The sequence below is a fragment of the Lolium perenne genome, chromosome 5, assembly GCF_019359855.2.
Source record: "Lolium perenne isolate Kyuss_39 chromosome 5, Kyuss_2.0, whole genome shotgun sequence".
NCBI classification, from domain to species: domain Eukaryota; kingdom Viridiplantae; phylum Streptophyta; class Magnoliopsida; order Poales; family Poaceae; genus Lolium; species Lolium perenne.
This window is the reverse complement of record NC_067248.2, coordinates 12,795,896-12,856,843: the sequence shown is the minus strand read 5'-3', so window position 1 is coordinate 12,856,843 and position 60,948 is coordinate 12,795,896. Positions and strand designations below refer to the sequence as shown.

Sequence of the window (60,948 nt, the reverse complement as noted above, 5' to 3'; positions counted from 1 at the left end):
GGGGGGGGGGGTAATTTGTTAAGATTCGGTCATGAGAGAGTAAAATCCGCTTCGACATTCATTGACCTTTCTTATCCAATGTTATTATTGATAGCTTGGATTTGAAAGAGGTTGCAATGACCGGGAGACAGTTTATATGGGCGAACTCTCTCCCGGAACCTACATACGAGAAGTTGGATCGGGACCTTATGGATTCTAATTGGTAAGTTAACTAAAATACCCAATGGTCTCTGTACGGGCCCTCCTGCATTTTTTAAGGGTTGTCGGATCATGCTCCTATATTACTAATCACTGGCTGCACCGTTAAGGTTTTCCAAATTTGGTCAGGAAGGTATGGGAGACGCCTGTGGCTGGTCGAGATCCCATTCAAAAGTGGAATAAAACTACGCGCAACACGTAGATTCCAGGGTGGATGGGCGACACATATGTCTGGGCAGCTTAAAAATGAGAAGCTTAGCCTTTCATCGATGATATTGAGGCAGTCGATGAAGTGAAGCCTTAACGATGCAAAAAATTGGACTAAAATGCTAATCAAATGCGAACTTGACTGAACTTCTTGGTGAGGAGAAACTCAAATGGTATCAATGATCGAAGGCCCAGTTCTTGATAGAGAATGAAGCGCCCCGCAGAAACCAGAAGATGGGCAACTTTGTAAATGCTATACCACTCTTTATGGAACAAGGAATCTTCTACTATTGGAAAAATATATTACTGTGACCTAAAAGTCTATAGCTGCGTGCATGCATGTATTGGATGCATGAGGCACTACAGGAATGGCGCGATACGCCGAGGGCCTTTTATACGCCGATGGCCAAAAGTCGGGGCCATCGGCGTATGGCCCGGCCAGGACAGCCTGCCAGTCTGCCCCTCGGCGTAGCATTGCCGTCGGCGTAGCGAGGTCTATGCCGAGGGCAGCCCTCGGCATATCTTTGGCCCTAGGCGTAGACAGGGCTACGCCGACGGCCACCCTCGGCGTAAGCCATTTTTTAAATTGTCTAATTTTGTAAAAATCATAACTAATTCATATGATGTTAGAAAAATGCGTATAAGGTATCAAAATGTTTAGAAAAACATCCTCTATCTGTTTATGTCAAAATCATGCATATTTGAATCATGTACAGTACCATGTTAACATAGTAATAATTCAAACACTTTCTTATATGTCCTCGGGTTCCCGTTTTGGCCAGATGGCAATTTAAACGAAGTCAGAAAATTCCGCAGAGCCGCATGACATCATTTTATGTGTTCTAGTAACCACTCCAAAAGTCGGAATTAGGATACGGCAATTATTTTGGAAAACCCTTCACAAATAGGGCTATCAAGTCCGGAGTTCTATGACTCTTAGGGGAAATGAGTAGGAAACAGTCCGTGACACCGCATAGTTTGTCGGAACGAGGCCATATTTGGCACGTGTGGGGTCCCTGGGATGGGAAGCAAGGCCCCGGGAGCGGATTTCCAATCCGACCCATGGGCGATGGTCTTTTCATTTTCGGGGTGCCAAAACGGGTTTTTTGTGTGAAGCAGCTACATGGGACGCATTTTAGTATTGCGCGAGACATCCGCGTAGTGGTAGGACACCGCCTTCGCACCACATATCACATTTCATATGTGCGCGTTAGCAATCTGGGAATCCATGCGGCTTCCTGTGGTGTCCCGCCGAATCCGTTGGAAACTGACCGAATTTAAACTAGGGGTACACTTTCCGTCGCTCAATAAATTCCGGGAAAATGTTTTTAGGTCTACGACACATCACTTTATCTGCTAATTTTTTTCCGTTTAGCGCGATGGTGAACGGGTGCACCAGCGCGCCCGGTACGGCCATACTGCATCTCCGGGGGGCCCGTTTTGACCAAATGGCAATTTAAACTAAGTCAGAAAATCCCGCGGAGCCGCATGGCATCATTTTATGTGTCCTAGTAACCACTCCAAGAGCCGAAATTAGGATACGGCAATTATTTTGAAAAACCCTTCACAAACAGGGATATCACGTCCGTAGTTCTATGGCTTTTAGGGCAAATGAGTAGTAAACGGCCTGTGACACCGCATAGTTTGTCGGAACGAGGCCATATTTGGCACGTGTGTGGTCCCTGGGATGGGAAGCAAGGCCCTAGGAGCGGATTTCCAATCCGACCCATGGGCAATGGTTTTCTCATTTTTGGTGTGTCAAAACGGGTTTTTTTTTGTGAAGCAGCTACATGGGGCGCATTTTAGTATTGCACGACACCTCCGCGTAGTGGTAGGACACCGCCTCCGCACCACATATCACATGGCATATGTGTGCGCTAGCTATCTGGGAATCCCTGCGGCTTCTTGCGGTGCCCCGCCGAATCCGCTGGAAACTGACCGGATTTAAACTAGGGGTTCACTTTCCGTCGCTCAATAAATTCCGGGAAAAATGTTTTTAGGTCTGCGACACATCACTTTATGTGCTAATTTTTTTCCGTTTAGCGCGATGGTGAATGGGTGCACCAGCGCGCCCGGTACGGCCATACCGCATCTCAGTGGGGGCCCGTTTTGGCCAAATAGCAATTTAAACGAAGTCAGAAAATCCCGCGGAGTCGCATGGCGTTATTTTATGTATCCTAGTAACCACTCCAAAAGTCGGAATTAGGATACGGCAATTATTTTGGAAAACACTTCACAAACAGGGCTATCACGTCTGGAGTTTTATGGCTTTTAGGGCAAATGAGTAGGAAATGGCCTGTGACATCACATAGTTTGTCGGAACGAGGCCATATTTGGCACGTGTGTTCCCTGGGATGGGAAGCAAGGCCCTGGGAGCGGATTTTCCAATCCGACCCATGGGCGATAGGTTTTTCATTTTCGGGGTGTCAAAACGGGTTTTTTTTTTGGTGAAGCAGCTATATGAGGCGCATTTTAGTATTGCGCGAGACCTCCGCGTAGTGGTAGGACACCGCCTCCGCACCACACATCACATGCCATATGTGCGCGCTAGGTATCTGGGAATCCCTGTGGCTTTACGGTGTCCCGCCGAATCCGCTGGAAACTGGCCGAATTTGAACTAGGGGTACACTTTCCGTCGCTTAATAAATTTCGCGAAAAATGTTTTTAGGTCTATAACACATCACTTTATATGCTAATTTTTATCCGTTTAGCGTGTTGGCGAATGGTGCACCAGCGCGTCCAGTACGGCCATTTCGCATCTCCCGAGGGGGCTGTTTTGGCCAGATGGCAAACTGGACGTCATATTTAGATTCCTCTAATTTTTAAGTTCAAATGATGATATGGATGTTATATTTAGATTCCTCTCATTTTTCTGATCGATTTAGACATGTTATTTGTGGAATTTCGATTTTCTGATTTAAAGATATTATTTATTCCATATTAAATAGAAAAAGACCAAAAAATTAAATCGTTTTATTGTTATTTGAATTCAATATTATTATTACTTATATATTCATTGTTGTTAACTTAAGTAATTGTTTGGAATTCAAAAATAAAGAGGTGTGACATCATGGTCCAAGGGTTAATAGGGTTGATATTAGCAATGTGTCAATTCTTTAATGGAAACTCATCCGAATGGAATCAAGAAGTTAAGCGTGCTGAGGCTGGAGTAGTGTGAGGATGGGTGACCGATTGGGAAGTTTAACCATGATTATAATTTGACCTAAGATTAAGTACGTGTACTTAGAGTTAAAAGTGTCTTGGGTGAAAGATAAACAAGTAAAAAAAGAAAAAATGGTGTAAAATAAATTAAAATTTGAAAAAACTTAAAACTATATGCCGAGGGTTTTGCCGTTGGCATAGCCAAAAATAATTTTTTTTGGAATTTTTTTTTAAATTTTTTTTTTTGAAAATAGAAATTTGAATTTTTAAATTTGTATGCCGACGGTTTTGCCGTCGGTGTAGCGTCCTACGCCGACGGCAATAGTAACTCTGCCGAGGGAGGTAGTCGCCGAGGAGATATGTCGAGGGCGGCCCTCGGCGTAGCCTATGCCAACAGCCAAAACAGGCTAAGCCGAGGGTTCCCGACCCTCGTCATATCGGCCATTCCTGTAGTGAAGTGGCATAGGTGATGCTGCTGATCGAACACAACCGTGGAATTAAAACGTATAGAGTTTGCTTGGACACGCAACTAAACCGTACAACAGCATATATCAGGCGCGCCCGCGGCTATAAATTCCTCCAATCACCATCTGCAGACCACAACTCCTCCGAGAACATCAAGAGCAATGGAATCATCCATGGCGCCCTCTCGTGTCCTCCATGTGCTGGCGCTCCTCATCCTCACAGTCGCCATCGCCAGTGATGCTGCCACCATCACCGTCGTGAACAAATGCTCCTACACGGTGTGGCCAGGCGCGCTTCCGGGCGGCGGCGTGCGCCTCGACCCGGGCAGGTCATGGACGCTCAACATGCCGGCCGGCACCGCGGCCGCCAGGGTGTGGCCGCGCACCGGGTGCAGCTTTGACGGCAGCGGCCGCGGCCACTGCATCACGGGCGACTGCGCCGGTGCGCTGGTGTGCCGTGTCTCCGGCGAGCAGCCCGCCACGCTGGCCGAGTACACCCTGGGGCAGGGCGGAGGGCGGGACTTCTTCGACCTCTCCGTCGTCGACGGGTTCAACGTGCCCATGAACTTCCAGCCGGTCGGTGGAGCGTCGTGTCGGGGCGCGAGCTGCGCCGCGGACATCACGAAGCAGTGCCCGCCGGAGCTGCAGGTGGCGGAAGGGTGCGCGAGCGCGTGCGGCAAGTTCGGCGGCGACACCTACTGCTGCAGGGGCCAGTTCACCGACCACTGCCCGGCGACCAACTACTCGAGGTTCTTCAAGGGGAAATGCCCCGACGCTTACAGCTACGCCAAGGATGACCAGACCAGCACCTTCACCTGCCCCGCCGGAACAAACTACCAGATCGTCCTCTGCCCGTAGATGGATCATGATGAGACCCCAGCCGTACGGGTACGGCCGTTATATCGATCAATATACGTATGAGTAAGTACTACTCGATGTAGTCTTGTACAACTACTCGTGAGCATGCATCGATCCTTTGTATGTGGTATGCCACACATGTATGCAAGGCTGGTGCGTGTATATATATCCACCCAATGAAATAAATGTATAATTACGTAATAAAATTAAATGTCACGCATTGTTTTCTCAAACGACCCAAGAAAGAATTTTCAAGCATAACTAGCAAAGTGGTGCGATGGTGGCCAAAGTGATTGCAAAATTACATTTTATCAAATACGTGGCAAGAATTAATTTGTCAGACAAGCGCCACTGCAGAGATGATTGTAAATGATATATCTCACAGTAAAGTATTTCAAAAATTGTTGGAAGAGATTATCCCGAGTTTCCTCCGAAGCAGACTACTACATTAATGACTGTCCTGCGAAGTACTGCTGGTCCCGCTACTGCGAGGACGACGACTATGGCGACAAGGAATTGCATGCTGCCTACGGTGTCCATACCAATTGGTACCAGGATTCTGGTGCTACTCATCACATCACGAGTGAACTCGACGATCTGACGTTCAGGGACACATATAAGGGCTACGACAAGGTCAACACTGCTAATAGGCAAGTTATGAGTATATCCTGTATTGGTCACTCAATACTTCGCAATCCTACTAAAAATTTTCATCTTCGCAATGTCTTCCATGTCCCTAACGCATCCAAAAACCTACTCTCCGTCCATCGCTTCGCATATGATAATGGTGTCTTCATAGAGTTTCACCCATTCTTCTTTTTGATTAAGGATCAGATACAACGGAAAATCATACATAGAGGATGGTGTGTTGGCGGCCTTTATCCCCTTATTTCATCCATTGCCTCTTCAAGACGTATGAAGCATGCCTTTGTTGCCACCATGTTGTCCCAGTCTCAGTGGAATAGTCGTCTAGTCCGCTAAGAGTCATCGGCTACCCTATCTGATTTCCACCACTGTATTTACATTTTCTTTACAATTAGTCTTTTATGATGTATGGAATCATTAACCTACTTATGTTGTTCGTCATTATTACTATGTAAGTTTTATTGATGACTGCAGCAAGTCCACTTGGATTTATTTGGTCAAGCACAAGTCGTATGTCTTAGCTGGCTTTATCAATTTCCAAAAACTTGTTGAAAGAAAAATTTCATAGAAAATTCTTACCGTTCAATCTGATTAGAGATGTGTATGTCAAACTCAAGTCTTTTTTTCAAACAATGGGAATTTATCACCATGTCTCATGTCCACATGCTTATAAGCAGAATGGCTCTGCTAAATGAAAGCATCATCACATTGTTGAGGTTGCCCTTGCTCTCGTTGCTCATGCTGGTATGCCCCTAAAATTTTGGGATGAAGCCTTCCTCAATATGTGTCTTTGAAACATATCCTAATAACTCCTCTCTTTGTGTTTTTGGATGTGCATGTTGGCCCAACCTTCGCCCATATAACAAGCGCAAACTTGTGTTTCGCTCCACACAATGTGTCTTACTAAGCTATAGTCTGCGTCATAAAGGAGCTAAATGCCATGAAGTCTCTACCGCTTAAGTTTACACATCTCCCTCGATTTTTTTGATGATTCTATATTTCCTTTCAAATCCCTACATCCTAATGCTGGTGGGCTCCTTCGAAAACAAATCCTTCTACTTGATCCTTCACTTCACAATTTTTAGCAAGGGGACAGATGCTATTTGTGATTCATCTATGGAAAATACACATGCTACTAATCCTTTTGTCATCCATGTTCCTTATGTTCTGCAGGACGGGGCTCGTCGAAATGCAGCAGGAAAAAATTGAGCCAAATTGGAGCTTCAAATCGATCACACAACTCTTTTCCATTCTCAGGTGAAAAAAATCGGTGGCACATGATCTAACACCGATTCTCTTACCGAATTTGCTCTAGGGTCTCCGATGATTGTGTCGGATCGTGCGTTGTCATACCGGCATTGTTGGAGTTAATCCAAACATCCTTCGAGTCTTAAGTCAGTACGTGTTGTGTTAGTAAGTAGTACTACACGATCTAGCATGTTTAGCTGAACTTTGTTCGATCGTGAGTGCAAGTTAGAGTTGGAGTAGGTCAAAGAACGTGAGTCCTAGTAGGTTTAGGTTTGCAAGTATAGTTAGTTTCCTAAGATAGCTAGTCGGTTAGCTCTCCTTGGTAAGGTCTGGTTGTTTGGTATGGCCTGGTCGTGTACGTCTAGGTCTAGGTGAGTTAAAAGTCAGTTCGTGTCCGTTAGGACTAGTCTAGTTTGGAGTCTGGCCGTGTATATATACACACGTTGAGCCTGTACTTTGTAATCGCAAGTTGTACCGTGGGAAAATCAGAAAATAAAAAAAAAGGGGAATTTGAGGGTGCGACACACACTCTTGGCGATAAGATTTTTCTTGTGTGTGTGTTCGTATAGTTTGATGTGATTGATCCGTGGGCAAATCCCAACAATTGGTATCAGAGCGAGGTCGAAGATTTGAAGCCACGCTTGCCCCGGGGAGGCGACCCGACTAGCGCCTCGGGGCGGGCGATCGTCGTTCGGCGGAACGACAAGGAGGAGACGGTGGAGAGTTGTCGTCGCAAGGTGGTGGAGCTGCGGATGATCGTTGACGGGAGAGGTGGTGCCGAGGTGCGGTGCCGGGAGTCTCGTCAAGATCGTCTTCGGATGAGTCGGATGAGTCAAAGAGTCAAGTGTGTGCACGTCTACACGTGCGGTCGTCGTCGTGTCAGTGAGTCGTCGTTGTGTCCAAGTGCTCGTCTCCGTGAAGATTTGTTGCAGTTGAAGCGCGTCAAGTGTGTGAGATGTGCACGGTGTTCCGTGAGTTATGTCCATGTCCTCGTGGAGCGTCCTGGTTGCGGCCAGCAGGGTTCGGTGCGATGCCGAAGGCGGACGGTGGTAGGGAAAGCTACCGTAAAGCGAGGAGGTGTGTGCGCAGTAGGAGGAGAGACTACTGCAAGCAAGTACAAGAGGAGTATGGTGCGAACCGAGTGCGAGGATGCCAGCAATAGCGGTGGCACATAGGTGCGAACCGGGTGCGGCAGGGGCCGAGCAATGGCGGTGGCAAAGCATAGCAGAGCAGTGGTGCGATGCATGTTTCCTGCGTGGTCATACTGACTGTACGGACACGACAACAAAGAGGTGACGTGAAGCTGCGGTAATCTAGATCGGGAGGAGCATGAGGAAACGTTATGTTTGGATTAGGAGGAGATTGTTGGAGTTAATCCAAACATCCTTCGAGTCTTAAGTCAGTACGTGTTGTGTTAGTAAGTAGTACTACACGATCTAGCATGTTTAGCTGAACTTTGTTCGATCGTGAGTGCAAGTTAGAGTTGGAGTAGGTCAAAGAACGTGAGTCCTAGTAGGTTTAGGTTTGCAAGTATAGTTAGTTTCCTAAGATAGCTAGTCGGTTAGCTCTCCTTGGTAAGGTCTGGTTGTTTGGTATGGCCTGGTCGTGTACGTCTAGGTCTAGGTGAGTTAAAAGTCAGTTCGTGCCCGTTAGGACTAGTCTAGTTTGGAGTCTGGCCGTGTATATATACACACGTTGAGCCTGTACTTTGTAATCGCAAGTTGTAACGTGGGAAAATCAGAAAATAAAAAAAAGGGAATTTGAGGGTGCGACACGCACTCTTGGCGATAAGATTTTTCTTGTGTGTGTTCGTATAGTTTGATGTGATTGATCCGTGGGCAAATTCCAACAGGCATGACACTCGCAGACTCGCTCCTTCTCCCGCGCAATGGCCCCAGCCAGATCATGTGTGGATCGATCAACTCTCGTGATGTCCACCTCCACGCAATCAGCCATACGTGACGCTACACGAGTACGTCCGGATCCCGCTGTCTCCACAAGCACATCGTCAGACGCTGACGCCTCTGACACTCACAGTGGATCCCCTATCGGATCCTCTATGTATGCAACTCCACTGATCTAGCATGTGGCTGCCTCACCACTCTATCTTGCTACGCGTGCCTCCAAAGGGATTGTGTGAAGCCATGTGAATACAAGCAAGGTATCGTACGCTGTCTGTTGTCATGTAAAATCGATGAACCATCTAATCTTCACTCCGCTCTCGTAGATCCAAACTGGAGGGGAGTAATGTATGAGTAGTTTCATGCCCTTATGAAAGTGGAATTGGTACCACCACGAGAAGGTAAAAATACCATGGGTTGTCGATGAGTGTACAAGATCAAGCGTAAGTCCGACTCTATTGATCGATAAAACGCTAGAATGGTTGCTAAAGGTTTCAAATAGCGATATAGGATTGACTATGAGAATACTTTTAGTTATGTTGCTAAAATTGCAACTGTATTGGCATTGTCTGTTTCCAGTGGATGGCTTGTGCAATTCGATGTCAAGAACGTGTTTGTTCATGATGTTCTAGAAGAGGAGGTCTATATAAGACAACCGCCTTGGTATGAGAACAAAAATGCACCATATTTTCTTTGGAAACTGGACAAGGCACTCTATGGACTGAACAGGCACCTGGAGCATGGTATTCTGGGTTGAGCTCTAAGTTAATTGCTCTTTGTTTCTTTGCTTCCAAGTATGATACATCCCTATTTATTTATCATAATTTCAACGTCACTACCTTTATGCTTATCTATTTGGATGATATTATTGTCGCTAGTTTTTCAAAATCTACAGCTGATGCTCTATTGAACGATTTGAGTCAAGAGGTTGCATTGAAATATCTTGGTGATCTGAATTTCTTCCTAAGAATTGAAGTTCAGAAAGTTGATAATGGCATAGTTCTTAGTCAAGCAAAGTATGCCCATGATATCTTGGAATATGTAGGCACATTGAAATTCACCGGTGTGCCTACATCTTTATCTTCCTCATAAAAGATTATTGCATGAGAGGGGTTTTTTGGGACCAGAGAATAGCACTGAATACATAAGTATAAAGTATGGTAGGTATGTTGCACTATCTCACGCTTACACATCCAGATATTTCTTATGTAGTTAATAAAATCTCTTAGTATTTACATGTTCCTACTATTGTTCATTAAACTACTGCAAAGTGTATTATGTGGTATGTTAAGCATACCATGACAGTTGGACTAACATTCCTGACATCCACATCTACACTAGTAAGTGCTTTTTTGAAATGCATACTGGGCAAGTTGTGTAGATAATCGTCAGTACACTTGGGTGTTTGCTGTGTGTTTTTTGGACGGAATTTGATTTCCTAGAGTGCTAAAAAAAGCAAGCTAAAGTCTCTAGGTACTGAAGCAGAATACAAATCAGTAGCAAATGCAACAACTAAAGTGATTTGGGTACAATCAGGCATCTTGATGCACTAGTATAAAATGGTACTGGGACTACGTAATCGGGACTAAAGCCCCCTCCTTCTCTTTAGTCTCGGTCGCGTCTTTTTATTTTCTAATTTTTTCCACTCTCTCTTTTTTCTATTTTTTCAGAATTTCTAGTATTTCAGTTGTTTGAGCAGTTTAGTCTGTAACTACACTCAATCTCTAGTTAAATTAATTATTCGTGGTCAAACTATTCGATCGGTCACCCATCCTCAAACTGCTCCAGCATTAGCACACTTAACTTCGGAGTTTCTTACATCCCGCTTCCAAGTGCTTTGCACGCACGATATTGATATTAGTATATGATCAATTCTATTATCCTGTTAGTCACAATGTCACACTTCTTTATTGTTTGATATTAGTATATGATCAATTCTATTATCCTGTTAGTCACAATGTCACACTTCTTTATTGTTTGATTCCAAATAATTTTTTTAATAAACAAAAGTAATGATGTAATAATAATCTTGAATAAATAAATAACAAAAATTAACTTTTTTAATTTTTTTTTTGCAAAACTTAAAACCTAAATTTTTTCATATTTCCGTTTGGCAACTTGAGAATCTAAAAATTAACCAGGTAAATACAGTTCGAATGCAAGTTTCATATATTCAAAAAATATTGAGTTCTTACAAAAAGAAATTGCCATTTTACTAAAAAAATACATTTTTTGCAAAATAAGTTAACATTCATGTTATTATTTTTCATAATAAGTAGATCACCTAACCTACCTACATCTAAAAGTATTTTTTTGATTTTTTTTTGTATTTTACAAAGTTAAAAAAGGCGATCCAAGGGGGTGTGTAGCCCCCAAAAAAAAAACCCAGAAAACTTTTATTCAGGGTTGGTGTCTACAACCGGAGCTAAAGGTCCGTTTGAACTTGGACTAAAATCGTGCGGTGTCCTAGCCGTTTGGAACTAAATAAAAGCCCAATTTTCTACTAGTGATGGGTGCTGTCTACTACAAAATAAGAGCACGCATCTTGATACAAACATGACTGAATGGATGACACGTGATAAGACGGTGACTGATGCGTGTAGTTGACACGTCCGTTGGGAACCCCAAGAGGAAGGTGTGATGCGCACAGCGGCAAGTTTCCCTCAGTAAGAAACCAAGGTTTAATCGAACCAGTAGGAGTCAAGAAGCACGTTGAAGGTTGATGGCGGCGGGATGTAGTGCGGCGCAACACCAGAGATTCCGGCGCCAACGTGGAACCTGGACAACACAACCAAAGTACTTTGCCCCAACGAAACAGTGAGGTTGTCAATCTCACCGGCTTGCTGTAACGAAGGATTAGATGTATAGTGTGGATGATGATTGTTTGCAGAAAACAGTAGAACAGTATTGCAGTAGATTGTATTTCAGTAAAGAAAATTGGACCGGGGTCCACAGTTCACTAGAGATGTCTCTCCCATAAGATAAACAACATGTTGGGTGAACAAATTACAGTTGGGCAATTGACAAATAGAGAGGGCATGACCATGCACATACATATTATGATGAGTATTGTGAGATTTAATTGGGCATTACGACAAAGTACATAGACCGCCATCCAGCATGCATCTATGCCTAAAAAGTCCACCTTCAGGTTATCATCCGAACCCCCTCCAGTATTAAGTTGCTAACAACAGACAATTGCATTAAGTATTGCGCGTAATGTAATCAGTAACTACATCCTTGAACATTGCACCAATGTTTTATCCTTAGTGGCAACAGCACATCCACAACCTTAGAACTTTCTGTCACTGTCCCAGATATCAATGGAGGCATGAACCCACTATCGAGCATAAATACTCCCTCTTGGAGTTACAAGCATCTACTTGGCCAGAGCATCTACTAGTAACGGAGAGCATGCAAGATCATAAACAACACATAGACATAACTTTGATAATCAACATAACAAGTATTCTCTATTCATCGGATCCCAACAAACGCAACATATAGAATTACAGATAGATGATCTTGATCATGTTAGGCAGCTCACAAGATCCGACAATGAAGCACAATGGGGAGAAGACAGCCATTTAGCTACTGCTATGGACCCATAGTCCAGGGGTAGACTACTCACACATCACTCCGGAGGCGACCATGGCGGCGTAGAGTCCTCCGGGAGATGAATCCCCTCTCCGGCAGGGTGCCGGAGGAGATCTCCAGAATCCCCCGAGATGGGATTGGCGGCGGCGGCGTCTCAGTAAGGTTTTCCGTATCGTGGCTCTCGGTACTGGGGGTTTCGCGACGGAGGCTTTAAGTAGGCGGAAGGGCAGGTCAGGATGGGGCACGAGGGGCCCACACCATAGGTCGGCGCGGCCAGGGCTTGGGCCGCGCCGCCCTATGGTGTCGCCACCTCGTGGCCCCACTTCGTCTCCTCTTCGGTCTTCTGGAAGCTTCGTGGCAAAATAGGACCCTGGGCGTTGATTTCGTCCAATTCCGAGAATATTTCGTTACTAGGATTTCTGAAACCAAAAACAGTAGAAAACAGCAACTGGCACTTCGGCATCTTGTTAAAAGGTTAGTTCCAGAAAATGCACGAATATGACATAAAGTGTGCATAAAACATGTAGTTAACATCAATAATGTGGCATGGAACATAAGAAATTATCGATACGTTGGAGACGTATCAGCATCCCCAAGCTTAGTTCTCGTCATTCCAGCAGGTAAAACGATAACAAAGATAATTTCTGGAGTGACATGCCATCATAACCTTGATCATACTATTTGTAAAGCATATGTAGTGAATGCAGCGATCAAAACAATGTATATGACATGAGTAAACAAGTGAATCATAAAGCAAAGACTTTTCATGAATAGCACTTCAAGACAAGCATCAATAAGTCTTGCATAAGAGTTAACTCATAAAGCAATAATTCATAGTAAAGGCATTGAAGCAACACAAAGGAAGATTAAGTTTCAGCGGTTGCTTTCAACTTGTAGCATGTATATCTCATGGATATTGTCAACATAGAGTAATATAATAAGTGCAATATGCAAGTATGTAGGAATCAATGCACAGTTCACACAAGTGTTTGCTTCTTGAGGTGGAGAGAAATAGGTGAACTGACTCAACAATGAAAGTAAAAGAATGGTCCTCCATAGAGGAAAAGCATCGATTGCTATATTTGTGCTAGAGCTTTGATTTTGAAAACATGAAACAATTTTGTCAACGGTAGTAATAAAGCATATGTATCATGTAAATTATATCTTATAAGTTGCAAGCCTCATGCATAGTATACTAATAGTGCCCGCACCTTGTCCTAATTAGCTTGGACTACCGGATCATCACAATGCACATGTTTTAACCAAGTGTCACAAAGGGGTACCTCTATGCCGCCTGTACAAAGGTCTAAGGAGAAAGCTCGCATTGGATTTCTTGCTATTGATTATTCTCAACTTAGACATCCATACCGGGACAACATAGACAAGAGATAATGGACTCCTCTTTTATGCATAAGCATGTAACAACAATTAATAATTTTCTCATATGAGATTGAGGATATATGTCCAAAACTGAAACTTCCACCATGGATCATGGCTTTAGTTAGCGGCCCAATGTTCTTCTCTAACAATATGCATGCTTAACCATAAGGTGGTAGATCGCTCTTACTTCAGACAAGACGAACATGCATAGCAACTCACATGAAATTCAACAAAGAGTAGTTGATGGCGTCCCCAGAAACATGGTTATCGCACAACAAGCAACTTAATAAGAGATAAAGTGCATAAGTACATATTCAATACCACAATAGTTTTTAAGCTATTGCAAAGGTGAATGATGGAATTTTAAAGGTAGCACACAAGCAATTTACTTTGGAATGGCGGAGAAATACCATGTAGTAGGTAGGTATGGTGGACACAAATGGCATAGTGGTTGGCTCAAGGATTTTGGATGCATGAGAAGTATTCCCTCTCGATACAAGGTTTAGGCTAGCAAGGTTATTTGAAACAAACACAAGGATGAACCGGTGCAGCAAAACTCACATAAAAGACATATTGAAAACATTATAAGACTCTACACCATCTTCCTTGTTGTTCAAAACTCAATACTAGATATTATCTAGACTTTAGAGAGACCAAATATGCAAACCAAATTTTTAACATGCTCTATGTATTTCTTCATTAATGGGTGCAAAGTATATGATGCAAGAGCTTAAACATGAGCACAACAATTGCCAAGTATCACATTACCCAAGACATTTATAGCAATTACTACATGTATCATTTTCCAATTCCAACCATATAACAATTTAATGAAGAAGAAACTTCGCCATGAATACTATGAGTAGAAACTAAGGACATACTTGTCCATATGCTACAGCGGAGCGTGTCTCTCTCCCATAAAGTGAATGCTAGGATCCATTTTATTCAAACAAAACAAAAAACAAAAACAAACCGACGCTCCAAGAAAAGCACATAAGATGTGATGGAATAAAAATATAGTTTCAGGGGAGGAACCTGATAATATTGTCGATGAAGAAGGGGATGCCTTGGGCATCCCCAAGCTTAGACGCTTGAGTCTTCTTAGAATATGCAGGGGTGAACCACCGGGGCATCCCCAAGCTTAGAGCTTTCACTCTCCTTGATCATGTTGCATCATACTCCTCTCTTGATCCTTGAAAACTTCCTCCACACCAAACTTAGAACAACTCATTAGAGGGTTAGTGCACAACAAAAATTAACATGTTCAGAGGTGACACAATCATTCTTAACACTTCTGGACATTGCATAAAGCTACTCGACATTAATGGATCAAAGAAATTCATCCAACATAGCAAAAGAGGCAATGCGAAATAAAAGGCAGAATCTGTCAAAACAGAATAGTTCGTATTGACGAATTTTATCGAGGCACCAGACTTGCTCAAATGAAAATTCTCAAATTGAATGAAAGTTGCGTACATATCTGAGGATCACTGACGTAAATTGGCATAATTTTCTGAGTTACCTACAGAGAATTTAGCCCAGATTCGTGACAGCAAAGAAATCTGAAACTGCGCAGTAATCCAAATCTAGTATGAACTTTACTATCAAAGACTTTACTTGGCACAACAAAACACAAAACTAAGATAAGGAGAGGTTTCTACAGTAGTAAAAAACTTCCAAGATACAAAATAAAAACAAAGTACTGTAGGTAAAAACCATGGGTTGTCTCCCATAAGCGCTTTTCTTTAACGCCTTTCAGCTAGGCGCAGAAAGTGTGTATCAAGTATTATCAAGAGGTGAAGTGTCAACATCATAATTTGTTCTAATAATAGAATCAAAAGGTAACTTCATTCTCTTTCTAGGGAAGTGTTCCATACCTTTCTTGAGAGGAAATTGATATTTTATATTACCTTCCTTCATATCAATGATAGCACCAACAGTTCGAAGAAAAGGTCTTCCCAATATAATGGGACAAGATGCATTGCATTCAATATCCAAGACAACAAAATCAACGGGGACAAGGTTATTGTTAACGGTAATGCGAACATTATCAACTTTCCCCAAAGGTTTCTTTGTAGAATGATCAGCAAGATTAACATCCAAATAACAATTTTTCAGCGGTGGCAAGTCAAGCATATTATAAATTTTCTTAGGCATAACGGAAATACTTGCACCAAGATCACATAAGGCATTACAATCAAAATCTTTAACCTTCATCTTAATGATGGGCTCCCAACCATCCTCTAGCTTTTTAGGAATAGAGGCTTCGCGCTCTAGTTTCTCTTCTCTAGCTTTTATGAGAGCATTTGTAATATGTTGCGTGAAAGCCAAATTTATAGCACTAGCATTAGGACTCTTAGCAAGTTTTTGCAAGAACTTTATAACTTCAGAGATGTGGCAATCATCAAAATTCAAACCATTATAATCTAAAGCAATGGGATCATCATCCCCAATATTGGAAACAAATTCAGCAGCTTTATCACAGCGATTTAATGAGTTTTAGCGATTTCAGGTTTCTCGCTTTGCATTAGAAGTGCAAACATTGCTAACACCAATTCTTTTATTATTAATAGTAGGAGGTGCAGCAACATGTGTAGAATTAGCATTACTTGTGGTGGTAATAGTCCAAACTTTAGCTACATTCTTCTCTTTAGCTAGTTTTTCATTTTCTTCTCTATCCCACCTAGCACGCAGTTCAGCCATCAATCTTATATTCTCATTAATTCTAACTTGGATGGCATTTGCTGTAGTAACAATTTTATTTTCAATATCCCTATTAGGCATAACTTTCGATTTCAAAAGATCAACATCAGAGGCAAGACTATCAACTTTAGAAGCAAGTATATCAATTTTCCCAAGCTTTTCTTCAACAGATTTGTTGAAAGCAGTTTGTGTACTAATAAATTCTTTAAGCATGGCTTCAAGTCCAAGGGGTGAATTCCTATTATTGTTGTAAGAATTCCCATAAGAATTACCATAGCCGTTGCCATTATTATAAGGATATGGCCTATAGTTGTTACTAGAATTGTTCCGGTAAGCATTGTTGTTGAAATTATTATTTTTAATGAAGTTTACATCAACATGTTCTTCTTGTGCAACCAATGAAGCTAACGGAACATTATTAGGATCAACATTAGTCCTATCTTTCACAAGCATAGACATAATAGCATCAATCTTATCACTCAAGGAAGAGGTTTCTTCGACAGAATTTACCTTCTTACCTTGTGGAGCTCTTTTCGTGTGCCATTCAGAGTAATTAATCATCATATTATCAAGAAGCTTTGTTGCTTCACCAAGAGTGATGGACATAAAGGTACCTCCAGCAGCTGAATCCAATAAATTCCGTGAAGAAAAATTTAGTCCTGCATAGAAGGTTTGGATGATCATCCAAGTAGTCAGTCCATGGGTTGGGCAATTTTTAACCAAAGATTTCATTCTTTCCCAAGCTTGAGCAACATGTTCAGTATCTAATTGTTTAAAATTCATTATGCTACTCCTCAAAGATATAATTTTAGCAGGGGGATAATATCTACCAATAAAAGCATCCTTGCATTTAGTCCATGAATCAATACTATTCTTAGGCAGAGATAGCAACCAATCTTTAGCTCTTCCTCTTAATGAGAAAGGGAACAATTTTAATTTTATAATATCACCATCTACATATTTATACTTTTGCATTTCACACAATTCAACAAAATTATTAAGATGGGCAGCAGCATCATCAGAACTAACACCAGAAAATTGCTCTCGCATAACAAGATTCAGTAAAGCAGGTTTAATTTCAAAGAATTCTGCTGTAGTAGCAGGTGGAGCAATAGGTGTGCATAAGATATCATTATTATTTGTGGTTGTGAAATCACACAACTTAGTATTTTCAAGGTTGGCCATTTTAGCAACAGTAAGTAAAGCAAACTAGATAAAGTAAATGCAAGTAACTAATTTTTTTGTGTGTTTTTGATATAGCAAACAAGATAACAAATAAAGTAAAACTAGCAACTAATTTTTTTGTATTTTGATTTAGTGCAGCAAACAAAGTAGTAAATAAAACTAAGCAAGACAAAAACAAAGTAAAGAGATTGGGAAGTGGAGACTCCCCTTGCAGCGTGTCTTGATCTCCCCGGCAACGGCGCCAGAAATTTGCTTGATGCGTGTAGTTGACACGTCCGTTGGGAACCCCAAGAGGAAGGTGTGATGCGCACAGCGGCAAGTTTCCCTCAGTAAGAAACCAAGGTTTAATCGAACCAGTAGGAGTCAAGAAGCACGTTGAAGGTTGATGGCGGCGGGATGTAGTGCGGCGCAACACCAGAGATTCCGGCGCCAACGTGGAACCTGCACAACACAACCAAAGTACTTTGCCCCAACGAAACAGTGAGGTTGTCAATCTCACCGGCTTGCTGTAACAAAGAATTAGATGTATAGTGTGGATGATGATTGTTTGCAGAAAACAGTAGAACTGTATTGCAGTAGATTGTATTTCAGTAAAGAGAATTGGACCGGGGTCCACAGTTCACTAGAGATGTCTCTCCCATAAGATAAACAGCATGTTGGGTGAACAAATTACAGTTGGGCAATTGACAAATAGAGAGGGCATGACCATGCACATACATATTATGATGAGTATTGTGAGATTTAATTGGGCATTACGACAAAGTACATAGACCGCCATCCAGCATGCATCTATGCCTAAAAAGTCCACCTTCAGGTTATCATCCGAACCCCCTCCAGTATTAAGTTGCTAACAACAGACAATTGCATTAAGTATTGCGCGTAATGTAATCAGTAACTACATCCTTGAACATAGCACCAATGTTTTATCCCTAGTGGCAACAGCACATCCACAACCTTAGAACTTTCTGTCACTGTCCCAGATATCAATGGAGGCATGAACCCACTATCGAGCATAAATACTCCCTCTTGGAGTTACAAGCATCTACTTGGCCAGAGCATCTACTAGTAACGGAGAGCATGCAAGATCATAAACAACACATAGACATAACTTTGATAATCAACATAACAAGTATTCTCTATTCATCGGATCCCAACAAACGCAACATATAGAATTACAGATAGATGATCTTGATCATGTTAGGCAGCTCACAAAATCCAACAATGAAGCACAATGGGGAGAAGACAACCATCTAGCTACTGCTATGGACCCATAATCCAGGGGTAGACTACTCACACATCACTCCGGAGGCGACCATGGCGGCGTAGAGTCCTCCGGGAGATGAATCCCCTCTCCGGCAGGGTGCCGGAGGAGATCTCCAGAATCCCCCGAGATGGGATTGGCGGCGACGGCGTCTCAGTAAGGTTTTCCGTATCGTGGCTCTCGGTACTGGGGGTTTCGCGACGGAGGCTTTAAGTAGGCGGAAGGGCAGGTCAGGATGGGGCACGAGGGGCCCACACCATAGGTCGGCGCGGCCAGGGCTTGGGCCGCGCCGCCCTATGGTGTCGCCACCTCGTGGCCCCACTTCGTCTCCTCTTCGGTCTTCTGGAAGCTTCGTGGCAAAATAGGACCCTGGGCGTTGATTTCGTCCAATTCCGAGAATATTTCGTTACTAGGATTTCTGAAACCAAAAACAGTAGAAAACATCAACTGGCACTTCGGCATCTTGTTAATAGGTTAGTTCCAGAAAATGCACGAATATGACATAAAGTGTGCATAAAACATGTAGTTAACATCAATAATGTGGCATGGAACATAAGAAATTATCGATACGTTGGAGACGTATCAGTGACCTCCATATACATGTAGACTTGAATTTTCGGCTACCAGCCACCATGCATTCTCCGAGCCATGGTCACTAGTGGAAAACAGGGCTTTCGTGGGAGCCTTTTGTCGCGGGCGTGCCTGCACCCGCGACAAATGGCCTGGCCACGTCGCCCCGAAACCATTTGGAGCGAGCCGGGCCTTTTATCGCGCCCTTTTGTCGCGGGCAGTATCACAACCTGCGACAAAGGGGTCTGTGCTCTGGCGCCTCCTGCCAGCACCCCTTTTGTCGCGGGTCGTAATACGGCCCGCGACAAAAGGTCCATGCCTATATATACACGCAGCCAGCCCCCCACCTCCCCCTACATTTTTTTCCTTGGTGGTGAAAGGTGGAGGTGTATGCTAGCTCATTTTTTCTTGATGTGCACAAGAGGTATTTGATGGAATGCTTGTGAGGGATGCCACTTGATTTTATTTGATAAGATTTCTCCTCTTTTTGATCCTAAAAGGTTAGCAACTATTTTCTCGTATATACATAGTCCTTACAATACTAATTTTAGCAAGGTGATTGCATCTGATACACTTATAATGCAGATGAGTCATCCATGGATGTACGGTAACCGATGTGCTCCCGCTTTCAGAGAGGGCGTGAATTCTTTCCTGCTTGTGGCCGAGGCCAACAAGTCGAAGCAAGGTTTTATGTGTTGTCCATGTCTGAAATGTAAGAATGAGAAGGATTACTCTTGCTCAAGAGACATTAAGAGCCACCTGCTTCGATTTGGATTCATGTCCAGCTATAATGTTTGGACCAAGCACGGAGAAGAAGGGGTTATGATGGAAGACGGCGATGAAAAGATAACGATGATCAGTACCGATCTATGTTCTCTGAATGCGATGATACCGCAATGGACGACAATGAAGAAGAAGGAGGTGAAGAACAGGCATCAGATGATCATGTTGATGATGATCTTCGTCGGGCCATTTCTGATGCAAGAAGAGACTATGCCATGGATGAGAGGTTGCAGTTCGACAAGATGTTAGAGGACCACCACAAATTGTTGTACCCAGGTTGTGAAGATGGACATAGAAAGCTAGGTAGCATATTGGAATTGCTGAAATGGAAGGCAGAGGTCGGTGTGACTGACTCGGGATTTGAGAAATTGATGATAATATTAAAGAAGCTGTTTCCAAGAAATAACGAATTGCCCGTCAGTACATATGAAGCAAAGAAGCTTGTCTGCCCTCTAGTATTAGATGTGCAGAAGATACATGCATGCATTAATGACTGTATCCTCTACCGCGGTGAGAAGTACGAGAATTTGAATAAATGTCCGATATGCGGTGCATTGCGGTATAAGATCAGAAAAGATGACTCTGGTGATGTTGAGGGCGAGCCACCCAGGAAGAGGGTTCCTGCGAAGGTGATGTGGTATGCTCCCATAATACCACGGTTAAAACGTTTGTTCAGAAACAAAGAGCATGCCAAGTTGTTGCGATAGCACATGGAAGAACGTAAGAAAGACGCGATGTTGAGGCACCCCGCTGATGGTCGGCAGTGGAGAAACATCGGGAGAGAGTTCCCGGATTTTGCAGGTGAGGCAAGGAACTTATACTTTGGTCTAAGTACAGATGGCATGAATCCTTTTGGGGAGCAGAGCTGCAGTCACAGCACCTGGCCCGTGACTCTATGTATCTACAACCTTCCTCCTTGGTTGTGCATGAAGCGGAAGTTCATTATGATGTCAGTGCTTATCCAAGGCCCAAAGCAACCGGGCAACGGCATTGATGTGTACCTAATGCCATTAGTCGATGAACTTTTGGAGTTGTGGGCCAAACCAGGTGTACGTGTGTGGGATGAGCACACCGAGCAAGAATTTGACCTACGAGCGTTGCTATTCGTAACCATCAATGATTGGCCTGCTCTCAGTAACATTTCAGGACAGACGAACAAAGGATACAATGCATGCACACACTGTTTAGATGAGACTGAAAGTAAATATTTGGAAAAAGCGAGAAAAAGTTGTGTACCCGTTCAATCGTCGTTTCCATCCGCGCAAGCATCCCTTAAGGAAAAAAGGCAAGCATTTCGATGGCGAGGCAGACCGCCGTCCGAAGCCTATCCCCCGTAGTGGTGCTGATATATTTGACAGGGTCAAGGATTTAAATGTTATCTTTGGAAAGGGTCCAGGCAGTCGACCTGTTCCGAAAGACGCTGACGGACACGCGCCCATGTGGAAGAAAAAATCTATTTTTTGGGAGCTAGAATATTGGAAAGTCCTGGAAGTCCGCTCTGCAATCGACGTGATGCACCTGACCAAGAATCTTTGTGTGAATATTCTAGGTTTTCTGGGCGTGTATGGAAAGACAAAAGATACACCAGAAGCACGGGAGGACCAGGAACATCATAAAGGACGAAACGGCAATCATCCAGGGCAGTTTGTAGGGCCTGCCAGCTACGCTCTTACCAAACAAGAGAAGGAGATCTTTTTTGAAGCCCTATTCAGTATCAAGGTTCCATCTGGTTTCTCGTCGAATATAAAGGGGATAGTAAATATGAAGGAGAAAAAATTCCAGAACCTGAAGTCCCATGACTGTCACGTGCTTATGACACAATTGCTTCCGGTTGCATTGAGGGGACTTCTACCAGAAAATGTTCGACTAGCCATTGTGAAGATATGTGCATTCCTCAACGCAATTTCTCAGAAGGTAATGGATCCAGAAACTTTGTCAGGATTACAGGAAGATGTGGTCGAATGTCTTGTCAGCTTCGAGTTGTTGTTCCCACCATCCTTCTTCAATATTATGACGCACCTCCTCGTTCACCTAGTTGAAGAGATTAGAATTCTCGGTCCTGTATTTCTACACAATATGTTCCCCTTCGAGAGGTTCATGGGAGTCTTAAAGAAATATGTTCATAACCGAGCTAGGCCGGAAGGAAGTATCTCAAAGGGCTACGGAACTGAGGAGGTCATTGAGTTTTGTGTTGACTTTCTTCCTGACCTTAAGCCGATTGGTGTTCCTGAATCTCGGTATGAGGGGAGGCTGACTGGAAAAGGCACACTAGGAAGGAAAGCAACGGTGTGCAGGGACAAGATTTCTTTCAATCAAGCACACTACACAGTTCTATACAATTCCATCTTGGTGGCTCCGTACATCGAGAAACATAAGAATGCTTTACGAGAAATAAACCCGGGCCAGCCCGAGTCCTTGATTACACGTCAACACATGAATACCTTCGGCAGTTGGTTGCAAAGACATCTCATTAATGACCCATCTGTTGTGGAGCAGCTGTACTTGTTGGCCAGGTTACCATCTTCAAACATATGTACATTCCAAGGGTACGAGATAAATGAGAATACATTTTACACGATCGACCAAGATAAAAAGAGCACCAACCAAAACAGCGGTGTCCGCTTCGATGCAAAAGACGAGAATGGGCAGACCACCACATATTATGGATACATAGAGGAGATATGGGAACTTGACTATGGTCCCACTTTTAAGGTCCCTTTGTTTCGGTGCAAATGGGTGAAGCTCAGCGGTATACATATTGACGATAAGTACGGTATGATAACAGTGGATCCCAACAATCTTGCGTACCTGGACGAGCCATTTGTCCTAGCCAGCGAGGTGGCTCAAGTTTTCTACGTGAAGGACATGTCTAGCAAATCAAGAAAAAGAAATCAACAAAAGAATACATCAACCGAGGAGCCAAAGCGCCACATAGTTCTTTCGGGGAAAAGAAACATCGTGGGAGTGGATGACAAGACAGACATGTCAGAAGATTATAATAAGTTTAAAGAAATTGCGCCCTTCACGGTGAAAATTGACCCAAGCATCTTACTAAATGATGAAGATTCTCCATGGCTACGGCATAGAAGATCACAACACTAGATGGTGATGTAATAATGTATTCTTCAAATATAGTTCCCAAGACAATCTCTACATTTATGTAATAATGAGAACCCTTTCCCCAACACTGTTAGAGGAGACGAAGTCTTTCACGGGCTTGCAGGGAAATTTTTCCGAGGAGCAGCTTCCGAAGATGCCGTAGGGCGTGTGCACCAACGACATCTTCGAGAAGCTGCGCCACGGGAGATTTCCCAACCCTTTCCTTCATCCATGGGAATGAAACTGTGCTTGGCTTGTTGATCTGCTTGGCAAGGCGTATCGATGCTCCTTTTATAGGCACGGCACCGCTTCTACTTTGTCTTGTTCCTTCGACAGGGCGTCGTGCACTACATGCTTTATCTCATCGAGCAGTGCGTCCACCCACGCGTCCTTATCCTGCTGACAGCTTTAGTCCCGGTTGCAGCCACCAACCGTGACAAAAGGTTACCGACACATCCTTATCCTGCCGACAGCTTTAGTCCCGGTTGCAGCCACCAACCGTAACAAAAGGTTACCCGCACATCATCCCCCCAGATAAGGCCCTCCTAGATAAGCCTCCCCCAGTCTTTTGTCCCGGTTTGAGCCTCCACCCGGGATGAAAGTTTCGCGCGCCACTTTGTTCCCGCCTATTTTCTTCCCGCATTCCCGCCATTTTTCCACTATATATATGTAGGCTTGGACTCATATCTGCAAACCTCATCACTCTCTCCCATGGCTTCCATCATATGTCTAACACCCCGAGAGGCGGAGGCGCTTTGCGCCTCGAACTACCCCTGCCCGCCCGGCTACCGCGTCCCGACCGGCTGGTTGCTGAGCGTCGGAGGCGTACCGGTCCCTCCTATCCCTCTAGGTGTGCCACGCGAGATGGCCATCACGAACCACTACTATTTCGAGCTCACGCCTGAGCAGCGGAGGAATCCCCAGTGGCATCCCGACTACAGCCCGACTTGGGACAGCTTCTTCATCAATCGGCGTGAGAGGGCGGTTGCCAGGTACGAGGAGGACGGCCCGCCTCCTTCGAACTTCAACGAGGCCGGCCATCGGATGTGGTGGCGCGGCCGGACTCTCCAGAGCGTCATGGCCTATCGCGGCCCCCGCCTGCGCTACCCTCAATCCCAGCCCACGCGTGGTCATCCGCCGAGGTTCGACAACCGCGACCCCGATGGTAGCGACGATGACGTCAGCGACTATGATGACTACAATGGCGACTATTATAGGGCTAGGCACGACTATGATTGAATGGCTCCAACATTCGAATCTGGCCATGTATCTTATTTTTCAGTTGAGCTCTGTACTTTAATTTCAGTTCAATCGTAATAAATTTCGTGTCAACCACTTTATTGAACAAAAACAACCGACAACGACTTTATAAACTAAATTTAAACTAATAGAACCGACAACGACTTTATTGAAATTACAATAAAGTAGATAAATTACTAGTCTAGTCTCTACTCGTCGTCGGAGGTTGTCTCCGTCCAAATGTCATCCCACCGAGGGTCGTTTTCGGTCCAAGTTGTATTCGGGTTCTCGAGCTCGAAGGCGGCGACGGCCCGACGGTGGCGCCTGTTGGACCTGCGTTGTGCCCTAAGGTTAGCAAAGAACGCATCGGTGTTGTCGACATCGTTGGGGAACTGCGCCCTCCACTGGCGCATCAACTGCTCGTCGCGCTCGGCGATTGCGATCCTGCGCTGCACCTGGCGGTGCCGGCGACGGTCCTCGTCGTCGACGAGGCACGGCGGTGGCGCGAGGAACTCCGCCTCCTCTAGCGATTCAACATCCGGGAAGTTCATGTCGCGCCCTGGCCGCCGAAAGCGCCACGCCGCCGCGTCGTAAGCGCGCGCCGCCAGCTCCGGCGTGTTGTACGTGCCGAGGGTGAGGCGGAAGCCACCGGCGCGTATCTCGGCGGTGAACCTACCGCTCGGACGCACTCGAACGCCACGGAAACCGGACGCCCCTCGACGACGTGGAGGCATCCCGGAGATGAATGAGCGGAGGCGGTGGCGACGTGTGGTTGCGCCCGCACTCGTCGCTCTATATAGCGCACGCGGGGCATGGCACGTGTAAGCGGTGGCTACACGTCGCACGCCGGCGTCGGCGGGGCGAGGCACGTGGAAGCGGTGGCTACACGTCGCACGCCGGCGTCGGCGGGGCGAGGCACGTGGAAGCGGTGACGACACGTCGCACGACAGCGTCGACGGGACGCGACACGTGTGGCACGGCGGCGGTGCACAGGGGTGAAACATACACGACTATCCGTTTCATATGATGCGAGATGCAAATAGGTATATGGATGCCATATTCATATTCATTAGCTTTTTCTGATCAATATTCATATATAAAACATTTGTATTTGAGTTACCATTCAAAAGTTATTGAAATAATAGTTTTATTAATTTAAAATAGAAAAAAGAAAAGGGGTGAAGATCAGGGTATGATGAGCTGATCCGTGGCACAGCCCATCCAACGGCTCTAGGCCGTTGGATTCAAACGGCCAGAGCCGTTGGATGCAGTTCCCACGGATCAGCTCCTACCCCCTTTTGTCGCGGGTCGTGCCACGGCCCGCGATAAAAGGCCCCCCCTTTTATCGCGGGTGGTGGCACGAGCCGCGACAAAGGGGCCTTTTATCGCGGGTCGTGCCACCACCCGCGATAAAAGGGGTTAGGTATAAAAACCTGGGCGCCGCGGGCGGTGCCTCCACCCGCGACACACGGAGGCCAACCCTTAGCGAAATTGCGCCGCCAGGCTGCCCAATTTCAACGCCGCCGCCGGCCATCTTCCTCGCCTCCGGCCGCCGCCCCCGCCACTTCTGAGCCGCCTCTTCGCCGCCCCCGCCCTCTGCGCCGACCCCGCCACTATGCGCCGCCTCATGCGCGCCGGCCGCGCCTCCGCGCGCCACCTCCGATCGCGCGCGCGGCCTCGATCTACGCGGCAACTCGGCCGCCGCCTCCTCTGGGGCACCCCGGCCGCCGCCGCCACCTCTGCGCCACCCTCTGCAGGTAGCCGCCACCCTCCGTCGCCCCGCGCGGCCGCCGGTGCCGGCCGGCCATGCCCCGGTCTTTTTTTTTCGTTAAGTTTTTTCATTAAGTTTTTTATTAAGTTAGTTAGTTAGTTTAGTTTAGTTAGTATTAGTATTTAGTTTTAATTAGTATTAGTTAGTTAGTATTAGTATTAGTATTTAGATAAATTTAGTATTAGTTAGTTAGTTTAAATTTTTGTAGATAGTTAATTCAAATTTTGTAGTTACTTAGTTTAAATTTTGTATTAATTCAAATCTTGTAGTTATGTTATATTAAATTTTATATTAGTTTAAATTTTGTATTAGTTAGCTTGTAAACAACCGACGCAAACACTCTCGCGCGAACAACACTCGCCGACACCGCTCTCCCTCTCGCGAACAACACTCGCCGACACCCCTCTCCATCTCGCGAACACTCGCCGACACCCCTCTCCCTCTCGCGAACAACCGACGCAAACACTCGCCGACACCCCTCTCCCTCTCGCGAACAACACTCGCCGACACCCATCTTCTCTCCCTGTCACGAACAACCGACGCCGACACCGGCCCTCTCCCTCTCGCAAACACCTCTCTCTCCCTCTCGCGAAAACCACCGACGCCGCAACTCCCATCTTCTCTCCCTCTCGCGAACAACCGACGCCGACACCGGCCCTCTCCCTCTCGCGAACAACCGACGCCGATTAGTGTTAGGGTTAGGTTAGTGTTTGGTTAGCTAGGGTTAGGGTTTGCTTAGTGTTTGATTAGGGTTAGGGTTAGAACATGTACTTATCAATTTAATTTTTTGCAGAAACAATGGATCCATTCGAACGGGACTTGGAACAGGAAGACATTTTCGAGAACATAATCCGCGATGGTGATGGAGAAGCCAGCGGCTCCGGTGATGGAGAAGCCGACGGCTCCGGTGATCATGGAGAAGCCAGCGGCTCCGGTGATGGAGAAGCCGACGGCTCCGGTGATGGAGAAGCCGACGGCTCCGGTAATGACGAGGTATACGATCAGTTGAGGCATTAATGGAATTCTATATGTACATATGTATATAAATTAACTGATTTTTATTCTCTTAGGCCTCCGAAGATAAGTTGGAGAAACGAGGCCCGGCAAAGAGACTGGGCAAAAAAGACCACTTCAACATTGAAACTATATCACCGGAAGGCCAACCTGTGGCACCCGCGAGTGTCAGAGTGACATTTAAGAATCAGTGCGGAGTTGTGGTTAGAGATCATATCCCGATCACTGTTAAAGAATGGAACAAGACCAAGAATGTGTCCGAAGATCAGGTTGCCGATAGGTACAAGAACACACTTTTTGACGACCTCATGTCACATTTCACTTTGCAAAATTTGGGATCGGACTCTGAGAATGCCAAGCAGAGGGCGCTAGTGAAGAAATGGGCTCTTAAGAAGATGGGGGAACTTTTCCGAGCGTATAAGAACCGGTTATGGAAAGCTTATAAGGCCGAGAAGAAGCCTCCAGTATTCGAAAACTACCTAGCGAAGCAGGAGCATAATTGGGAAGAATTTGTGAAGTACAAAGAATCAGAGGAGGCTGTGAACCTGTCCAAGAAAAACAAGAAGAATGCAAGCGAAAAGAAATATCACCATCATACGGGGCGAGGGGGCTACGAAGTAGCCATGCCTAAGTGGGATGCACAAGAGGCTGAGATGGAGCTGCATGGGATCACTCCAGAACCCACGCGAGAAGGATGGGACATTAGGGCTCGAAATTGGTTCCTCGCGCATGGTTGTGAGTATGACATGAAGACAGGGAACATTGTTGAAAGTGACAGCAGGGTTAGGGTACCCAGGGAAAAATGGATTGCCGTGACGACAGATATAAAGGCGGGAAAACTAAAGTTTGCTGCCGATAGAGAGAAAGACTTGCTGACGCTTGTCCTCGGTAATCCTGAGAAGGGAGGACGAACAAGAGGCTTCGGCCCTAGTGTTCCGTGGTCGCTTGGGTTTCCGGCCGACGCGAAGACTTATAGAAGCCGAGCGAGAGCTAAAACAACGCGAGCTGGAGGTGCAGAATGACCGGATGGCCGAGTTCCAACGCCGACTTGACCAGCAGCAGCGGGAGATTCAGCAGCAGCATCTGGAGATAAATGAACTAAAAGGACAGCGCCAGCCAGATAATACCGCTGGCATATCTCAGCGACGAGACAGCAGCGTGGCCGACTCGGAGGCCCCTCCTAAACGGATGATAGATGGCGGTCCTGGCGACCCCGTGGATGGAATCAAGGAGCAAACACCTTGTGATCTCCATGTGGTGTTTAGGAACATGTCTGTTAAGGTGGCGGTCGGCTATGTCTTACCTGCATTTGGACCTGAAGGTGAGCCGGCAACATGGCATGGCAATCAGATTCCAGCTGGCTATGCTCGTGTCGGGGTGGATTCAGTTGTACCGTCGTGGGAGACATTGGAGCTCGAAATCCCTGGAGGTGATGGGGGGCTTACACTCAGAGAGGTGCTGGGAGAAATCATTCTCTGGGAAAAGAAGAACATCAGGCTGCCAGGCTGGGTAGCCCCTAGTACCAGTCGTCCGAGCAGGTCACCATCACCTCCTCCAGGTGATCGCAGGCTACCATCACCTCCTCCTACTGATCACATGTCGCCACCATCACCCCATGGGTACGACGTCGACCACGACATCTATAGTCCATCTCCATCTCCAGCGCCGCCGCCTCCGCCCACTAAGACTCGGAATGCACCCAGCCAGAAGCGTTTTAAGAGTCCTGTCCGCAAGATGTCACCCCTCCCAAAAGTACCAAAGGTTCCTCCCCCCCCCGTCCTTACGATCATACTAAAGAGGAAAATGAGGCCATTGTTGCGAAATACAATTATGATTTTTTTCATAAGCCAAAACCTCCAGCGCCAGAGCCATACACCGAGAAGCAAACAGCATATGCTACTTCTTTTCTGAACACACCATCGCAATATGACTTACACAAGAAGAAGGATGACTATACACGCCACCTTAAGAGGGTAATTGATGACAAGAAGCAGGATGAAAAGGCTAAGAAGAACAAGGATGACAAGGCTAAGAAGAAGGATATTGCTAGCACAAGCAAATCATCAGCTAGAAGTGCAGCCGAGAAGAAGTCAAGTTCAACAAGTGCACCCCTCAAGGCCAAGCAAACGACAAAAGGCAAAAAGAGAAAGGAAGTTCACCTCCTCGGAGATCAGCCCAAACAGTCGATTCCAGCACTCAAAGTGTTTAATGTTCCCAAGCTGTACCAGGAACAGGGTGGTTTCGATATGGAAGAAGTTGCAAAGCTAGCGGCTGCCTGTGACGTTACCGTGGAGGAATTGATGTATGCAGCAGATGTTGCACTACCCAATGTTGAGATAGCTCCTAAATTTGTCTACGGGGCCGACTTGGTCAGCACAGAGCAGCTGCATAAACTGCCAACACAAATGCGGAATTTGCATCAGTGGTACCTTGATGCATGCAAGGAGAACATAATGTACATCTGTTATCACCAGATTTTGGCCAAATCAGGAGGTGGGCCGTAAGGGAGATGGGCTTGGAAAATTACACGTGGAAGATCTCTGAAGCGGCCTCACACGAAGAGTTTGGGCTAGTTTGCCCGTGTATCTGTAATATAGTAGATCACATCTTAGATTAAAAGATAGAATTTGACCCATGCACGGTTAGGTGCACGCCTGAATTAGAAAGTCCCCTGGACTATAAATATGTATCTAGGGTTTATGGAATAAACAACAACCAACGTTCAACCAACCAAATCAATCTCGGCGCATCGCCAACTCCTTCATCTCGAGGGTTTCTACCGGTAAGCAACATGCTGCCTAGATCGCATCTTGCGATCAGGCAGCACAAGCTCCACGTTGTTCATGCGTTGCTCGTACTAAAGCCTTGTTGATGGCGAGCAACGTAGTTATCATAGATGTGTTAGGGTTAGCATAGTTCTTCGCGTAACATGCTATCGTAGTGCAACCCTTGCATATCTAGCCGCCCTCACACCTATCTCAGGTGTGGGGCGGCACCCGCTGATCTTTATTTAGTAGATCCGATCCGTTACGATCGCTCCTCGTTCATCGAGGATTAGTTTAATATCTGCAATAGTTAGGCCTTACAAAGGGTTGGAGGATCCAGCGGCACGTAGGGTGTCGTTTGCTAGTCCTAGACAGGATGTTCCGGGGATCAACCTCGTGTTGGTTTTTAGGCCCTATCTAGGATCGGCTTACGATCACCGTGCGTGGCCGCGAGGCCCAATCGTGAGTAGGATGATCCGATTATGCGGTGAAAACCCCAGATCGTCGTAGATCTCATTAGCTTTATCTTGATCAAGCAGGACCACCATATATTCGTGCACCTCGTACGAATCATGGGTGGATCGGCTCCTTGAGCCGATTCACAGGATAACCTGAGAGCCGATCGAGGCTCGTATTTAATGTTTACGTGTATGCCATGCAGGAAACTAAGCGAGGCATCTCCATCACCTTCCTGACCAGGTATAGGTCAGGTGGCACGCCCTTGCATCAGCATCGGACGTGTGTACCAGAAGGCTTTGCGGGCCGTCGCTCGGAGGGACCTCGGCCAGCCGCAGCCCTAGGTTGTTCCCGGCTCTACTGTGTTGCCCGTCGCTGCCCGCCGGTGGGTTTTGGCCGCAACACATTCTGGCACGCCCGGTGGGACAAGCTTCTACATCAACCACATCGCCATCTACATCTGAGATGGCGGACGGCACGCCAGTCACGTACGAGGATCTGACCGACGAGCTCAAGAAGAAGTATGACGAGATCAAAGTCATCCTCGAAGCCGACCTCATCGGCTCTTTCCACAGAACCCGTTCACATGGCATCAGGTGGAAGGGGTTCACGCCTGATGGTGCACTCGATGGGATAGACCTCTCTGCCCCGTCAGAAGAACGCACCAGGTCCCTGCGGCAGGAGATCAACTACATGGTGGCTCACTCGCTACACCGCCACTCTGAGAACCTGGTCAACACGTTGGAGCGTGTCGCTCTTCGCGTGATCCAGGAGATCATGAGGCACCAGTACTCGCCGTCAGGACCGGCTCTCGGGACGCATCAAGGGGAGTTGCCACTCCAGTCCCGTCCACCACTGCCATTTGCGTGGGCAGCACCAGAAGTGCCGAATTCACCGGCATTCGTCGTCTACAAGATCGGTGGTGACCCTAGTGACTGCCAGTTCTTGCAAGAGGCGCCTAAGGAGATCCCTCACGGGTACACGTGCACGTATGTGCCAGATTGCGGTAACTGGGCGCTCGCAAACCAGGCCACAACATCAGGGACTTCTGGGAAAGCAGGAGGGACGTCAACAACAGATCTTGAGAAGCAGACGTGGCTTACTAAGTACGCCACCCCGACGAACCTCCAGAGCTCAGCTCCTGCAGTTGGCTCAGAGCTGGAAAAGCAAACATGGCTGGCTAAGTACGCCACCCCGGCGAATCTTCAGAGTTCAACTCCTGCAGCCAGCACAGCGAATCAGATCAGCAACATACTGAGAGACCAGTTCGGCATGGTGCCGAAACGGAGGGCAATCGGCTATTCCAAGCCGTACCCCAACGACTACGAGATGATCCCGCTACCACCTAAATATCGGCTCCCTGACTTCTCCAAATTCAGTGGATCAGATGGTTCCAGCTCCATCGAGCACGTGGGCCGATATTTGGCACAACTAGGACCGGCCTCAGTGTCGGATCAACTACGCGTGAGGCTCTTCTCACAGTCCCTCACGGGATCGGCTTTCGGATGGTACACCTCGTTGCCACCAGACTCCATCCGGACTTGGAAGCAATTGGAAGAACAGTTCCATATGCAGTACCATTCAGAGGCTTCCGAGTCCGGCATTGCCGATCTAGCACAACTACGTCAGAAGCGTGGAGAAACTGTGACAGAATACATCCAGCGCTTCAGGAATCTTAGGAACCGATGTTATTCGGTTCGTTTAACTGAAAAGGAAGCAGTCGAGTTGGCAGTAGCGGGCCTCGCAACACCGCTCAAGGACATGGCCTCCCAAGCAGACTATCCCTCACTGGCGCACATGGTTCAGAAACTGTCAGCATATGAACAGCGCCACCCGGACCTGTACCAGGACAAATTCAAGCGTGCAGTAGTCCTGGTCGATGCAGAGGAAGACGAAGTTTCTGCGGGAGATCAAGAGGTAGCAGTGGCTGAATGGACTCGGGGGGGAGCCCCCGTGTCCTGCAAATGGGTAAAGCCACCAGGCCCGCCCAGGGGGTTTGATTTTGACGTGACCAAAACTGAGCAAATCTTCGACCTCCTGCTCAAGGAGAAGCAGTTGACGATTCCTGAAGGTCTCAAATTCCCCACGGTGCAAGAGCTGAATGGAAAGCCATACTGCAAATGGCATAACTCGCTCTCCCATGCCACCAACGACTACAGGGTGTGGCGTCAGCACATCCAAGCGGCGATAGAAAAAGGGCGGCTGATTTTCAACCAGTACGCCATGAAGGTCGACACCCAACCCTTCCCCGCCGTTAACATGGTAGAATGTACTTACCCTGAAGGTTGCCAGCCAGGGTCCTCGTTCAGCATCAACATGGTAGGACCTGGGCACCACTCTGGCAAAGATGGAGATGAGGGCAGCTGCTCTCGTAGCAAGGACACAGAGGAGGCCGCTCCACGCGATCGGCTCCGTCATGATGGCAAGCGCTACATCACAGAGGGAGAAGTGAAGAACGTGAGATATCAGCGACCCCTCTCTGATCACTGATGGCGTGTATTTCACACGTTCGTTGGGCAACCCCAAGAGGAAGGTATGATGCGCACAGCAGCAAGTTTTCCCTCAGAAAGAAACCAAGGTTTATCGAACCAGGAGGAGCCAAGAAGCACGTTGAAGGTTGATGGCGGCGGGATGTAGTGCGGCGCAACACCAGGGATTCCGGCGCCAATGTGGAACCTGCACAACACAACCAAAGTACTTTGCCCCAACGAAACAGTGAGGTTGTCAATCTCACCGGCTTGCTGTAACAAAGAGTTAACCGTATTGTGTGGAAGATGATTGTTTGCAGAAAACAGTAGAACAGTATTGCAGTAGATTGTATTTCAGTAAAGAGAATTGGACCGGGGTCCACAGTTCACTAGAGGTGTCTCTCCCATAAAACGAACAGCATGTTGGGTGAACAAATTACAGTTGGGCAATTGACAAATAAAGAGGGCATGACCATGCACATACATATCATGATGAGTATTGTGAGATTTAATTGGGCATTACGACAAAGTACATAGACTGTCATCCAACTGCATCTATGCCTAAAAAGTCCACCTTCAGGTTATCATCCGAACCCCCTCCAGTATTAAGTTGCAAACAACAGACAATTGCATTAAGTATGGTGCGTAATGTAACTAGTGACTACATCCTTGAACATAGCACTAATGTTTTATCCCTAATGGCAACAGCACAACACAACCTTAGAACTTTCATCACTTGTCCCAGGTGTCAATGCAGGCATGAACCCACTATCGAGCATAAGTACTCCCTCTTGGAGTTACAAGCATCTACTTGGCCAGAGCATCTACTAGTAACGGAGAGCATGCAAGATCATAAACAACACATAAGCATAACTTTGATAATCAACATAACAAGTATTCTCTATTCATCGGATCCCAACAAACGCAACATATAGAATTACAGATAGATGATCTTGATCATGTTAGGCAGCTCACAAGATCCGACAATGATAGCACAATGGGGAGAAGACAACCATCTAGCTACTGCTATGGACCCATAGTCCAGGGGTAGACTACTCACACATCACACCGGAGGCGACCATGGCGGCGTAGAGTCCTCCGGGAGATGATTCCCCTCTCCGGCAGGGTGCCGGAGGCGATCTCCTGGATCCCCCGAGATGGGATCGGCGGCGGCGGCGTCTCTGGAAGGTTTTCCGTATCGTGGTTCTCGGTACTGGGGGTTTCGTCACGGAGACTTTTTATAGGCGGAAGGGCAGGTCAAGAGGCGGCACGGGGGCCCCACACCACAGGGCCGCGCGGCCAAGGGGGGGGCCGCGCCGCCCTATGGTGTGGCCCCTCCGTGGCCCCTCTTCGTCTCTCCTTCGGACTTCTGGAAGCTTCGTGAGAAAATAGGCCCCTGGGCTTTGATTTCGTCCAATTCCGAGAATATTTCCTTACTAGGATTTCTGAAACCAAAAACAGCAGAAAACTTGAATCGGCACTTCGGCATCTTGTTAATAGGTTAGTTCCAGAAAATGCACGAATATGACATAAAGTGTGCATAAAACATGTAGATAACATCAATAATGTGGCATGGAACATAAGAAATTATCGATACGTTGGAGACGTATCAGCATCCCCAAGCTTAGTTCTGCTCGTCCCGAGCAGGTAAAACGATAACACAGATAATTTCTGGAGTGACATGCCATCATAATCTTGATCATACTATTTGTAAAGCATATGTAGTGAATGCAGCGATCAAAACAATGTATATGACATGAGTAAACGAGTGAATCATAAAGCAAAGACTTTTCATGAATAGCACTTCAAGACAAGCATCAATAAGTCTTGCATAAGAGTTAACTCATAAAGCAATAATTCATAGTAAAAGCATTGAAGCAACACAAAAGAAGATTAAGTTTCAGCGGTTGCTTTCAACTTGTAACATGTATATCTCATGGATATTGTCAACATAGAGTAATATAATAAGTGCAATAAGCAAGTATGTAGGAATCAATGCACAGTTCACACAAGTGTTTGCTTCTTGAGGTGGAGAGAAATAGGTGAACTGACTCAACATTGAAAGTAAAAGAATGGTCCTCCATAGAGGAAAAGCATCGATTGCTATATTTGTGCTAGAGCTTTGATTTTGAAAACATGAAACAATTTTGTCAACGGTAGTAATAAAGCATATGCATCATGTAAATTATATCTTATAAGTTGCAAGCCTCATGCATAGCGTACTAATAGTGCCCGCACCTTGTCCTAATTAGCTTGGACTACCGGGTCATCACAATGCACTGTTTTTACCAAGTGCCACAAAGGGGTACCTCTATGCCGCCTGTACAAAGGTCTAAGGAGAAAGCTCGCATTGGATTTCTCGCTATTGATTATTCTTCAACTTAGACATCCATACCGGGACAACATAGACAACAGATAATGGACTCCTCTTTTATGCATAAGCATATAACAACAATTAATAATTTTCTCATTTGAGATTTGAGGATTGTTGTCCAAAACTGAAACTTCCACCATGGATCATGGCTTTAGTTAGCGGCCCAATGTTCTTCTCTAACATATGCATGCTTAACCATATGGTGGTAGATCTCTCTTACTTCAGACAAGACGGACATGCATAGCAACTCACATGAAATTCAACAATGAATAGTTGATGGCGTCCCCAGTGAACATGGTTATCGCACAACAAGCAACTTAATAAGAGATAAAGTGCATAATTACATATTCAATACCACAATAGTTTTTAAGCTATTTGTCCCATGAGCTATATATTGCAAAGGTGAATGATGGAATTTTAAAGGTAGCACTCAAGCAATTTACTTTGGAATGGCGGAAAATACCATGTAGTATAGGTAGGTATGGTGGACACAAATGGCATAGTGGTTGGCTCAAGTATTTTGGATGCATGAGAAGTATTCCCTCTCGATACAAGGTTTAGGCTAGCAAGGCTTATTTGAAACAAACACAAGGATGAACCGGTGCAGCAAAACTCACATAAAAGACATATCGAAAACATTATAAGACTCTACACCGTCTTCCTTGTTGTTCAAACTCAATACTAGAAATTATCTAGACCTTAGAGAAACCAAATATGCAAACCAAATTTTAGCATGCTCTATGTATTTCTTAATTAATGGGTGCAAAGCATATGATGCAAGAGCTTAAACATGAGCACAACAATTGCCAAGTATCACATTACCCAAGACATTTATAGCAATTACTACATGTATCATTTTCCAATTCCAACCATATAACAATTTAACGAAGGAGAAACTTCGCCATGAATACTATGAGTAGAAACCAAGGACATACTTGTCCATATGCTACAGCGGAGCGTGTCTCTCTCCCATAAAGTGAATGCTAGGATCCATTTTATTCAAACAAAACAAAAACAAAAACAAACTGACGCTCCAAGCAAAAGCACATAAGATGTGATGGAATAAAAATATAGTTTCAGGGGAGGAACCTGATAATGTTGTCGATGAAGAAGGGGATGCCTTGGGCATCCCCAAGCTTAGACGCTTGAGTCTTCTTGATATATGCAGGGGTGAACCACCGGGTGCATCCCCAAGCTTAGAGCTTTCACTCTCCTTGATCATGTTGCATCATACTCCTCTCTTGATCCTTGAAAACTTCCTCCACACCAAACTCGAAACAACTCATTAGAAGGTTAGTGCACAATATAAATTGACATATTCAGAGGTGACACAATCATTCTTAACACTTCTGGATATTGCATAATGCTACTGGACATTAATGGATCAAAGAAATTCATCCAACATAGCGAAAGAGGCAATGCGAAATAAAAAGGCAGAATCTGTCAAAACAGAACAGTTCGTATTGACGAATTTTAAAATGGCACCAGACTTGCTCAAATGAAAATGCTCAAATTGAATGAAAGTTGCGTACATATCTGAGGATCATGCACGTAAATTGGCTTAATTTTCTGAGCTACCTACAGGGAGGTGGACCCAGATTCGTGACAGCAAAGAAATCTGGAACTGTGCAGTAATCCAAATCTAGTACTTACTTTTCTATCAACGGCTTAACTTGGCACAACAAAACACAAAACTAAGATAAGGAGAGGTTGCTACAGTAGTAAACAACTTCCAAGACACAAAATAAAAACAAAGTACTGTAGGTAAAAACATGGGTTGTCTCCCATAAGCGCTTTTCTTTAACGCCTTTCAGCTAGGCGCAGAAAGTGTGTATCAAGTATTATCAAGAGACGAAGTGTCAACATCATAATTTGTTCTCATAATAGAGTCAAAAGGTACCTTCATTCTCTTTCTAGGGAAGTGTTCCATACCTTTCTTGAGAGGAAATTGATATTTTATATTACCTTCCTTCATATCAATAACAGCACCAACAGTTCGAAGAAAAGGTCTTCCCAATATAATGGGACAAGATGCATTGCATTCAATATCCAAGACAACAAAATCAACGGGAACAAGGTTATTGTTAACGGTAATGCGAACATTATCAACTTTCCCCAAAGGTTTCTTTGTAGAATGATCAGCAAGATTAACATCCAAATAACAATTTTTCAGCGGTGGCAAGTCAAGCATATTATAAATTTTCTTAGGCGTGCTACTCTCATCAAACAAATTTTCAGGAACTAGCCAAGCATAGTTATTTTCTAATGCATCATTCATAGCTAAGAGCTTACATGGTATTGGTGCTTTTATCTCCCCTCCATCATCAATATTATTAGTGTATCTTATTCTATCCATATCCATCCTTTCAAGGAGACTAACAAAATTAGTAGGAGAACCAAGCATATTAAATTTAGCAAACACCTTTCTAGCTTCTCTTGCTAGACCACCAAATTCTCTAAGAAGGGTTTCTAATATAAAATCTTTCTTTTCCCCCTCTTCCATATCACCAAGTGTGAAAAACATGTGTTGGATTATAGGATTAAGATTAACAAATTTAGTTTCCAACAGGCGAACTAAATGCGCAGCAGCAATTTCATAAGTAGGCGCAAGGTCTATGATACGTCTCCGACGTATCGATAATTTCTTATGTTCCATGCCACATTATTGATGTTATCTACATGTTTTATGCACACTTTATGTCATATTCGTGCATTTTCTGGAACTAACCTATTAACAAGATGCCGAAGTGCCAGTTGTTGTTTTCTGCTGTTTTTGGTTTCAGAAATCCTAGTAAGGAAATATTCTCGGAATTGGACGAAATCAAAGCCCAGGGGCCTATTTTTCCACGGAGCTTCCAGAAGACCGAAGAACACACGAAGTGGGGCCACGAGGTGGCGACACCACGTGGCGGCGCGGCCCAGGGGGGGCCCGCGCCGCCCTATGGTGTGGCCCCCTCGTCTGGCCCCCGACTCTGCCCTTCCGCCTACAAATAGCCTCCGTGACGAAAACCCCAGTACCGAGAACCACGATACGGAAAACCTTCCAGAGACGCCGCCGCCGCCGATCCCATCTCGGGGGATCCAGGAGATCGCCTCCGGCACCCTGCCGGAGAGGGGAATCATCTCCCGGAGGACTCTACGCCGCCATGGTCGCCTCCGGTGTGATGTGTGAGTAGTCTACCCCTGGACTATGGGTCCATAGCAGTAGCTAGATGGTTGTCTTCTCCCCATTGTGCTATCATTGTCGGATCTTGTGAGCTGCCTAACATGATCAAGATCATCTATCTGTAATCCTATATGTTGCGTTTGTTGGGATCCGATGAATAGAGAATACTTGTTATGTTGATTATCAAAGTTATGCTTATGTGTTGTTTATGATCTTGCATGCTCTCCGTTACTAGTAGATGCTCTGGCCAAGTAGATGCTTGTAACTCCAAGAGGGAGTACTTATGCTCGATAGTGGGTTCATGCTGCATTGACACAGGGACAGTGTGAGAAAGTTCTAAGGTTGTGTTGTCTGTTGCCACTAGGGATAAAACAGTGATGCTATGTCTAAGGATGTAGTTGTTGATTACATTACGCACCATACTTAATGCAATTGTCTGTTGCTTGCAACTTAATACCGGAGGGGTTCGGATGATAACCTGAAGGTGGACCTTTTAGGCATAGATGCAGTTGGATGGCGGTCTATGTACTTTGTCGTAATGCCCAATTAAATCTCACTATACTCATCATGATATGTATGTGCATTGTCATGCTCTCTTTATTTGTCAATTGCCCAACTGTAATTTGTTCACCCAACATGCTGTTCGTCTTATGGGAGAGACACCTCTAGTGAACTGTGGACCCCGGTCCAATTCTCTTTACTGAAATACAATCTACTGCAATACTGTTCTACTGTTTTCTGCAAACAATCATCTTCCACACAATACGGTTAACTCTTTGTTACAGCAAGCCGGTGAGATTGACAACCTCACTGTTTCGTTGGGGCAAAGTATCTTGGTTGTGTTGTGCAGGTTCCACGTTGGCGCCGGAATCCCTGGTGTTGCGCCGCACTACATCTCGCCGCCATCAACCTTCAACGTGCTTCTTGGCTCCTCCTGGTTCGATAAACCTTGGTTTCTTTCTGAGGGAAAACTTGCTGCTGTGCGCATCATACCTTCCTCTTGGGGTTGCCCAACGAACGTGTGAAATACACGCCATCAAGCTCTTTTTCTGGCGCCGTTGCCGGGGAGATCAAGACACGCTGCAAGGGGAGTCTCCACTTCTCAATCTCTTTACTTTGTTTTTGTCTTGCTTTATTTTATTTACTACTTTGTTTGCTGCACTAAATCAAAATACAAAAAAATTAGTTGCTAGTTTTACTTTATTTGTTATCTTGTTTGCTATATCGAAAATACAAAAAAATTAGTTTACTTGCATTTAATTATCTAGTTTGCTTTATTGTCTTGCACTCTATATTAAAAATACAAAAAAAATTAGTTACTTTTGTTACCATGTCTAGCTCTGAACCTGTTACTTCTTCACCTGAAGAATTAGTCTTCACTTTTAAACAAGGGGATGAGGAGAGTTTTAAGGATGCTTGGTCTAGAATTTTTTCTTCTTATCGTAAAACTGAACCTCAAATGACTCTAAGTTTGCTCCTTAGTAATTTTTATTTTGGTCTTATGGTTCGCTATAGATATGCTTTGGATACTTTGGTGGGAGGAGATTTCCTTCATTGCAATGGGGATCAAGCTTTTAATGCCATAAAGAAGTTGGTTGCATCACATGATTCAGCTAATAACTTTGATTCAGTCCTCACTAGCATATATAGTAGATTAAATAATCTAGAGATAAGTACATCTCGCTTGAATGATAACTATTGCCACGTTCGTAATCGTCTTGAACAAGTTTTAGTGAACTCTAAACTCTCATTGTGGGATCCTGCTGTTAAAATTGTTATCGGTGATCGAACCCTCCATGCCTACTGTGATATTATGTATGAATTTTGCCTTATGCCTGAAAGTATTTATAAATCTTTGAAACTTTGGGGAGTTGAGGAAGGAGGAGAAGAAATAACTCTCATTGATAACTCTACCATAACTCCTAAAGGAATAGCTGCAGGTGTGCATACAACTATTCGTGGAAGAACAATATCCATTGATTATCTTGTTGTTGAAACAGGAAAACTCACACTCGGAAGATCCCTGTTGAAACTATTGGGAGCAGTCATTGATGTCGGAGAAGGCACTCTGAAATTCACCTCTATACCGGGAGAAACTCATATATTTCCTAAACCAAAGGGAAAGAAAAACAACAAGAAAGGTAAGGGTAAAGCCCAAGGTAAGGTTGATGCACCATCTCTTGATAATACTTGATGCACACTTTCTGCGCCTAGCTGAAAGGCGTTAAAGAAAAGCGCTTATGGGAGACAACCCATGTTTTTACCTACAGTACTTTGTTTTTATTTTGTGTCTTGGAAGTTGTTTACTACTGTAGCAACCTCTCCTTATCTTAGTTTTGTGTTTTGTTGTGCCAAGTTAAGCCGTTGATAGAAAAGTAAGTACTAGATTTGGATTACTGCACAGTTCCAGATTTCTTTGCTGTCACGAATCTGGGTCCACCTCCCTGTAGGTAGCTCAGAAAATTAAGCCAATTTACGTGCATGATCCTCAGATATGTATACAACTTTCATTCAATTTGAGCATTTTCATTTGCGCAAGTCTGGTGCCATTTTAAAATTCGTCAATACGAACTGTTCTGTTTTGACAGATTCTGCCTTTTATTTCGCATTGCCTCTTTCGCTATGTTGGATGAATTTCCTTGATCCACTAATGTCCAGTAGCATTATGCAATGTCCAGAAGTGTTAAGAATGATTGTGTCACCTCTGAATATGTCAATTTATAATGTGCACTAACCCTCTAATGAGTTGTTTCGAGTTTGGTGTGGAGGAAGTTTTCAAGGATCAAGAGAGGAGTATGATGCAACATGATCAAGGAGAGTGAAAGCTCTAAGCTTGGGGATGCACCCGGTGGTTCACCCCTGCATATATCAAGAAGACTCAAGCGTCTAAGCTTGGGGATGCCCAAGGCATCCCCTTCTTCATCGACAACATTATCAGGTTCCTCCCCTGAAACTATATTTTTATTCCATCACATCTTATGTGCTTTTTCTTGGAGCGTCGGTTTGTTTTTGTTTTTGTTTTGTTTGAATAAAATGGATCCTAGCATTCACTTTATGGGAGAGAGACACGCTCCGCTGTAGCATATGGACAAGTATGTCCTTGGTTTCTACTCATAGTATTCATGGCGAAGTTTCTCCTTCGTTAAATTGTTATATGGTTGGAATTGGAAAATGATACATGTAGTAATTGCTATAAATGTCTTGGGTAATGTGATACTTGGCAATTGTTGTGCTCATGATTAAGCTCTTGCATCATATGCTTTGCACCCATTAATGAAGAAATACATAGAGCATGCTAAAATTTGGTTTGCATATTTGGTTTCTCTAAGGTCTAGATAATTTCTAGTATTGAGTTTGAACAACAAGGAAGACGGTGTAGAGTCTTATAATGTTTTCAATATGTCTTTTATGTGAGTTTTGCTGCACCGGTTCATCCTTGTGTTTGTTTCAAATAAGCCTTGCTAGCCTAAACCTTGTATCGAGAGGGAATACTTCTCATGCATCCAAAATACTTGAGCCAACCACTATGCCATTTGTGTCCACCATACCTACCTATACTACATGGTATTTTCCAGCCATTCCAAAGTAAATTGCTTGAGTGCTACCTTTAAAATTCCATCATTCACCTTTGCAATATATAGCTCATGGGACAAATAGCTTAAAAACTATTGTGGTATTGAATATGTAATTATGCACTTTATCTCTTATTAAGTTGCTTGTTGTGCGATAACCATGTTTACTGGGGAACGCCATCAACTCATTGTTGAATTTCATGTGAGTTGCTATGCATGTTCGTCTTGTCTGAAGTAAGGGCGATCTACTCTGAGTTGAATGGTTTGAGCATGCATATTGTGAGAGAAGAACATTGGGCCGCTAACCGAAGCCATGTTCCATGGTGGAAGTTTCAGTTTTGGACAAACATCCTCAAATCTCTAATGAGAAAAGAATTAATTGTTGTTGAATGCTTAAAGCATTAAAAGAGGAGTCCATTATCTGTTGTCTATGTTGTCCCGGTATGGATGTCTAAGTTGAGAATAATCAAAAGCGAGAAATCCAATGCGAGCTTTCTCCTTAGACCTTTGTACAGGCGGCATAGAGGTACCCCTTTGTGATACTTGGTTAAAGCATATATATTGCGGTGATAATCCAGGTAGTCCAAGCTAATTAGGACAAGGTGCGGGCACTATTAGTACACTATGCATGAGGCTTGCAACTTATAAGATATAATTTACATGATGCATATGCTTTATTACTACCGTTGACAAAATTGTTTCATGTTTTCAAAATCAAAGCTCTAGCACAAATATAGCAATCGATGCTTTTCCTCTATGAGGACCATTCTTTTACTTTCAATGTTGAGTCAGTTCACCTATTTCTCTCCACCTCAAGAAGCAAACACTTGTGTGAACTGTGCATTGATTCCTACATACTTGCTTATTGCACTTATTATATTACTCTATGTTGACAATATCCATGAGATATACATGTTACAAGTTGAAAGCAACCGCTGAAACTTAATCTTCTTTTGTGTTGCTTCAATGCCTTTACTTTGAATTATTGCTTTATGAGTTAACTTTTATGCAAGACTTATTGATGCTTGTCTTGAAGTGCTATTCATGAAAAGTCTTTGCTATATGATTCACTTGTTTACTCATGTCATACACATTGTTTTGATCGCTGCATTCACTACATATGCTTTACAAATAGTATGATCAAGATTATGATGGCATGTCACTCCAAGAAATTATCTGTGTTATCGTTTTACCTGCTCGGGACGAGCAGAACTAAGCTTGGGGATGCTGATACGTCTCCGACGTATCGATAATTTCTTATGTTCCATGCCACATTATTGATGTTATCTACATGTTTTATGCACACTTTATGTCATATTCGTGCATTTTCTGGAACTAACCTATTAACAAGATGCCGAAGTGCGATTCTTGTCTGCTGTTTTTGGTTTCAGAAATCCTAGTAAGGAAATATTCTCGGAATTGGACGAAATCAAAGCCCAGGGGCCTATTTTTCCACGGAGCTTCCAGAAGACCGAAGAACACACGAAGTGGGGCCACGAGGTGGCGACACCACGTGGCGGCGCGGCCCACGGGGGGCCCCCGCCCCCCCAAGGTGTGGGCCCTCGTCGGCCCCCGACTCGCCCTTCCGCCTACAAATAGCCTCCGTGACGAAAACCCCGCACCGAGAACCACGATACGGAAAACCTTCCAGAGACGCCGCCGCCGCCGATCCCATCTCGGGGATCCAGAGATCGCCTCCGGCACCCTGCCGGAGAGGGGAATCATCTCCCGGAGGACTCTACGCCGCCATGGTCGCCTCCGGTGTGATGTGTGAGTAGTCTACCCCTGGACTATGGGTCCATAGCAGTAGCTAGATGGTTGTCTTCTCCCCATTGTGCTATCATTGTCGGATCTTGTGAGCTGCCTAACATGATCAAGATCATCTATCTGTAATCCTATATGTTGCGTTTGTTGGGATCCGATGAATAGAGAATACTTGTTATGTTGATTATCAAAGTTATGCTTATGTGTTGTTTATGATCTTGCATGCTCTCCGTTACTAGTAGATGCTCTGGCCAAGTAGATGCTTGTAACTCCAAGAGGGAGTACTTATGCTCGATAGTGGGTTCATGCCTGCATTGACACTGGGACGGATGTGAAAGTTCTAAGGTTGTGTTGTGCTGTTGCCACTAGGGATAAAACATTGATGCTATGTCTAAGGATGTAGTTGTTGATTACATTACGCACCATACTTAATGCAATTGTCTGTTGCTTGCAACTTAATACTGGAGGGGGTTCGGATGATAACCTGAAGGTGGACTTTTTAGGCATAGATGCAGTTGGATGGCGGTCTATGTACTTTGTCGTAATGCCCAATTAAATCTCACTATACTCATCATGATATGTATGTGCATTGTCATGCTCTCTTTATTTGTCAATTGCCCAACTGTAATTTGTTCACCCAACATGCTGTTCGTCTTATGGGAGAGACACCTCTAGTGAACTGTGGACCCCGGTCCAATTCTCTTTACTGAAATACAATCTGCAACATCTGTTCTACTGTTTTCTGCAAACAATCATCTTCCACACAATACGGTTAACTCTTTGTTACAGCAAGCCGGTGAGATTGACAACCTCACTGTTTCGTTGGGGCAAAGTATCTTGGTTGTGTTGTGCAGGTTCCACGTTGGCGCCGGAATCCCTGGTGTTGCGCCGCACTACATCTCGCCGCCATCAACCTTCAACGTGCTTCTTGGCTCCTCCTGGTTCGATAAACCTTGGTTTCTTTCTGAGGGAAAACTTGCTGCTGTGCGCATCATACCTTCCTCTTGGGGTTGCCCAACGAACGTGTGAAATACACGCCATCAGTCTACCAAGTGTCTATCTTCAAAATTTTCAATAGTACTAACATGATTGAAAAATTCTTCTATATTATTTCTCCCAACTATAGACCCACGTCCTACCGGTATGTTTTTTGTGGTAAAATTAAAAGGAAACATGATGAATAAAGTAAATGCAAGTAAACTAATTTTTGTGTGTTTTAGATATAGCAAACAAGATAGCAAATAAAGTAAAACTAGCAACTAATTTTTTTGTATTTTGATTTAGTGCAGCAAACAAAGTAGTAAATAAAACTAAGCAAGACAAAAAAAAGTAAAGAGATTGAGAAGTGGAGACTCCCCTTGCAGCGTGTCTTGATCTCCCCGGCAATGGCGCCAGAAATCTATGCTTGATGGCGTGTATTTCACACGTTCGTTGGGCAACCCCAAGAGGAAGGTATGATGCGCACAGCAGCAAGTTTTCCCTCAGAAAGAAACCAAGGTTTATCGAACCAGGAGGAGCCAAGAAGCACGTTGAAGGTTGATGGCGGCGGGATGTAGTGCGGCGCAACACCAGGGATTCCGGCGCCAACGTGGAACCTGCACAACACAACCAAAGTACTTTGCCCCAACGAAACAGTGAGGTTGTCAATCTCACCGGCTTGCTGTAACAAAGAGTTAACCGTATTGTGTGGAAGATGATTGTTTGCAGAAAACAGTAGAACAGTATTGCAGTAGATTGTATTTCAGTAAAGAGAATTGGACCGGGGTCCACAGTTCACTAGAGGTGTCTCTCCTATAAGACGAACAGCATGTTGGGTGAACAAATTACAGTTGGGCAATTGACAAATAAAGAGGGCATGACCATGCACATACATATCATGATGAGTATTGTGAGATTTAATTGGGCATTACGACAAAGTACATAGACCGTCATCCAACTGCATCTATGCCTAAAAAGTCCACCTTCAAAGTTATCATCCGAACCCCTCCAAAGATTAAGTTGCAAACAACAGACAATTGCATTAAGTATGCTGCGTAATGTAACTAGTGACTACATCCTTGAACATAGCAATAATGTTTTATCCCTAATGGCAACAAGACAACACAACCTTAGAACTTTCTCACATCGTCCTGTGTGTCAATGCAGCATGAACCCACTATCGAGCATAAGTACTCCCTCTTGGAGTTACAAGCATCTACTTGGCCAGAGCATCTACTAGTAACGGAGAGCATGCAAGATCATAAACAACACATAAGCATAACTTTGATAATCAACATAACAAGTATTCTCTATTCATCGGATCCCAACAAACGCAACATATAGAATTACAGATAGATGATCTTGATCATGTTAGGCAGCTCACAAGATCCGACAATGATAGCACAATGGGGAGAAGACAACCATCTAGCTACTGCTATGGACCCATAGTCCAGGGGTAGACTACTCACACATCACACCGGAGGCGACCATGGCGGCGTAGAGTCCTCCGGGAGATGATTCCCCTCTCCGGCAGGGTGCCGGAGGCGATCTCCTGGATCCCCCGAGATGGGATCGGCGGCGGCGGCGTCTCTGGAAGGTTTTCCGTATCGTGGTTCTCGGATCGGGGGTTTCGTCACGGAGACTTTTTATAGGCGGAAGGGCAGGTCAAGAGGCGGCACGGGGGCCCCACACCACAGGGCCGCGCGGCCAAGGGGGGGGGCCGCGCCGCCCTATGGTGTGGCCCCTCCGTGGCCCCTCTTCGTCTCTCCTTCAGACTTCTGGAAGCTTCGTGAGAAAATAGGCCCCTGGGCTTTGATTTCGTCCAATTCCGAGAATATTTCCTTACTAGGATTTCTGAAACCAAAAACAGCAGAAAACAGCAACTGGCACTTCGGCATCTTGTTAATAGGTTAGTTCCAGAAAATGCACGAATATGACATAAAGTGTGCATAAAACATGTAGATAACATCAATAATGTGGCATGGAACATAAGAAATTATCGATACGTTGGAGACGTATCAATCACCTCCTCAACAAATATGTGAGTCAGTATGACCAACGCCGACGATCCAGCGATGATGATGAAAAAGATCGTCTGGCTAGAGAAGCCAGAAGATATCGTCGGCATGATCGCGATGAGGAGGAGCACGAGCGCCGTGCCAAAGAAAAATCAAGGGAGCAAGACGACAACGACAGGCACTGGGACTGCCCCTTCTTCAGACACTGCTGGGATTCAGGAATGAGCCGATTGCCCACAATCGGCAATTGCCCAGAATGCAACCAGAAGAAGAAGGAGGCAGCCAATGTGTCCGTGTTCAAGCGCTTAGGGCCTCTCCCGCCACAAAGCAAACGCGCTGAGTCCCCTCGGTGGGCAGATCTCGAGGATTCAGAAGACGAGGGACAAGAAGAAGAAGACAGGTACCACCGGCCAAGGTGGTGCCCTGATGGACTCAGCCGTTCACAAAAGCGCAGGGTTCAGCGATTGCGCGGCCTGGAGGAAGCCGAAAGGTTATACTTGCATACGTTAAGGAAGGCACGACCTGATCTGGCTGCGAAAGTTCAGCGAACCCTGGACGAAGAGGGTCGTCCACGAAAAATGGAGTGGCTCCCCAAGCAAAGGAAAGCCGATGATGAAACATCGGCTGGTACAAACATGGTGCTCGTCCTTCCGACGGAGCTTAGTGCTCCACGATTATACGATGCACTCAAGGTGGACGACAGCAAGCGCATCAACATGATAAAGTCAGAGGTTGGGTTGGTTTTATCCAGCCTGACCGAGTAGCTAAAGCAAAGCGATGAGCAAACATGGCGAGGCTGATCCTTGTGATTGGCCCCAAAAAAAATTATGAAGGAGCATTACAGAACCTTCAGTCAGCGTTTCAATCGATATGGAGGCCGATTCCAGCAATCGGCTAAAATTATCTTCACCACGTGTTCTGCTTGTGTTCAGCGTCGAGCTACTGGGCAGCGGCCACGTTGGCGGATGAAAATCAGCATGAATCCTCGCGGAACCGACGTGCAAGTGCAGTGCCCTGGCTAACCACAAAAGCCGATATCTGCAGTCATCTGGCAGATTCGGCTCGGGGGGCATATAGTCAGATGAACATGTGCAGATAAACATGTGTAAACATGCGTGCAGTGAAACATTGGGGGCCGATTAGGAAAAATCGGCCAATAAAATTTTTTTTTTTTGCACAAGAAGCGAAGCCGATGCACAGCCATCGACTCTAGTACAGTTACACCATACCAAGAAAGCTGATCAACAACCTGTGCGTCCTCGCCGGTATTCTCGCCTTGATTAAGGCTCGGGGGCAGCTAACTTGGTAGATGTTCTGTTTTGGGAGCCGATTGGAGTCGCATCGACTGACCCTGCATCGTGATCTTCTCTGAAAGCAGTTCAGGTGTTGCAAAAAAGAAAAACTGCTAAAGCTACGGAGAGGAACCGGAAAAGGAGGCCGTCGGCTTTACAGGTTTTGGACCGTCCTGTCGCTGCAAGAAAAGGAAAGGGACTCGATTCTCAAAATAGCCGATGAGTAGTCATCGACTAAGGGGTTGCGAGAAATCATGGTCAGATATCAAATCACAGCCTGAATTTGAGAAGTGCTTGACTGGCGGTCTAATCGACATTTGAGTCCGGCTTCACGGGCGTCCAAAGGAAAAGGGATCCGATACGTTGCTATCGGTCTTGGTATGACTAGCGGAATGAGTGAAATTGGATTAATTGAAAGAACAATTTCATTAATTCAAAGGAGCGGCTTTACAAGAAAGAGCCGATGGCTCTCAAAGGAGGGATCTGGTGCCTAGTGCACTGCTACTACTAGTCCTATTCTACTAGTCGTCGCTGTCCTCATCGTCGCCGTCGTCGAGGTCGTCGGCGCTGCTCCCAGGAAGCTCCTCGTCGCTGCTACCCCAGCCCTTAGCCGGAGGTTCGTCTTCCTCGTCATCATCATCATCCTCGCTGTCCGCTCAGGAGCGGAAGCGCTTGGTCGGCGGATACCCGGTGGAGGAGGAGGATTCATCCTCCTCCTCCTCCTCCTCGTCATCATCATCGTCTTCGCTGTCCGCCCAAGCGCGGAATCGCTTGTCCGGCGGAAGCTTAGCGGGGGGAGAGGAGCCGCCCTCCTCTTCTTCTTCCTCTTCCTCTACTTCTTCCCCCTTCCCGTCGGGGGAGGTGGGTTTCGCCCAGGGATGGAGGTCATCTTCACTTTCGCTTATCAGCTCCCCATTGATGAGGAACTTGAGGTCCTCTTCCCCATCGGTCAGAGGCAGGTCGCCCTCTGGCGCGTGATTGGAGTTCCACTCCGGCTCGCTCGAAGAGAAGGACTGGAGGGAGAGGCCGGAGGAGACAGAGGAAGAGGAAGACATCGTTACAGGGGAGGAGGGTTTTTTGGTGCCGATGGCTGGAACAGAGGAAGGGGATGAAGAGAGCTAATCGATCGGCACAGTTAAATAATGAGAAGCCTGGTGGTAATTTAATGCCATTGCAGTTTCCGAGGAAGCAACGCCAAAGCTATCGAAATTTGCAGAGAAGCTGGAAAGACAGGTCATCATGATGAAGAATACTGCGCCAGGTCTGCTCTGCCACGACATGACCCTTCGAAGGAAAAACAGAGTGGTTTTGAAATTATCATTGCCAAAACCAGGGGGGCATGTGTTATCACCAGATTTTGGCCAAATCAGGAGGTGGGCCGTAAGGGAGATGGGCTTGGAAAATTACACGTGGAAGATCTCTGAAGCGGCCTCGCACGAAGAGTTTGGGCTAGTTTGCCCGTGTATCTGTAATATAGTAGATCGCATCTTAGATTAAAAGATAGAATTTGACCCGTGCACGGTTAGGTGCACGCCTGAATTAGAAAGTCCCCTGGACTATAAATATGTATCTAGGGTTTATGGAATAAACAACAACCAACGTTCAACCAACCAAATCAATCTCGGCGCATCGCCAACTCCTTCATCTCGAGGGTTTCTACCGGTAAGCAACATGCTGCCTAGATCGCATCTTGCGATCTAGGCAGCACAAGCTCCACGTTGTTCATGCGTTGCTCGTACTGAAGCCTTGTTGATGGCGAGCAACGTAGTTATCATAGATGTGTTAGGGTTAGCATAGTTCTTCGCGTAACATGCTATCGTAGTGCAACCCTTGCATATCTAGCCGCCCTCACACCTATCTCAGGTGTGGGGGCGGCACCCCGCTTGATCTTTATTTAGTAGATCCGATCCGTTACGATCGCTCCTCGTTCATCGAGGATTAGTTTAATATCTGCAATAGTTAGGCCTTACAAAGGGTTGGAGGATCCAGCGGCACGTAGGGTGTCGTTTGCTAGTCCTAGACAGGATGTTCCGCGGATCAACCTCGTGTTGGTTTTTAGGCCCTATCTAGGATCGGCTTACGATCACCGTGCGTGGCCGCGAGGCCCAATCGTGAGTAGGATGATCCGATTATGCGGTGAAAACCCCAGATCGTCGTAGATCTCATTAGCTTTATCTTGATCAAGCAGGACCACCATATATTCGTGCACCTCGTACGAATCATGGGTGGATCGGCTCCTTGAGCCGATTCACAGGATAACCTGAGAGCCGATCGAGGCTCGTATTTAATGTTTACGTGTATGCCATGCAGGAAACTAAGCGAGGCATCTCCATCACCTTCCTGACCAGGTATAGGTCAGGTGGCACGCCCTTGCATCAGCATCGGACGTGTGTACCAGAAGGCTTTGCGGGCCGTCGCTCGGAGGGACCTCGGCCAGCCGCAGCCCTAGGTTGTTCCCGGCTCTACTGTGTTGCCCGTCGCTGCCCGCCGGTGGGTTTTGGCAGCAACAACATCGTGGCGACTATACCATGTGAATATTACTACCAAAAGGAGGAGATCCATATTGAGATGAATGAACTCTGGCAGTTATTCAATTTAGAAGCCCTCGACAAATCTCTCATGAGTTGCTATTGCTTGTAAGTTGTTAACTACATATAAGTTCATTTTCATTCAGTTCATGTTCGTTCTCATTGCATATACTCATTATATCTTATGTGTTCTCTATTATGCAGACTGAAGATCAGTGAATGCAAAAGTAATAATATTATCAATATTGGGTTTATTGACCCAGATAAAATACATGTTCAAACGGTAAAGCATAACCGCGAAGATACGGGGGGAAACCTACTAAGGTTTTTGGGGGAGCAATATTTCTGTGATTCAATATTGTTTCCTTACAACTACGAGTGAGAGTCTTAATGATCTTTTATGCACATTCAATTTTTCTTACTCGATGTTAAGTGTAATTCCTGACGTATATACATAACATGTGCAGCTTCCACTGAATTCTACTAGACATTCAACCTGATTAGGGAATAGTTGAAGTAAGAGACCCACTGAGTAGAAGCGTGGACGGGTTCAGCGACTTGCAGAAGTTGCTCCAAGTGTAATTTCCTTCATCGCCGCGCTATATCTTTCGTGAGATATCAATTAATTATCCACTCATTCAATCATTCTTTTGCCTGGCAGGGCTTGGACCGCTTTCAAGAGACATCGTCAGGATGGTACCTGGGCAGAGAAGCTAACATTTACTCTTGTACCGTGCCCTCAGCAGCCACAAGGGACAAATCTATGTGGATACTACGTTTGCGAGTCCATTCGCATGTTAACCACTGAGAAGCAGAACAAAAATAAATTCAACGTAAGCAATAACACTCACAACTTTATTTATTATCGTCAATATTTCGTTATCAAGATTGATATAGTCATACTCATCTCATTTTCGTATATAGGTGGACTACATGCGGGACAGACTCCAACCAAAGGAACACCTACTAGGAATTGCGGAGGAACTGGCGGGACTTTTGGTTAAAGAAGTACTAATCAACAAAGGCTTGTTTAGTCCAAATAGATGCTCTACCTCCAAATAGACGGTCGTTAGTACCGCTTGTCGATCGTGAGCTAAATGTATATATATATATGTAAGGGGAATCGACTTTTGCTTCCAATATTTGTTTGATCGATCTATATATAATGAATGAACGTGTACCACTTCTAGTAGCGTACAAATATATCCAACTTTTATTTTTGAATGAAAAAAATGAAATAACAGGCGGTCGGTGGCGGGGGAGGGGGGGGGGTGCTGCACCTCTCAAACCCTAAAGCAGCAACGTTGTGTGCCCGCCACGTAGAGGGCCTTTTGTCGCGGGAAAAGGGCCTGTCCCCTGCGCGCCCCGCGGCTGCCACGTGGTGGACCTTATGTCGCGGGTCGTAAGCGACCCGCGACAAAAGGGGGAGACCTTTTGTCGCGCCTCCCTTGTCGCGGCTGGCCGCCCGCGACAAAAGGGTCATACTCGACATTAGGGCTGTTTTCCACTAGTGGGTTGCAGGCGAGCTAGCTGACTGACGCAGGTTGAACGGCGGGACATCGGCGTTTTGTGGCCGGCCGGCGACGTATATATCCTGAAGGTGCCAAAAGGTTGACTGGCCTCTATCCGATAGCGTCGCCTTGCGACCCCTGTGAAAGAACGGGCGTACGAAGACGTAACCATTACGATGCCTTACGTACGTAGACATCGCCGTTACGATACCGCCGTTAGGATGTCGTATGTAGACGTAGCCGTTGCGAGGACGTACGTAGATGTAACCGTTGCGATGTCGCTCATAGACGTAGCAGAAGAGTAGCTAGCTCTTAGAACAATGGAAAGTAACATAGAAGTGTAACAATTATTATACTCCATTCGTTCATAAAATAATAATAATTTATGATTATTAATAAGTTGGCAGAATTTTCGCAAAAATATAATGTTAGAAATAGTATCTAGATACATCCGAATTTAAATAAATTTGTGACCGCAAACCCTCTCTCGCAGTCGACCGCGCCTGCACGGAGTGCTACATTTTTTTTTCGTTTTCACTATTCGTTTCGGGTCGGGTTTTTCGTGCAGAGGAAGTTGGCTGCAGAGGGAAGGCGTTTTGGCACGACTAGGCTTCGGAAACCGACGCCCCAACATCTGCTCAATTGGAGATGACGGCGGAGGGCACTAGCACGCCGCCACAGCTCGCAACCGGACAAGTAGTTGAACACGAGGAGATGGTATTACGTGCGAGTGGAAGGAAGAGAGAAGGGTGGCTAGGGGGATGCAGCCGAAGGGGGAGAGGCGGGTGAGGGCACCAGCATGCCGCCACATCGAGCGGATGGATGAGTTTGGGGCGGCGGCGACCAGACCGGCAGGTGCGCACTTGAGGGGAAGGAAGAGAGAAGGGTCGCTAGGGGCAACAGTCGTAGGGTTTAGGGTTTAGGGTTAAGGTTTAGGGTTTATGGTTAGGGTTTAGGAAGAGAGAATGGTCTCTATGTTTACACTTTCTACTGAAGGTTTTAAGCATACATTTACTCATATTATCACTCATTTCATGCTCCATCTATCTACAACCATGCCTATTTTGCATACTTACGAGTTTTTGTTCACATTCATACGAGGTTTGCACATTTAATAGTTTTAGTAGGATTTTCTTATGTTTCCCTTGTCTTTGACCTGTGTGTAGGTGTTATGTACAATCATGGATAAATGAAGGCAAAGGGACCAATTGTATACAATATGGAAGAATTACAAGCAGCAGACTTAGCCATGCGAGGTGTGTGAAAAGTGATATTTTTCTGAACATCTTATATTCCCAATCTAAGGCTATGGTGTTGTAACCCTTGTCCATACGAGTTCAACAAGCTGAAGAACATCTCAATCGGAGTTCATATGAAGAAATGGCGGCCAATATATGAAAGTCCACAGAGAAAAGTGACCATCAGTACCGGCAGAGCCTGCCCGTACCATCCGCTAATACTGAGCTGCGTTGGCTTTGTTTCGTCAAACGGAACAACATTTATGAAGGCATGATGGACATATTCAGCCCCGAGCTCCGTCGGTTCGCGAAATGGACCTCTAGTGCGTATATAAGGAGGGGAGGAGTCAAGGGCGAGCATAATTCATCCATGCCCTATGGGCGGAGCCATGCCGCTCCGCCGCCGCCGCATCTCCACGGCCGCTGCTCCATCACCATCTCCACCAGCAAAGCAACGGAGTAGGAGACTAGGATCTTGGAGGGCAACACATCAACCTACAACATCATCATCATCAACATCTTCACCGCCGATCCCCTTTGTGTACTTGGATGTAATCCAAACTCTATTAGGATTTGCACTTGTATATAATTGTAGCTTCACATTCAATCCATATTATTGTCATGATGTTGATCCTCTTCATGTATGAGTACTTACTTTGTTCATAGGGAGATATGGAGAAACCCTAGTAATATTCTGATGTGAAATAAAGATGAATTATAAATTTGATCTATAATTATGTGTTATTTCTCACTCTTGATGTTATGTGAAGTGCACCACGTAATATTTTCCTTCGTGCCAACCGAGGGAACTACCCTTTGAACTATGACAAAATGTACAATGAGAAGTGACATTACCATATTAACACTTAAACATATGGAAGAGGGGAATAAAGGGAGACCCACTAAGCTCATATCAATAATCATGGGGAACCCTTAATTGCGATGGTCAATATGTGGATTGCAGAAGGTTATTTAGAGATGTGATGATCGATGGTTTTCTGGGCGCATCTTATTATGTTGCTCTCTCTCCAGACATAACATATCAAAAGATATAGTTCATCATAATCATTAGTACCAATACTAGTGGTAGAACATACTCCCTGAGAACCAAGGAAAAAAATAGCGCGCTATAACAAAATAGCGTGGGTCTAAAAATACGCTATTAGCATGTTATAGCGTGCTATTAACGCGAATAGCGCGCTATAGTGTCGAAATAGCGTAGCGTCGGCTCTCCAGATATGCTATAGCGTGCTATTAGCGTTGGAATAGCGCGGTATTTTTTTCCATGAGTGAGAACCCCTCAACCATAGCATAAACACACTCCATAAATACTCTCTAGCTTTGGTTACTTTTGTTATTTAATTTGCTCTTAGTTATTTAAAACTCTTTCAAATCATTGCCATTATAGTATATTATAGAATATACTATTTCCAAACAACATAATTGCAGGGTTGTGTTTATATCCATTTGCAAAGCTTCCAAGGGACGAACTTATATAAATATTATTTGCACTGCAACACTGCTGTTGTTGATTGCAGGAACCCAGTTGTCAGTGAGTTGACATCGGCCAGATCTGGACCCGTGGGCATTTGGACGGCAGCTGCCCAACCTGGGCTCTCCAACATGCGTGCGGGGTAGTTTGTAGATGACACGGAGGTGTCGCGTCCAAAGTGCTTGCCTCCCTTGGTTGTCATGCCCCATCTGCTATTCACGCGCGCGTCAGATTTGGGCTAGGTGGTCCCAAATCTAGTGATGTCATCTTCGCTGATTCTGCAAGATCCGTTGTCTCGCCGCTTTCATACATATGTGGTTGATCGTAACAACTTCATGTGTACTAACTCGTTGGGACTCCAAGTGCAGAGTGTTGTACAAAACGTATTTTCCCCACAAGGGTGACGCAAAGGTTTATATGGAACTCTCGGAGAATTGGCTTAGAAGCTGAATTCTTCCTCTCCCCTTCTAGCAACCTGCAAAATAAAGTTCTTGACTTTATGTCCCCAACTTCACCGTGTGTTTGTCAAGCACAAGGTTTCGTATTAGTAATAGGAAATACAAGTGTAAAAGTAAAGTAAAGTAATGTAAAATAGTCAACCTAAGTAAACTAGATGAAAGCAAATAAAGGCTTGTTGTATTTGGGTTTTGTGTGTATGTAGAGATAATATTTTTGGTATTTTTGGATTAAATAACAGTGATAAATATAAAATAAAGTAAAAGTGTTGGAAAGGTGTTTCTAGTGATTAAAAATACACCAGGATTTATGGGTTCATTTATCTACTCTCTTTTTAAGTTGTAGTGGATACTAACAATTCATCAATGAAATAATATTAGTGGAACTTCAACATATATTTGATAAGCATTTATATGAACATTAGATCCTAACATAGAGATGATGGAACACATCTCTCTTATACAGTGGCGGAGCGTGAATAAAATATAAGAGGGGGCGAATTCAATTTACAAATTCATATTGTCTTTGATTTACAAATTCCACCAATGCTAGAGGATCAAGCGCAGATGTATCTACATCAACTTCTTTGTCTCGTTTTCTTTTAAAGAATGATTGCATCTTCTGTTGTTTCTCCATTGCTACACATAAATAATAAATTTTCATTGAATTAGTGTAATATACATTCACTAAATTACTGGTAATAGTTCTGGAATAATAAATTTCAATCGTGCATATATGTATGTATCTGTAGGCAGCATTACTGTCTGTAGGTGAAATAGGCAATATGATGTGTACTGGATCTCGCTTAACAAAAATCTTAGACAGCCATTACTTCTGAACAACACTAACATAGTAACATGGATTCAGAAATACTCAAATTTTAGAACTAAAGACATTTCATACTGAAATATTCAGAATTCAGAAATAACTAATAAGGCACTGCAATTCGTACTGAAATTGGGATCAATTACCTTAACCTGTATGGACTGGCTCGTCGTTTGGGTGATGTCCGGTGGAGAAGACAGGGGCCGGTCGCCGGTGGCAGTGGAGCGCAGCCGCGCCGGGCGGAGCAGTAAGACGCAGAGAAGGGGATCACAGAGGACGATCGAGGGGAGAAGAACGGAGTTGAGGAGGAGGATCGGGGGCAAGGATGGAGGCGAATCGAACTGGAGTACTGGAGCTGTGGAGCAGGACCAGAGGACCTAGCGATCTGCCGCCATGGAGGGCAGGATGCGACGAGGCGCAAGCGACACAGACGTGCACTGTTCGGTTCGTGCTGTGCGTGGTTGAATTGGGGATGACGGAAAGAAAAAAAACGCCGCTCTGTTCTCTTGGGATGTGCCAAAGTGCTGAGTAATGAGTAATACGTAGTAATTGTTTTTTTGCAGTTTCGGAGGGGGGGGGGGGGGGGGTCGCAGCCCAGTATCGACTCCACTACGCTCCGCCAATGCTCTTATACTCCTCAAGAAACAGAAAAATCCATCAAATCTTGAATTAAGAATCAACAGAGTATAGCCTTAAGTAATTTGACACAATGTTTGAATTTCAAATATGCTACCTTCAACAAACAAGATTATCACAATGTCACATGATAATTATAGCACATGCATTCATTTTATCCCTAGTAAGGCAGCAAAAGAAAGGTAAATACCATAGTAGATCATTAATTTGTTGTCACTATTTAATCACTACCACCATGCTAATCCATCTAATACAAACTTCTCCCCACACATGTTCTTGAGTTAGATCAAAACAAGTACTTAAGAATGGCATACATGATATGCATATCTCAATACATTTTACACATAATAGTTTCCATTCTCATATATCAATATCATAGAATAAAGATCCACCACATAGGAATTACATATATGTCCATCATCATGCTAGGTAGCTCATATGGTACTACATCTATGACGCACAAGTGAGAAACAGATCAAGCTACTGCCACAAACCCATAGTCCAGAGGTGGGCTACTCTTTCTTCATCAGGGAGATGATGGTGGAGACGTTGGACAAGGTGGAGATGCCTCTGGCGGTGGCTGCAACGGAGTTTTCCCCTTCAATCTTCGCTGGTTCTAGCTCCGTTTCAGCGTTTTTGCGGCGCTCTCCTCGATGAAGCCTTGGAAAGTCCTTTATATAGGAGTTTTTAGGTCAGACAAAGCCCGTGTGCGAACGAATCAAGCGAATCGTATGGTCGAATAGAATATGAAAAGAGGTAGGGTGACGCCCCCCATGCTGGGCGCGCCACCTGGCCTCTTTTGGCCTTCCTGGTCCATCTCGTGAGGTGCAAGTGCTCTAGAAGCTTCTCTTGATGAAATATTTACCTCCCCGAAATCATAGCTCAATTTAACTTCGTTTAGATTCCTTAAAGTTAAAAATACACAAAATAGAGTTTTCCTATCTTACTGAGTTATAACCCAAATAAAGGGGATCATTGGTAAATCCCCAAAAATCAAAATAAACAAGGATATAACATCCTATATGTTGCAAATATGTGGAAATATGTATCAAAAACTACAAAGTTCATGCATGCATTTTACATGCATCAATGGTGTTGTCCCCGGGCATTGTGGCGATGGTGGTCCACTATGCATGGGATTACTCGGTTTCGTCGGGACGAACGGTTTGGGTGAAGCGATTCGGTGGCAACGGCGTTCATCCACTGGCGGAGCCACGTATGAGCTTTGTAGTCAATTAACTACAATTTTTTTGTCCAATCGTACAATGATTATGCAAAATATATTTAAAATACATAAAAATAGGTAGATTTGAGTACACAATTTTGGTTTGACTACACAAGGTTAAAGTCCTGGTTCCGCCACTGCGTTCATCGCAGTAGACGTAGTGCATGGCGATGGGGTATGGTCGGTTGTGTCAGGTTAGCAGTCCACGTTGACAATCTACGCTGAGCCAAGCCCTCAGCATATACCCTTCGCTTTGTTAAGCTTCATGCACTAGCCACTTGAACTAAAAGTCCAAACTGATGGAGGCAATCTACTTATACACTTCAACACCCCCTCTCACGTGTGACGGGAAGACGAGAAGACAAGTCAACACGTGTAGAGAGGCAAAGAGGCAGCGGCGGCGGCCGGGCGCGGGATGGAAGGGTGCCGGGGCAGGCGGCGGCTACGAGAAGAGGGGGAGAAGATATAATTTTTAGAATAAATTGTGAAAGCCTGGATTTGAACTCGAGACCTGGGCTCTGATACCATATTAAGCTTCATGCACTATCCACTTGAACCAAAAGTCCGAACTGATGAAAAGGGTTAGACAATCTACTTATACACTTTAACACGCTTACTATCCACCATATAGTGCCACGTGATCAAGATATGTCAATGGCTCAACCCTCGGCATGCACACCAATGCCACGGCACGGACGGTATCGACACTTTCTTTTTTTGCCAAAGGCCACGAAAGACCGTCGGCATTCATGTATATGCCAAGGGCCCGTCGTCCTATTGAAGAGGTTGCCGACGGACGTATGGCGCGGGACACCGTCAACATAGATATATGCCAATGACATTTGGCCCTTTGCCGTCTGTGTGCATGGCGCCATGGCTAAAAAATTATTAAGAATTACAAATTTCATAGATACTAATATTTTACAAGTTTTTTTTGGGTCTACTAAAAATAGTTTGATTTTCTTCCTGCTGCGTGTTGATGTTTTTTCCCGGGTGTACTCGAAACAATTCAATTTTCTTATGGTGCACCACCCCGTAATATACTATTTTTGCAACAATTAATCTGTTGGAATTTAATTTACAAATCTTCTCAATTTCTCGATTCCTTAGTGATGTTTGACATGCATGGTACTCTCTCTGTCCCGTATAGGTTGGCTGGGATTTGGAAAATATTAATGTATCTATACGTCAAATAGCATCTAGATACATCTAAATGTTAACATATCTTAGACAACCTTCCTGGAACAGGAGGAGTATTAATTAGGCAAGAGATATGAAAGTCAATTGATAGACGATTAATTATTTGAATTAATAAAAAATATTCACCTATTAACTTGACAATAAATGATTATATTGTGATCAGAATCAAGATAAGCATATCAAAAAATCGAAGGAATTAATATTCATTATTAAAAAAATTTCTCCTAACACCATAATTATCAGATCTTACGAATATCAGAATCCATATAATAATTGAACTTATAATTAATGCACCAGTGGTGCATAAATAGATACTCGAACGCATTCCTTCTCAACAAAATTCACTTAATCTCTGTTCTAGCAAAAAGGAAAAATCATTACATCTCAGGAAAACCATGGGGTCCAAGATCATGGCAACAGCCTTGGCCTTTCTGCTGCTAACCTTTTGTGAGACCGTTGAGAATATATCTCTCTTATTTTCTTAATAACCGTATAATGTTATCGCTAGATCAATATGTTCTGTTGAAAACATATTAGTTTTTTGAATTCTTATCGTATCTCGTCATTTTTGGTGGATCAAATAGGTGTGGAGGCAAAGATATGCGAAGGACCAAGCAAAACCTTCAAAGGTGAGTGCAGCCCAGACGGGGTGAAGCGGCTCACTTGCATGGGAACTTGCATCAACGAGCATTTCGCTGGCGGAGATTGTACGGTCGCAGGTACATGCTACTGCACTAATGGGTGTCACGTTGGAGAAGCGACCCACCGAAAAGCAAGGATCTGAGTACAAAGGCCAGCATGTTGGACATTTCTTAATGTATTGATTTAACAAATTTTCAGTGTATGATGAGATCAATATCAGGCGAAAAACATTCTTCCGTGTAACCTGAGAAATTAATAGATCCAATTAAATGTTGACTATTTGATTATTTAAGTTTGATTGTTTAAGATTCAATTTAAGTTTCCAAACCTTGAAAATCTAGTGTTTCGGTTTCACTTTGGATTTCTTTGTTTCCATACTGAACTTACTGAATGTGACGTTTCCATTCGACATGTATATACCTTTTTGTTGATTTTTCTTGGTTGTAATTTAATATCGAAGAAAAAAAATCAAAAGCCAGCTGGTCTTTCTCTAATGGAATGAAAAGAACAGTCGATGCATGCAAAAAATATGACTCAACATATCATCACTTCCATGAACAAAAAAATGTACTTGAATCCTTAAATAAGAGAAGTGAAGACCAAAGGAAAGCAACGGTAGAGATTTTTCTACTCCTAGCGTACACAGAGGTAGAGATAAAATTATCCATCTCTTGTATAAGAAACTAACTTTTCCACTATACGTATCCCGTTGAAACCATGATTGCTCCAGTGCGTATTTCATTTCCACTCCACAACTATAGGTTTTCTTCTTGCGTCCACACCAAAAAACTTTCGTCACGAAATGATAAAACATTCACAATTGCTTGATTCCATGGTTATGACAAAACATTCACAATTGCTTGATTCCATGGTGATCCTCACATGCATGGTAATTTACAAGATAAATAGAAAATATTTAATGCAATATTAATTACTAAATCACTATTTATCTTGGAAATCATTTGTATATATTCATATTAATATCTAGATTTATAAAATAGTTTTTTATGTGGAATAAATATTTATTGTTACTAAATCATCTATTATACCTGATAAT

The 60,948-nt window shown here is 44.7% G+C and overlaps 1 protein-coding gene across 1 annotated transcript; it reads left to right on the top strand.

The window, feature by feature from the left end:
* The first annotated feature begins 4,184 nt into the window (after nt 1-4,184).
* On the top strand, nt 4,185-5,093 carry LOC127304566 (alpha-amylase/trypsin inhibitor-like). Its single transcript, XM_051335213.2, has one exon. It carries the CDS (start codon nt 4,194-4,196, stop codon nt 4,887-4,889), a length of 696 nt encoding a protein of 231 aa, XP_051191173.1. The 5' UTR covers nt 4,185-4,193; the 3' UTR covers nt 4,890-5,093.
* The last annotated feature ends 55,855 nt before the right edge of the window (nt 5,094-60,948 follow it).

Excerpts from the sequence above, each read along its gene's own strand:
- LOC127304566 (XM_051335213.2), top strand. The coding sequence starts at position 4,194 with ATGGAATCATCCATGGCGCCCTCTCGTGTCCTCCATGTGCTGGCGCTC.